At 45.8% G+C, this 71,439-nt stretch overlaps 2 protein-coding genes across 3 annotated transcripts; one reads left to right on the top strand and one right to left on the bottom strand.

The window, feature by feature from the left end:
* Positions 1-17,598: 17,598 nt before the first annotated feature.
* Positions 17,599-27,365, bottom strand: CLRN2 (clarin 2). The gene is made up of 3 exons (XM_052642395.1): positions 27,113-27,365; positions 20,849-21,028; positions 17,599-17,864 (listed from the first exon to the last, which is right to left on the bottom strand). The coding sequence occupies exons 1-3, from the start codon at positions 27,363-27,365 to the stop codon at positions 17,599-17,601; spliced, it is 699 nt and encodes a 232-aa protein (XP_052498355.1).
* Positions 27,366-30,237: 2,872 nt separating this feature from the next.
* QDPR (quinoid dihydropteridine reductase) lies at positions 30,238-52,442 on the top strand. 2 transcript variants are annotated; one of them, XR_008199590.1, is made up of 8 exons: positions 30,238-30,363; positions 33,484-33,576; positions 36,991-37,087; positions 39,952-40,092; positions 45,001-45,109; positions 46,068-46,151; positions 49,049-49,960; positions 50,367-52,442. XR_008199590.1 is itself a non-coding variant. In XM_052641725.1 (7 exons), the coding sequence occupies exons 1-7, from the start codon at positions 30,265-30,267 to the stop codon at positions 49,152-49,154; spliced, it is 729 nt and encodes a 242-aa protein (XP_052497685.1). In that variant the 5' UTR covers positions 30,238-30,264; the 3' UTR covers positions 49,155-52,442. The 2 variants fall into 2 exon arrangements, 1 of the variants encoding a protein (XP_052497685.1); XM_052641725.1 differs by having other exon boundaries at positions 49,049-52,442.
* The last annotated feature ends 18,997 nt before the right edge of the window (positions 52,443-71,439 follow it).

Below are 71,439 nucleotides of genomic sequence, written 5' to 3'. Positions count from 1 at the left end.
GAAATGGAGTAGCCACCATGGTCAACAAAAGAGTCCGAAATGCAGTACTTGGATGCAATCTCAAAAATGACAGAATGATCTCTGTTCGTTTCCAAGGCAAACCATTCAATATCACAGTTATCCAAGTCTATGCCCCAACCAGTAACCCTGAAGAAGCTGAATTTGAACAGTTCTATGAAGACCTATGAGACCTTTTAGAACAAAAAACCCCAAAAGATGTCCTTTTCATTATAGGGGACTGGAATGCAAAGTAGGAAGTCAAGAAACACCTGGAGTAATAGGCAAATTTGGCCTTGGAATACGAAATGAAGCAGGGCAAAGGCTAATAGAGTTTGGCCAAGAGAACGCACTGGTCATAGCAAACACCCTCTTCTAACAACACAAGAGAAGACTCTACACATGGACATCACCAGATGGTCAACACCCAAATCAGATTGATTATATTCTTTGCAGACAAAGATGGAGAAGCTTTATACAGTCAGCAAAAACAAGACTGGCAGCTGACTGTGGCTCAGATCATGAACTCCTTATTGCCGAATTCAGACTTAAATTGAAGAAAGCAGGGAAACCCACTAGACCATTCAGGTACTTAGGAGTATATCTACCAAAAGAAACAAAAGACCTATATATAGAAACTATAAAACACTGATAAAAGAAATCATCCATGACACAAATAGATGGAGAAATATACCACGTTCATGGATTGGAAGAATCAATATAGTGAAAACGAGTGTACTACCCAAAGCAACCTATAGATTCAATGCAATCCCTATCAAGCTACCAACAGTATTTTTCAGACAACTAGAACAAATAATTTCACAACTTTTATGGAAATACAAAAAACCTTGAATAGCCAAGGCAATCTTGAGAAAGAAGAATGGAACTGGAAGAATTAACTTGCCTGACTTCAAGCTATACTACAAAGCTAGTCATCAAGACGTTATGATACTGGCATAAAGACAGAAATATAGATCAATGGAACAAAATAGAAAGCCCAGAGATAAATCCACACACCTTGGACATCTTACCTTTGACAAAGGAGGCAAGAATATACAATGGAGAAAAGGTTATCTCTTCAACAAGTGGTGCTGGGAAAACAGGTCAACCACTTGTAAAAGAATGAAACTAGAACACTTTCTAACATGATACACAAAAATAAACTCAAAATGGATTCAAGATCTAAATGTAAGGCCAGAAACTATAAAACTCCTAGCGGAAAACACAGGCAAAACACTCTCTGATATACATTACAGCAGGATCCTCTACGACCCACCTCCCAGAGTAATGGAAATAAAAGCAAAAATTAAAAAATGGGACCTAATTAAACTTAAAAGATTTTGCACAGTGAAGGAAACTATAGGCAAGGAGAAAAGACAGCCTTCAGAATGGGAGAAAATAATAGCAAATGAAGCAACTGACAAAGAATTAAACTAAAAATATATACAAGCAACTCCTGCAGCTCAATTCCAGAAAAATAGACGACTCAATCAAAAAATGGCTCAAAGAACTAAACAGACATTTCTCCAAAGAAGACATATAGATGGCTAACAAACACATGAAACAATGCTCAGGTTCACTCATTATCAGAGAAATGCAAATCAAAACCACAATGAGGTACCATCTCATGCTGGTCAGAATGGCTGCTATCCAAAAGTCTACAAACAATAAATGCTAGAGAGGGTGTGGAGAAAAGGGAACACTGTTGGTGGGAATGCAAACTAGTACAGACATTATGGAGAACAGTGTAGAGATTCCTTAAAAAATTGGAAATAGAACTGCCATATGACCCAGCAGTCCCACTGCCGGGCATACACACCCAGGAAACCAGAACTGAATGAGACACGTGTACCCAATGTTCATCACAGCACTGTTTATAATAGCCAGGACATGGAAGCAACCTAGATGTCCATCAGCAGACGAATGGATAAGAAAGCCGTGGTACATATACACAATGGAGTATTACTCAGCCATTAAAAAGAATACATCTAAATCAGTTGTAATGAGGTGGATGAAAGTGGAGCCTATTATACAGAGCGAAGTAAGCCAGAAATAAACACACCAATTCAGTACAGTAACACTTTTTTTTTTTGTATTTTAGAAAGATAGTAATGATAACCCTATATGCAAGACAGCAAAAGAGACACCAATGTATAGAACAGTCTTTGGGACTCTGTGGGAGAAGACGAGGGTGGGATGATTTGAGAGAATAGCATTGAAACATGTATATTATCATATGTGAGATAGACCACCAGTCCAGGTTCATTGCGTGAGACAGGGTGCTCAGGGCTGGTGTACTGAGATGACCCAGAGGGATGGGATGGGGAGGGAGGTGGGAGGGGGGCTCAGGATTGGGAACACATGTACACCCATGGCTGATTCATGTCAATGTATGGCGAAACCACTATAATATTGTAAAGTAAGTAGCCTGCAATTAAAATAAATAAAATTTAAAAATAAAAATAAAACTGCCCATCTAAAGATGCAGATATTAATATATATCTTTAATGTGTGTGTGTGTTTCTGTTCTCAGTCATGTCCAACTGTTTGCAACCCTACATACTGTAGCCTGCCAGGCTCCACTCTCTATGGGATTCCCCAGGCAAGAATACCGGAGTGGGTTACCATTTCCTCCTCCAGGAGATCTTACTGACCCAGGTGTCGAATCCACATCTCCTGCATCTTCTGGCATTGGCGGGCAGATTCTTTACCACTGAGCCACCTGGGAAGCCCCATATCTTCAATAATTGTGTTCAAAATTGGGGAGAAAGCATGTAAAGTGCCTCACTCATGCTAGATGGTGCTCATTATCATGTAGTACAAGTCTCTTATTTTAGAAATGAGGGAATAGAAATCTGGAAATGGCCAGGCCTCACCCTAGGCATATTAACAGGTTTCCCCTATTTGGCCTGCAGCCACTGTTGAGCCTCCTTGAGGCATTAAGTGACTTTGGTGAGTTTTTTCCTAGGTGTGAAAAAATATAACTGTCTCAATGGGCTCTCAGTCTGAGGTTTTGCTTTATACTGGCTATGTACTCACAACTCTTTCTGGTGATTTTGAAAAGCAAAGACTTAAATTTCATGTGTGTGCTTGTTCATTTATTTATTTTTTCTTTCTTTCCTTCTTCTTTATTAAAATTTTTAAACACAAAGAAAGATAGAACAATAACGAATTGCTGTTGTTGTTTAGTCGCTGTGTCCACCTCTTTGGGACTCCAGGCTCCTTTGTCTATGGGATTCTCCAGGCAAGAATACTGGAGTGAGTTGACATTACCTTCTCCAGAGGGATCCTTCTGACCCAAGGATCGACCCAGTATCTCCTGCATCATAGGTGGATTCTTTACCACTGAGCCACCAGGGATGGCCTTATATAACAAATACCCATCTTCTAATTTTAACAATGGTGAATATTTTGAAGAATTAATGTTTTGAATAAAGCTTATTTCATATTTAAACTAGGTCATATTAGCAGCAGGGGATTTCTTGAGTCTGCTGTTTTGAGGGAAATAAGAGCCTGTGAACTACCTTGGTTACTTTGTTGATGTGGATGGAGTGGTATCACCAGGCTCCCTGGGGTATGATGCTGTATTGACACCAGGTGGGGCTCCTAGGCTGCTGCTGAAGCAGGTGGGTGGCTCTGCAGTGGAGCTGGGTATGGACAAGAGGACAGGTGAGCTGGAGGGTGGACTTGGTGGTCACTCAGGGGACTGCAGCTGGTAGGATCCAAGATGAGGATAAGTCCTCCAGGCAGTGACTGGGCTCTGACAAGTGGGAAGAACATTTCATATATTATTCCACCCTCAGGCTGCACTGGGAAGGGTGGCAGGGAAAGCAGCATCTAGAGGGATAGAAGCCCAGTGGGCCCAGCCAGTGCCCCAGCCCCATAGAACCATCAGGACACCAGGGAATGCTTCCCAAAGATCAGGAGTTGTGTGTGCCTGACTTCCATTCCATAACCCCAGGACCTTGAGGAGAGATGCAGGGGGAGTGAGGTTATTTGAGGAGCCAATCACTTTACCCCAGAGAGGCTCAGCATTATCCCTAGGTATAAACAATCGGAGGTTCCCCAGTTGCTCAGCAGTAAAGAATCTGCCTGAGATGCAGAAGATGCAGGAGACACGGGCTCAGTCCCTGGGTTCGGAAGATCCCCTGGAGAAGGAAATGGAAACTCATTCCAGTATTCTTCCCTGGAGAATCCCAGGGACAGAGGAGCCTGGCAGGCTACAGTCCATGGGGTCACAAAGAGTCGGATAAGACTGGAGCAACTGAGCACACAGGCACACACACAAACAATCAGGTCGGATTACCTTTAAACTGAATTAGGGAGGCTGTCCTAAGATGGCGGAGAAATAGGATGGGGAGACTGTTCTCTCCCACAAATTCATTGAAAGCCCATTTGAATGCTGAGCAAATTCCACAAAACAACTTCTGAAAGCTGGCAGATGACACCAGGCACCTAGAAAGGCAGCCCATTCTCTTTGAAAGGAGGTAGGACAAAATATAAAAGATAAAAAGAGAGACAAAAAGTCAGGGATGGAGACGGGTCCTGGGGAGGGAATCATGAAGGAGGAGTAGTTTCCAAACACTAGGAAACCCTCTTACCAGCGGGTCTGTGGGGAGTTTTTGGAATCTCAGAGGGCAACATAACTGGGAGGAAAATAAAAACCAAAAAACCCCACAGATGACACACCTAATTGCAACTCCCAGGGGAGAAGTAGCCCAGACACACACATCTACCAGCAGTGAGCAGGGGCTAAACAGGGAGGCACGGGCTGCATTGCTTAGGGCAAGGACTGGGCCTGAATGCCCTGAGGACAATCTGAGGTAGCTAATGTGAGAGAGCAGCCCAAACTGTGGGATAGCCAGAGAGAGAAAAAGAGAGAGAACTTTCCCACAAAAAGCTCTAAGGCACAGTCGGGTGCACTCACAGAACAAAGGACTGAGAGAATACCAGAAGAGAGCAGACTGGCCCATTCCCCCTGCCAGAGGCAGAGAGACAAGCGGGCAACAGCCAGAGTCAGAAGGCGAGGGGCAATCTTGGCTTCAGAGACACATCCTCCACCAAACTGTGAGCAGGCTCCCAGTTGCTAACCAAGTCTTCCTGGGATCCTAGACGGTTGACATCCACCAGGAGGCTCACAGTCAGAGATCAGCCCCCCAGAGGAGACACACAGCACACCTGAGATGGCACTCTTGCTGTGCACCGAGGAAACCAAGTGGCTAGGACCAGGGAGGTGATAAGACGCACTGCCCACCTGGGAGAGTGACTTGCCAAGCACCTGGTCACCTGAGCTGCTCAGACCTGGGAAGGGCACAAAACGCAGGCCCACCTGAGTCTATGCCTTTGTGGAATACCCCAGAACCTGAACCTGAGTGGCTTAGACCTGGGAAGTGCATGCAACCCAGGGCCCGCTTTAGACAGTTGCCCTGCAGAGCAACCTGGAGCCTGAGCAGTGTAGACTGGGAAAGCACACACATCGTGAGCAGGGGCAAACCCAGTGTGGCCCCAACACTGCACTCCCCACACATGCCAGTGACATTTGTTTTCAGTGTTCCTCCCTCCCCACAGCACAACTGAACAAGCGAGCCTAAATAAGTGACCACCTTTGCCCCCTTGTGTCAGGGCAGAAATTAGACACTGAAGAGACTTGCAAACAGAGGAAGCCAAAATAAAAAAAGAAGAGGGAGCTGCTTTGGAAGTGACAGGTGCAACAGATTAAAACCCTGTAGTTAGCACTGACTACATTGGAGGGGGCCTATAGACCTTGAGAAGAAGTATAAGCTGGAACAAGGAACTATCTGAAACTGAACAAATCCCACACTGCCCTCGACAGCTCCAGAGGAATTCCTAGGTATATTTTATTATTATCATGGGACCTGATTAAACTTAAAAGCTTCTGCACAACAAAGGAAACTATAAGGAAGGTGAAAAGACAGCCTTCAGAATGGGAGAAAATAATAGCAAATGAAGCAACTGACAAACAACATCTTTAAAATTTTTTTTATTTTTAAGTTCTTTATTACTCCTTTAATTTTCATTTTTATAACCTACTATTACCTTGCAAAAAAGACCCTATTTTAAAGCAAATTTCATATATATTTTTTTTCATTATATATATTTATTTATATATATATTCATTTTTGTGATTTTTTTTAATATTGTATTTTTGAGAGTCAAACCTCTACTCTAGATTTTTAATGTTTGATTTTTGGTATTTGTTATCAATTTTGTAACTTTAAGAATCCAATCTTCGGTACCCAATTTTACTTAGGAGTGTGATTACTGATTGATTGCTCTCTCCCCCTTTTGACTCTCCTTTTTCTCCCCCGGGTCACCTCTATTTCATTCCTCCCCCTTCTCTTCTCTATCCAACTCTGTGAATCTTTTTGGGTATTCTGGGTTATGGAGAACACTTAGGGAACTGATCACAGGCTAGATTGGTCTCTCTCCTTTTGACTCCCCCTCTTCTCCTCCAGGTCATCTCTATCTTCTTCCTCCCTCTTCTCTTCTGTATGTAACTCTGTGAACTTCTCTGAGTGTTTCAGACTGTGGAGAACACATAGGGAATTGATTGCTGGCTAGATTGCTCTCTCCCCTTTTGATTCCCCCTCTTCTTCTCCTGGTCATTTCTATCTCCCTTCTCCCTCTTCTCTTCTCCATGTAACTCTGTAAACCTCTCTACGTGTCCCTCACTGAGGAGAATCTTTTCACCATTAACCTAGATGTTTTATCATCAGTGCTGTATGGATGGAGAAGTCTTGAGGCTACTGTAAGAATAAGATTGAAAGTCAGAGGCAAGAGGCTTAAATCCAAAACATGAGAACACCAGAAGACTCTTGACTCCAGGGAACATTAATCAACAACAGCTCATCCAAAAGCCTCCATACCTACACTGAAACCAAGCTCCACCCAAGAGCCAACAAGTATCAGAGCAAGACATACCAACTCCAAAAATGCAGGAACATAACCCTGAGCATAAAAATACAGGCAGCCAAAAGTCACACCAAACTCATAGACACCTCAAAACTCACTACTGGACACTTCATTGAACTCGAGAGAGAAGAGATCCAGCTCCACCCACCAGAACACCAACACAAGCTTCCCTAACCAGGAAACCTTGACAAGCCACTCGTCCAACCCCACCCACAGAGGGAAACCTCCACAATAAAGAGGAACCTCAAACATCCAGCATATAGAAAGGTCACCCCAAACACAGCAATCTAAACAAGATGAAAAGGCAGAGAGATATTCAGCAGGTAAAGGAACATGATAAACGCCCACCAAACCAAACAAAAGAGGAGGAGATAGGGAGTCTACCTGAAAAAGAATTCAAAATAATGATAGTAAAAATGATCCAAAATATGGAAAACCAAATGGAGTTACAGGTAAATAGTATGGAGACAAGGACTGAGACAATAGAAGAATTGTTTACCAAGAACCTAGAAGAAAAAAAAAGAGTCAATAAATAATGAATAATACAATAACTGAGATCAAAACACTCTGGAGGGAACTAACAATAGAATAACTGAGGCAGAAGATAGGATAAGTGAGGGGAAGATAGAATGACTGGAAAAAAATGAAGCAGAGAGGAAAAAAGAAAAAAAAATAATTAAAAGAAATGAGGACAACCTCAGAGACCTCTGGGACAATGCCAAACCTTTGACAATGCCCCAACATTGGAATCATAGGCATCCCAGAAGAAGAAGACAAAAAGAAAGGCCATGAGAAAATACTTGAGGAGATAATAGTTGAAAACTTCCCTAAAATGAAGAAGGAAATAGCCACCCAAGTCCAAGAAACCCAGAGAATCTCAAACAGGATAAACCCAAGGTGAAACACCACAAGACACATATCAATTAAATTAATGAAGATCAAACACAACAAGTAAATATTAAAAGCAGCAAAGTAACACACAAGGGGATTCCCATAAGGAAAACAGCTGCTCTTTCAATAGAAACTCTTCAGGCCAGAAGGGAATAGCAGGACATATTTAAAGTGATGAAAGAGAAAAACCTACAGCCCAGATTACTGTACCTAGCAAGGATCTCATTCAGATATGAAGGAGAAATCAAAAGCTTCACAGACAAGCAAAAGCTGAGAGAATTCAGCACCACCAAACCAGCTCTCCAACAAATGCTAAAGATCTTCTTAGACAGGAAACAGAGAAGAGGTTTATAAACTCAAACCCAAAACAACAAAATAAATGGCAATGGGATCATACTTATCAATAATTACCCTAAGTGTAAATAGGTTGAATGCCGCAACCAAAAGACAAAGACTGGCTGAATGGATACAAAAACAAGACCAATATATGTGCTGTCTACAAGAGACCCACCTCAAAACAAGGGACACATACAGACTGAAATTGAAGGGCTGGAAAAAGATATTTCATGCAAATGGAGACCCAAAGAAAGCAGGAGTAGCAATACTCATATCAGATAAAATAAACTTTGAAATAAAGGCCATGAAAAGAGACAAAGAAGGACACTACCTAATGATCAAAAGATCAATCCAAGAAGATGATATAACAGTTATGAATATATATGCACCCAACATAGGAGCACTGCAATATGTAAGGCAAACGCTAGCAAGTATGAAAGGAGAAATTAACAGTAACACAATAATAGTGGCTGACTTTAATACCCCACTCACATCTATGGACAAAACAACTAAACAGAAAATCAGCAAGGAAACACAAACTTTAAATGATACAATGGACCAGTTAGACTTAATTGATATCTATAACACATTTCACCCCAAAACAATGAACTTCACCTTTTTCTCAAGTGCACATGCAACCTTCTCCAGGATAGATCATATCCGGGCCATAAATCTAGCCTTAGTAAATTTAAAAAAAAAATCGAATCATTCCAAGCATCTTTTTTGATCAAAATGTGGTAAGATTAGATGTCAACTACAGGAAAAAACACCTCATGCAAAGAGTTGACTCATTGGAAAAGACCCTGATGCTGGGAGGGATTGGGTGTAGGAGGAGAAGGGGGGATGACAGAGGATGAGATGGCTGGATGGCATTACTGACTCAATGCACATGTGTTGGGTGAATTCGGAGACTTGGTGATGGACAAGGATGCCTGGTGTGCTGTGATTCACGGGGTCGCAAACAGTCAGACACGATTGAGTGACTGTACTGAACTGAACTGAAAAGGGAAAAAAAACTATAAAAAATGCAAACATATGGAGGCTAAATAGCACCTTTCTGAATAACCAACAAATCACAGAAGAAATAAAAAAACAAATAAAAATATGCATAGAAATGAATGAAAATGAAAACACAACAACCCCAAACCTATAGGATTCAGTTAAAGCACTGCTAAGGTGAGGTTTATAGCAATACAAGCTTACCTCAAGAAACAAGAGAAAAATCAAATAAATAACCTAACTCTACACCTAAAGCAACTAGAAAAGAAAGAAATTAAGAACCCCAGGGTTAGTATAAGAAAAGAAATCATAAAAATAAGGACAGAAATAAATGAAAAAGAAACAAAGGAGACCATAGCAAACATCAACAAAGCTAAAAGCTGGTTCCTTGAGAAGATAAATGAACTAGACAAACCATTAGCCAGATTCATCAAGAAAAAGAAGGGAAAGCAGCAAAACTAGAAATGAAAATGGAGAAATCACAACAGACAACACAGAAATACAAAGGATAATAAGAGACTACTATCAGAAACTATATGCCAATAAAATGGACAACGTGGAAGAAATGGACAAATTCTTAGAAAAGTATAACCTTCCAAAATTGAACCAGGAAGAAATAGAAAATCTTAACAGACCCATCACAAGCACAGAAATCGAAACTGTGATCAGAAATCTTTGAACAAACAAAAAGCCCAGGTCCAGATGGCTTCACAGCTGAATTCTACCAAAAATTTAGAGAAGAGCTGAACCTATCCTACTCAAACTCTTCCAGAAAATTGCAGAGGAAGGTAAACTTCCAAACTCATTCTGTGAGGCCACCATCACGCTAATACCAAAACCAGACAAAAATGCCACAAGAAAAGAAAACTGCAGGCCAATATCACTGATGAACATAGATGCAAAAATCCTTAACAAAATTCTAGCAAACAGAATCCAGAAACATATTTAAAAGATCATACATCATGACCAAGTGGGCTTTTTCCCAGGGGCGTAAGGATTCTTCAATATTCACAAAACTGTGATACACCACATTAATAAATTGAAAGATAAAACCCATATGATTATCTCAATCAGAGAAAGCCTTTCTCAATCAGAGAAAGCCTTTGACAAAATTCAACATCCATTTGTGACAAAATCTTCCAGAAAACAGGCATAGAAGGAACATACCTCAACACAATAAAAGCCATATATGATAGTTCAGTTCAGTCACTCAGTCGTTTCCAACTCTTTGTGACCCTATGAATCAAAGCACGCCAAGCCTTCCTGTCCATCACCAACTCCTGGAGTTCACTCAAATTCACGTCCATCGAGTTGGTTATGCCATCCAGCCGTCTCATCCTCTGTCATCCCCTTTTCTTCCTGCCCCCAATTCCTCCCAGCAACAGAGTCTTTTCCAATGAGTCAACTCTTTGCATGAGGCGCCCAAAGTATTGGAGTTTCAGCTTTAGCATCATTCCTTCCAAACAACACCCAGGACTGATCTCCTTCCTTGCAGTCCAAGGGACTCTCAAGAGTCTTCTCCAACACCACAGTGCAAAAGCATCAATTCTTTGGCGCTCAGCTTTCTTCACAGTCCACCTCTCACATCCATACATGACCACAGGAAAAAACCATAGCCTTGACTAGATGGATCTTTGTTGGCAAAGTAATGTCTCTGCTTTTGAATATGCTATCTAGGTTGGTCATAATTTTTCTTCTAAGGAGTAAGCGTCTTTTAATTTCATGGCTGCAGTCACCATCTGCAGTGATTTTGGAGCCCCCCAAAATAAAGTCTGACACTGTTTCCACTGTTTCCCCATCTATTTCCCATGAAGTGATGGGACCAGATGCCATGATCTTTGTTTTCTGAATGTTGAGCTTTAAGCCAACTTTTTCACTCTCCTCTTTCACTTTCATTAAGAGGCTTTTAGTTCCTCTTCACTTTCTGCCATAAGGGTGGTGTCATCTGCATATCTGAGGTTATTGATATTTCTCCCAGCAATCTTGATTCCAGCTGGTGCTTCTTCCAGCCCAGCATTTCTCATGGTGTACTCTGCATATAAGTTAAATGAGCAGGGTGACAATATACAGCTTTGACATACTCCTTTTCCTATTTGGAACCAGGCTGTTGTTCCATGTCCAGCTCTAACTGTTGCTTCCTGACCTGCATATAGGTTTCTCAAGAGGCAGGTCAGGTGGTCTGGTATTCCCATCTCTTTCAGAATTTTCCACAGTTTATTGTGACCCACACAGTCAAAGGCTTTGGCATAGTCAAGAAAGCAGAAATAGATGTTTTTCTGGAACTCTCTTGCTTTTTCGATGATCCAGCAGATGTTTTCAATTTGATCTCTGGTTCCTCTGCCTTTTATAAAACCAGCTTGAACATCTGGAAGTTCACAGTTCACGTATTGCTGAAGCCTGGCTTGGAGAATTTTGAGCATTACTTTACTAGCATGTGAGATGAGTGCAATTTTGCAGGATAAATCCACAGGAAATATCCTCAACTGTGAAAAATTGAAAGCATTTCCCTTAAAGTCAGGAATAAGACAAGGGTGCCCACTCTCATCACTATTATTCAACATAGTTTTGGAAGTTTTGGCCACAGCAATCAGAGCAGAAAAAGAAATAAAACGAATCCAAATTGGAAAAGAAGAAGTAAAACTCTCAGTGTTTGCAGATGACATGATCCTCTACATAGAAAACCATAAAGACTCCACCAGAAAATTGCTAGAGCTGATCAATGAATATAGTAAAGTTGCAGGATATAAAATTAACACACAGAAATCCCTTGCATTCCTATACACTAACAATGAGAAAACAGAAAGAGAAATTAAGGAAACAATTCCATTCACCATTGCAACAAAAAGAATAAAATACTTAGGAGTATATCTACCTAAAGAAACACAAGACCTAAAAATAGAAAACTATAAAACACTAATGAAGGAAATCAAAGTTGACACAAATAGGTGGAGAAATATACCATGTTCATATATTGGAAGAATCAATATAGTGAAAATGAGTATATTACCCAAAGCCATCTATAGATTCAATGCAATCCCTATCAAGCTACCAATGGTATTTTTCAGAGAACTAGAACAAATAATATCACAATTTGTATGGAAATACAAAAATCTTCGAATCCAAAACAATCTTGAGGAAGAAGAATGGAACTGGAGGAATCAACCTGCCTGACTTCAGAGTATACTACAAAGCTATAGTCATCAAGACAGTATGGTACTGGCACAAAGACAGAAATATAGTTCAATGGAGCAAAATAGAAAGCCCAGAGATAAATCCATGCACCTATGAACACCTTATCATTGACAAAAGAGGCAAGAATATACAATGGAGAAAAGACAATCTTTTTAACAAGTGGTGCTGGGAAAATTGGTCAAACACTTGTAAAGAAATGAAACTATAATACTTTCTAACACCATACACAAAAATAAACTCAAAATGGATTCAAGACCTAAATGTAAGACCAGAAACTAAAAAACTCCTAGAGGAAAACATAGGCAAAACACTCTCTGACATAAATCACAGCAGGATCCTCTGTGATCCATCTCCCAGAATATCAGAAATAAAAGCAAAAATAAACAAATGGGACCGAATCAAACTTAAAAGCTTTTGCACAATTAAGGAAACTATAAGCAAGGTGAAGACAGCCTTCAGAATGGGAGAAAATAATAGCAAATGAAGCAACTGATGAAGAATTAATCTCAAAAATATACAAGCAGCTCCTGCAGTTCAATTTCAGAAAAATAAATGACCAATCAAAAAATGGATCAAAGAACTAAACAGACATTTCTCCAAAGAAGAATTGCAAATGAAAACCACAATGAAATACCATCTCATGCTGGTCATAATGGCTACTATCAAAAAGTCTACAAACAATAAATGCTGGAGAGGGTGAGGAGAAAGTGAACCAACCCTCTTACACTGTTCAGCAGACGAATGGATAAGAAAGCTGTGGTACATATACACAATGGAATATTACTCAGTTATTAAAAAGAATGCATTTGAATCAGTTCTAATAAGGTGGATGAAACTGGAGCCTATTATATACAGTAAAATAAGTCAGAAAGAAAAACACCAATACAGTATATTAACACATATCTATGGATTTTAGAAAGATGGTAATGATGATCCTGTATGCGAGACAGCAAGAGGTACGGACATAAAGAATAGACTGTTGGATTCTGTGGGAGAAGGCGAGGGTGGGATGATTTGAGAAAATAGCATTGAAACATGTATACTATCATATATGAAACAGATTGCCAGTCCAGGTTTGATGCATGAGACAGGGTGCTCAGGGCTGGTGCACTGGGATGACCCTGAGAGATGGGATAGGGAGAGAGGTGGGAGGGGGGTTCAGGATGGGGAACACATGTACACCCATGGCTGATTCATGTCAATGTATGGCAAAAACCACTACAATACTGTAAATTAATTAGCCTCCAATTAAAATAAATAAATAGATTTAATTTTAAAAATAAAAAATATAATATTCAAGTCTTCAAGAAAAATAATAAACTGAATTATGCATTTATTTCTTTTTTTGACTCATAAAATGAGCCGATTAATTATGGTCAGAATAAAGTTGCGATACTTTCTCTGTACCTTTGAGTCTCATGTGAGTGCACTGTGGCCCAGACATGTATCGTCGCCACTCCTCCTCCCCTCACTCTTAACAAAACTCAGTACGTTCCATATATTCCTGAGAGACACCTTTCAGACCAAACCTGACTATCTCCAGAAGCATGGAGGTTGCTGCCTGGTAGACCAGGGCTTGAAAAGAGACACTTCTGAAACCTTTTGGAAAGCTGTCGATCCTGTCACTGAAAAACTACACACTCACCTGCCCTTTGACACCATGGAGCAGATGGATCTTCATCAAGGTTGCCATCTTGATAAGGCAATTCTATTAGAAGCAAAACCAAATTCACTCTTCCACCACCTGAGAGTCTGCACAGACCTGAGTCTGATCAGGTTGAAAGCTAAGGCTTAGGCTGGCATTTTTTAGGAGCTCACAAGCTGTCAGAGATGAGTCACCAACCACCAATACCCACCCAACCACAGCTTCTCAGAAAACAAAATCTCTGCAGGGGCAGGAAGTTTTGTCTGTTCACTGCTCTACTTGCAGAAACTTCAGCTCTTGTTGAATGAATGAATACATGTCCCACGACCCTCAGATGTTTATCATATAAACTGTTGCCCAAATTTTGTGTTTATGTTATTGATTGTAAAGAATTGTCCGCAGGACTTCATGTTAAACTTGATAGAACACTGACCTTTCCACATGTTTTCAAGACAGCACTGCAGCCTGCTTCTGTCTTTTGGATGCATATCTTATCACATTTTTTCTGCCTTCCATTGTGCGCCATTCTGCATATTTGATGAGTGACAACAGTCTGCTAAGTAGGACTACAGCTGTGTCTGGAGTGGGGACAGAGAGTTGAAAGGGGCAAGACACAGAGGGAATCACAGGCAATTAGAAGAGATTCCATGGAAACTTTCTGAGGCTTATTGTTAAGAGAAGTAGGGTGAGTCCATATCAGGCGTCATTTTAGTGGAAGCTAATCTGTGGGGGTGGGGGCGGGGGGAATAACTTTTTCCTGGCATGAAGACAGGAGGGCTGGGAAAGGATTCACCCCAGCTGGCATAGTGGGAAAAGGAATTAATAGAGTTAACAGAGTTGTGTTTTTCCAGTAGCCATGTACAATGTGAGAGTTGGAACATAAAGAAGGCTGAGTGTCAAAGAATTGATGCTTGAGAACTGTGATGCTGGAGAAGACTCTTGAGAGTCTCTTGGACGGCAAGGAGATCAAACCAGTCAACCCTAAAGGAATCAACCCTGAATACTCATTGGAAGGACTGTTGCTGTAGCTGAAGCACCGATACTTTGTCCACTGGATGTAAAGAGCTGACTCATGGGAAAGACATTGATGCTGGGAAAGACTGAAGGCAACAGAAGGGGGTGGCAGAGGATGAGACGGCTGGATGGCATCACTGACTCAATGAACATGAGTTTGAGCAAACTCTGTGAGATGGTGAAGGACAGAGGAGACTGGTGTGCTGCAGTTCATGGGGTCACAAAGAGTCACTGACTGAACAACAACAAACAGTTGTGTACTAGAGTCATGTGCCAAAGTAACAGAACCAATAGGATGTGTGTGTGTGTCTTTGTATGTGTGTCTGTATGTGTTTGTGTGTGTCTGTGTGTATGATATATATATATATATATATTACAAGGAATTGGCTCACATGACTGTGGAGACTGGCAAATCCAGAATCTATAGGGTAAGCTGGCAGTCTGAAGACCAAGGGAAGAGTTGCAGTTTGGGTCCAGTGGAAGTTTGCTGGCAGAATTCCCTCTCCCTGGGGAAGTCAGTCTCTTTCTTAGGGCCTTCAACTGATTGGATGAGACCATTCCATATTATGGAGGGCAATCTGCTTTCCTGAAAATCTACTGTTTAACCCCATCACCCCCTGCCAAATACCTTCACAACAACATTTAGAGTAGTGTTTCTCCAACATCTCTACCATGTCCTAGCCAAGTTGACACATAAAATTAACCATTATCACAGCACCATTTAGGAAAACCTAATACAAAGCATCTGGGTTTGTCCAACAGCTGCAATAAAGCAATATTCTAACGCTGGTGGGCACATACTTTCAAGTCCCCTTTGTAAGGGCATGGCAACCCACCCCAGTATTCTTGTCTGGAGAATCCCATGGACAGAGGAGCCTGAGGGGATTCAGTCCATGGAATTGCAAAGAGTCAGACAGGACTGAGGGTCTAACACACTTGACACTTGTAATGTCCTGTGCCATGCCTCCTTATCATTGCTGACTTGACCTGGAATCCTTCAACCTTGCTTCTTTTACCACTGGAAAAAGTCTCCTCTTCTTTCGAAGTTTAGATCGAGTGTCAACTCTGGGATGCACATCGCATCCCCTCCTGAAGCATGAACTCCTTCTTGGGTCCTTTTTCCATATGCTGTTACAACACCGATCCCATTGCTCTGTGATTGTTTGTACACCAAACGTCAGATTAGCCAAGTGGTTAAACATGTACCCTTGGGCTTCAGATTTCCCTCCATTTAATTCCTGACCTTGGCAAGTGATCCGACCTCTTTATGCCTTAGTTTCTTCATCTATGAAATAGGACTTAAGTAGTACTATACCAACAAACTTGTGCTGAGGACCTAAGACTTACTATATGTAAAACTTTTAGAAATGCAGGCTGTAGCCACTCCAACGAAGAGTGAAAAGTGAAAGTGAAAGTTGCTCAGTCATGTCCAACTCTTTGTAGCCAGTCCATGGAATTCTCCAGGCCAGAAGACTGAAGTGGGTAGACTTTCCCTTCTCCAGGGGATCTTCCCAAACCAGGGATCAAAATCAGGTTTCCCACATTGCAGGTGGTTTCTTTACCAGCCGAGCCACAAGAGAAGCCCCCAAAGAAGGGTGGTTATTTTCATCCTTAGTGTTATTGTTGCTCTCTGATTCCTGTGTCCTGTGGAAAGACTAGGTGTCTCTCGAGGTCAGGCATATTATCATCTTCCTCTTAGCATCTTTCCTAGTATTGAGTGAAATATATCAAGAGTCTCTAGACATTTCTTGGAATGTGTACTGTTTTATATGTACAGGGTGCCAGCCAGTACACAAAGGCTGGCAACACTATCATCCATGTAACATCACTTTGCTGACAGAGGTCCACATAGTCAAAGGTAAGGTTTTTCCAGTAGTCATGTACAGATGTGATAGTTGGACTATAAAGAAGGCTGAATACCAAAGAACTCATGCTTTTGAATAGTGGTGTTGAAGACTCTTGAGAATCCCTTGAACAACAAGAAGATCAAACCAGTCAATCCTAAGGGAAATCAACACTGGATACTCATTGGAAGGACTGATGCTGAAGTTTAATTTCCAATACTTGTCCACCTGATGTGAAGAGCCAGCTCATTGGAAAATACACTGATGCTGGGAAAGATTAAAGGCGGGAGGAGAAGGGGGCAACAGAGGATGAGATGGATGGATGCATCACCAACTCAATGGACATGAGTTTAAGCAAACTCCAGGAGACAGTGAAGGACAGGGAAGCCTGGCATGCTGAAGTCCATGGGGTTTAAAGGGTCAGACACAACTTAGTGACTGAACAACAACAAAAACCTCATTACAACATTGCAAGGTCATTAATATTCCCATTTTATAGATATTAAGTGAATCATCCAGCATCACAGACAGGCGGCAAGTGGCAGTCTCTAACTCCAAGATCAGTGAGAAAGAAGTACAGAGATGCTATAAATTCAGAAAGTTTTCTTTTCTGGTGCACATACTACCCTCCCCCCTTCCACTTCCTTATTCTTTCTGCCAGTAACACAGACATTCTGGACTGTGAAACCTGGAAAAAGAAAAGGGAGGTTTCCATTCACACCAAAAACTGGTTTGAGGTGCAGGTTATTAATACAAGATGTCCTCAGCTGTGACTGTGGCCTCTTCAATCTTGGCCTTGATCTCTGGCAGGGGGATCTGACTGATGGCCACCACAACCAGGTTAGTGGCATGGGCTGAGGCGCTGGCCACACAGATCCAGAAGCACTCCTCGTACTGTTCCTCCACCACCACGAAACGAAACAGCCTCTCCTGGAAGTTGGCGATTCGTTCTGTCAAGTCGTGAAATTTTACCGAGGTCATGAAGCTGGCGATGGCCAAGGCCATGACTCCACCTGAAACCCGGAAAGTACACCCTCATACACAGCCCTTTTTTCTGCAGTTCGACTCCTAGAGGTGAGGTGGCTGTTCTGGGGCACAAGCAACAAACTTTCGAGGTTTAGGTTGCTTGGCTGTGTCCGACTCTTTGCAATGGATCCCATGGACTGTAGCCTTCCTGGCTCCTCTGTTCATGGGATTTTTCCAGGCAGGAATGCTGGAGTGGATTGCCACTTCTTCCTCCAGGAGATCTTCCCAATCTGGGGATTAAACCCAGGTCTCTTGCATTGGCAGGCGGGTTCTTTACCACTGAGCCACCAGGGAAGCCCCTTAAAACATTCTGAGGGTGACACAAATTTTAATTTGCTTTTTAAAGCGGCAGATAGTTCACTGTGTGAGGGGCAAGAGGTGTGGGAATAAGCTTCCTATCAGATCAACTTTGAATCCAAGCCCTCTAATTTTTTCTTTACTCAGTGCAGGGCACTTACCCACGCTGGATAAGCTCAATCTCTAACTAATTCAGCCTGTGTATGCAGACCCTGAGGCTATAAGGAAAGACACAAGAGCATCTTATGGGGTGGACTGGAGGTTCAACAGAGGGCTAGACAGTTCTCTCCTCTTTAATATCCTCCTTCCAAGCTTAGTGATAAGAAGAGATAAGAGAAGGAGGAAAGGAGAAGCGAGAGGGACAGACTTCATGTCTTTCCCTACCTGCTGCTTCGGACCTGGACCTTCTGGGTTCTCTCTGTTTCTTTTTCTCTCCCCATCTCTCTTTTGCTCAACTTTTCTCCTACCCTGATTTTAATTAGTATTTTAAAATCACATTTATTATTCTCTTTCTTTAGATTATTATTATTTCCTTGAAAAAAACTTGGACATCCGAGAAAATCATAAAGATGAAAAGACAAATTTGCTTTTTTCCCTAAAAGTCAAATGAAAACACTTGGAACATTTTAGTATATTTCTTTACATTTCTCTCTTTTTTAACAGAATTAGTATTATGGTACTTCTACAGTTTTACACTTGATTTTTTTCTAACTTGAAATTTTTTTTTTCCATGTTGCTAAATATTCTGTTACAGCACCACTTTAAATTGGTCTATGATGCTTCATTCCAGTGACACACTTAATTAAGTTTAATTAAGGGTAACTTAATTTCTGGATTTCTAGATTGCTTCCAATTTTTTATATTATAAAGTGCTGCAGGAAACACCTTTTAATGTATATTTTTGTGCTCTTTTCCAGTTATTTTCTTAGCATAAATTACTGTATGGGGTTGTTTAATCAAAGGCTATTCATATTTTTATGCCTTTTGAGAGTCACGTTTTGCCAAATTGCCTTCGTAAAAATACTCTGAGCTTGAGAGTACTGCCTCAAGACGGAAGGAAATTGACCTAGACAAGTATTTATTTAAAGAATGAGATTGAACACTTTCTACATGCCAGTCACTGTGAGGATTCAGGCAGAGATATGCAAGTCTAGATGGGAGTGAGCCACATCTATAAGAAATTCTACACGATGGCCATTGTCTGCAAATATAGGCAAGTATGTAATAACTGATTTACTGACATTAGGTTCTAATGCATGATAAAGCAACATTGTTGTCATTGCTCAGTCCCTAGTCATGTCCAACTCTTTGCAACCCCATGGAGGGCAGCGCACTAGGCTCCTCTGTCCTTCACTATCTCCTGAAGTTTGCTCAAATCCAGGTCCATTGAGTCAGTGATGCTATCTAAACATCTCATCCTCTGTTGTCTCCTCCTTTTGCCTTCAATTTTGCCTTCTTTTTTTTTTTTTTTAAGTGGAGAAAACCAACATTACTTGTTTTTATACTTGCTGGTCATCCTGTATAAGGTAGTGAGGTAGTGAGGGGTTATTGACATCAGGACACCTTCACCATTTGACCTGGATTTTCTGAAATTATTTTTGGGGATTTTGTTACTTTCATTACAGGTGATTTTTTTCAGTGCTGAACTAAAGGTGAATTAATGTCAATATACCAGATACTCTCCTAAATCAACACACCTGCACACACTTATAGACATCTTTTGACTTGGGTTTTGTCTTGGAAAATAGGTCATACTGGTCATAGATGACACCATGGACTAATGAAAAGACAAAAGGCTTAGACTCAGTTATACCTGGGTTGGAATCTTGCCTCTATTACTCATGACTATGTGACTTTCAGTGCCTCTTTTAACATCTCTGAGCTTCAGGTTCTTCATCTGTAACTATGGGTCTAATAATATGCCAGAGTCCCTTGGATTGCAAAGATATCAAACTAGTCAATCCTAAAGGAAATCAGCCCTGAATATTCATTGGAAGGACTGATGCTGAAGCTCCAATACTTTATCCACCTGATGCACAGAGGTGACTCATTGGAAAAGACCCTAATGCTGGGAAAGACTGAAGGCAGGAGGAGAAGGAAGTGGCAGGGGATGAGATGGTTAGATAGCACCATGGACTCAATGGGCATGAATTTGAGCAAACTTCAGAAGATATCGAAGGACAGGGGAGCCTGGTGGGCTGCAGTCCATGGGGTCCCAAAGAGTCAGACGCGACTTAGCTACTGAACAACAACAACAAACATAGGGAGGTTGTGAAGTTTACAGAAAATAAGGACCGTGAGCCCCCAGGTTCCTTCTCCTCTGTTCTTTGTGAGGTTCCTCCAGCCTCATAGCAGCAGCTCCCCTGCCATGGTCCCAGGGTCCCCATCTCTCCAACCTCCATCTTTCTGTCTTTCCTTGTCTCTCATCCCAACATCTTTACTGCTCCAAGTCCTCAGCCACTCATACACACTAAGACCTGATTCTTCATGATGACAGCTATTCTTCAACTTTTAGTAAGAAGGACATTGGGGCCCATCAAGAAGGTAACAAACCCAGGGAAGTGAAGCTTGAGGTGGGGTATTTTCACTCCTTCACACCTTCTGCCCACCTGCTTGGAACTCAGCCTCCTGGTGATGTGGGCAGGAATCTCTCTCCCCATGGGGCCTCCCTTACCTGCAAGAACATTCCATAGACAGATGCCCCCAGGGCCGTTGACTGCCCGGTATGGAACTTGGACCATGTTGAGAATGGCAAAGCCCATGCTGACCAGAGCCAGCACCAAGGCCAAGAAGAGGAGCAGCAGAACCGTGACGTGGAGGCCCGCGTTGAGCTCCTTCACCAGGTGTGGGAAGACTGCGGAGACAAGACCCAGCCAACATGTCAGCCTCAGAGCTCAGCTCAAGTTACACGGCCCAGGCTGCTTACCGTGAAGATGTTAGCACAGTGGAGTGAGGGCAAGGCAGCAAGTGCTGGGCTTCCAGAAAGCAAGAGACTTCCCAGATAAATTTACCCCATATCAGTTCCCCAACAAACTTCACTTCCTTAGGGTGGATGCAAAATCGAAATATACCCCAGCTGGGTGTTTAAGCTGCATCAGCCTTGCGGCTCTGGGATCTGATGTGAGTTGATCCACACAAGCCCCAAGGGGTGTCTCTTTAGCAAAGGAGCCTGGCACGAGAAGCAGTCTAAGAAGGCAGATCACAAAGCTTTCATCAGGGTCAGAGTGTTGTTTGTCCAAATCTTTTGCAACCCCATGAACTGTAGCCCACCAGGCTCCTCTGTGCATGGGATTCTCCAGGCAAGAAGACTGGAGTGGATAGCCATTTCCTTCTCCAGGGGATCTTCCTGACCCAGGGATTAAACCTGGGTCTCCTGCATTGCACATGGATTCTTTACTGTCTGAGGCACCAGGGAAGCCCCATAGTCCTATATACCATATGGTATGTAGAGTTGAGAGTCACTGGTTTCAGTTATTATATATGAATGATTTGAAACAATGAAAATGGGGACTTCCCTGGTTGTCCAGAAGGTTAAGACTTGGCCTTCCAGTTCAGGGGGTACAGGTTTAATGCCTGGCTGGGAAAGCTAAGATCCCATATGCCTCATGGCCAGAAAAACAAAACATAAAACAGAAGCAATGATGTAACAAATTCAATAAAGACTAAAAAAAATGATGAAAGCTAAAAAAAAAAATAATAACAAAAACATCTGGGCAAACCCCTTCCTCTGCAACTACTCTGAGGTTTCTACTGAATACTTCCTGGTCTAACCTGGGTCCATCCTGCGCACTCCCGCCTCCCTGCTTCACTACTTGGCACCAAACTGACCAGCCCTTCTCTCACCTCAACTGAGATCCAGGACTCAAAGCTTTCCTGGCTCCACTCTCTGCCTGACCCCGTCCCCTTCCCTCCCCCGCTCCTTTGCTGGCTTACCTGCCCATTTTTATTCAGAGAAGGCTGGTGTCTGCCAAGTCTGAGAACAAGAATTTTGGTCTCTCTCCCTTTAAAGTGTCCTTTCCACTCAGAAGTTTCCAGACACAGCACAGTTACATCTTTAGTTCTGATCGAATTTTCCTTTTAGTTTTCCATGTGTATTTATCTTCATATGGTTATCTCCTCGACCTGAGAAACTTTACCCTGGAAAAAGTTTCTGAACTTTTTTGGACACCTTCCCATGGGACTTTTCCCTGTAGGACTTCTCGTTTTCATTTCCATTCCTTATATCTTAGTGTCCTTTAGATTTTTACTTTTTATTGCAAACTCTCAGCATTTTTTTTTTTTTTCATTCCAAATGTGGTAGCTTGTGCCTGATTACCTAATTGCTTTCTTATCCCCTTACTTGCTCATGCAATCCTTAGGACATATGACCAGCATGATAATCCTCACCAAACACTTAAAATAGAAAATCATCACCTCTGTGATTGGCAAAGACCAAAGGTTCGCTAATACGTGGTGTTGATGAAGGTATAGGGAAGGAGATGCTGTCAAACCTGGTAGTGATATTAATTTATACAACTTTCTTTGAGAGGAATTTGGCAGCATGTCTTATTGCAATTTCACTTCTAGGAAAAGCACTTCCACATGTGCTCAAAGCTGTATATATATATATGTATATATATGTGTGTCTGTGTATCAGATATTCATTAAAGTAGCAAAAGGTTGGAGAGAAATGAAAACACGAATTGGTGCTGTGCTGATTTCTGTCCAACTCTTTTCAACTCCATGGACTGTAGCCCCGCAGGCTCCTCTGTCCATGAAATTTCCCATGCAAGAATACTGGAATGGGTTGCCATTTCCTCCTCTAGGGGAATCTTCCCAACACAGGGATAGAACACATGTCTCTTGCATCTCCCGCATTGGCAGGCAGATTCTTTACCACTGAACCACCTGGGAAGCCCATGAATCAGTAGGAGACTGATTTAATTAATTAAAGCACAATCCACACAATATAGCTTTTGAAAAGAATTAATCATATCCATGTAGTGATATGAAACCATCTCCAGATTTGATCTAATAAAAAATTGAGAAATAACCAATTACTATGATGGGCGAGGGCATTTGGGGGCATATGAAGTGATGTGGGGGCTTCCCAGGTGACACTGGTGGTAAAGAACCTGCCTGCTAACACCGAAGATGTAAGAGAGGCAGGTTCGATCTCTGGGTTGGGAAGATCCCCTGGAGGAGGGCATGGTGACCCATTCCAGTATTCCTGCCTGGAGATTCCCATGGATAGGCGAGCCTGGTGGGCTGCAGTCTATGGGGTCACAAAGAGTCAGACATGACTGAAGGGATTTAGCACACACACACAGCATAGCAGGAAAATCAGATAACTTGGATAAGCAAAAATGTAAAAATTTAGTTCTTGCAGAGCTGAAATTCTAGAAGCTTTACTTTGAATTTGAATATTCCTTTTCAAAAAAAAAAAAACACAAACGTATTTATTATTGGCTGCATTGGATCTTCATTTCAGCACGTGGGAACTTCCCTCTTTAGTTGCTCCCTGCGTTGAGAGTGTTGAGTCTTAGCTCCTGAACCACCAGGCAAGTCCTGAATTTGAATAAGTATTCTTATTGTGTACAAAAGATACCTCGCTTGAATCCCAGAAGTGATTAATCAACCTATCAGCATCTCAAATTAGATAATTACCTTATTATTACATAATTTGTAATATCCTAGAGACATCCAGAGGTCCTTTTTACCCCTAGCAAGGCAAAAAATAATTTAAAAAAAGAAATAATTGATATATTAGATTTCATTAAAATGGAAAAAAATTCTGCCCTTTGAAGGACAGTGTCAAAAAACAACAACAACACGGTCACTGAACAGGAGAAAATATTTGCAAAAGACACATCTGAGAGAGGCCTGTTCTCTAAAATAGACAGTAACAAGAAAAGTGTGAGATCTGAGGTCAGTTCCAGGTCTGGCTGTGGATGGCATATTTGGGGGTGAGAGATGACAAGGGCCCCAGCAAACTGAAAATGATCAAGCACATACTACCTTTCAGGCACTGCATCAGCTGCTTTTACAGAAATTATTGGTTTCTCAGATCCTCAGTTTCCTCATCAGGTAGATGGGCGTAAGTAAGATTTCTTCTCCAGCACAGAAATGGATGAAGGAAAAGAACAAAGAAGGAAGCTTGTGACGCTAATGTGTCACTGCTCAGGGATCACTTACTGCCTTTCTCTTTCCGGGATGGAAAACTTCTAATGGCGGACACTCCTCTGTGTAGTTCATCCCTGTTTTCCTCAAATACCAGGCCCACAAACACTCTACAATATGGGTGAATATGTGAACGCGGCTAAATAAGCATCTGTCTCTTTCTTTCCACTCAAATGGCTAGGTTGTTTTGCTTTTATTTCACAAAGTCTGGGTATAAACAAGGATCTTAATCACGATTGTGCTGCATATGCAAGAGCTTATATATATGCTCAGTCGCTCAGTTGTTCCAACTCTTTGCAACGTCATGGCCTGTAGCCCATCAGGCTCCTCTGTCCACCGGATTTCCCAAGGAAGAATACTAGAGTGGGTTGCCATTTCCTTCTCCAGGGGCTCTTCCCTACCTAGGGATTGAACCTGAGGTCTCTTGAGTCTCCTGCATCAGCAGGCAGATTCTTTACTGCTGAACTACCTGGGAAGTCATCCTGTATATATAGCTCTTTGCTTTTCTCCCTGATTGACTTGGAAATTGACCTTCCTGGGTGACTCTAGGGGAGATCCCTATGAAGGTGGGAATGGAGGCTGTTTGTCTTACGGGACCTAACCAAACCTTCCTACTTCAGTTTACAAAGCACTTTCACATCCACCCCCCAATTCTCCTGATCTGCATACAGGCCCTAGGAGCAGGATCTTTTCAAATTTCTGTGGATAGTAGCAGGTAAATCCTGATTCTGCCTCGGGGGTGGTGGGCTCTGATGCACCCCCTAGGTAGGTGATGCTGGCTCTAGGACGTGTACACCCAAAGGTAGCGAGAGATATACTCTGCTTTCTCTTCAAATCACATAAATCTTGAATATCTGACACAGAATAAAAATTTTGCAAATTATCTACAACTGTTTTAAAAATTGTGCCATCTCCCACTTAATTTTTTGTGTGTGTAAGTGGTTTTGAAATAACCTTAATGCTACCAATAATTTTTTTCCCCACCATATGAGGGTACGTTGCTCCTTCAACCCTGAGTACTTCAGGGGCAGTTTCCTCAAAAAGGGCATTCTTTTTGACAACCATGATACAACTATGAAAATCATTAGGTTAACACTGGCGTATAACTGCTGTTTAGTCCTGACGCCCGGTTCAAGTTCCATCAGTGATCCTAGTGACATCCTTTACAGTAAATGGACCCAGCTCAGAACCAAGTACTGCACACAGTTGTCATCATTTCCTTTCAGCTTGTCCTATTTCTTTGTTATATTTATTTACTTATTCATGTTAAATGTGTTTTCAGCTTTCTATGTAATTTTTATTACATTTTATTGGAGTATAGTTGCTTTACAATGTGGTTGTTAGTTTCGACTGTACAGTACAATCAGATTTGCTGATATATTTTATCCCCTCATATTCTTAAAAGACCTAGCTATTTTTTAGTATCTCTTGTCCAATTTAATTTCTGGGTAAATAGAAATATTCCCCAAGAATTTTTTTTATTGCTATACCTAACAATTTTTAATATATATATATCCTTTATGTATATAAGTGAAGCCAATGTGCATTATTTGTCAGTGGTTCCAGTTTTCTCTCTTTATATGTTTAAGAGGATACTCTGGCTAAAGAAAGAAAGAAAGTGAAGTCTCTCAGTCGTGTCCGACTCTTTGAGACCCCATGGACTGTAGCCTACCAGACTCTTCCTTCCATGGAATTTTCCAGGCAAGAGTACTGGAGTGGGTTGCCATATCCTTCTCCACTACAGTCCTGGCATACAGAAATCAAATAATGAAGAAAATTCCTTATTCCCTTGTTTTTCCATTCTGTGGGTTACTTATGAATTTGTAGGCTGCTGTTCTCACCGGCAATCTGTTTCATTCTGAAGACATGCAGAATATTGGCCTTTTGGGGTTGGCTTTTCCTTCCCAGAGGACCCTCCATACACTGGGCTTGGATTCCTGCTCTGTTTACAGCAGAGCAGCTCTGACGTGACCTGGATGTCCGCCTGCCCAGGTCAGTACCTGCTCACGTTCCCAGACAGCAGCTGTGCCTGAGCTCTCCCTGCCAGGAAACAACGAGTTTGGGCTTTGAACCCAGGTAGTCTGATTCCAGTGTTCGGATGTAGAGCTCTTTGGCTTTTTCTCAGACTCTGAAGCTTTTATATTAATATAAACAGAAGTGTAAGTTTCATTTCAGCAGCTGGTCCACACTCGCAGGCCAGACTGGCTGAGTGCACCCCAGTTGCACGGCCTGCATCTAAAGTCTGACACTGTTTCCTGGCTGGTTGACCTCAGGCAAGTTAGGTAATAAACTCTCCGAGTGTCCGTGTAACCCTCTGCAAAATGGAAATGTTAATAATGCCTTCCTTATAAATTTGTTACAAGGCTTAACAGAGACAAGCTGTGAAAGCATTTCGTAGAATGTCTGACACAAGCAAGCACTCAACATATTAACAGTGATTATTCATAGAGGTAAATTACAAAGATCTACAAACCTCCGCAGAAAGAAAAAAAAAAACCCAATCTTTTCTTGATGCTGAACAAGAGTAAGTCCTTGGCTTACCGTAGATTTTGTCATCATGCCTTAGACCGAAGCGGCTCTTCAATTCTGCATTTAGACAGAAGCCTACCCCAGTATTCTTGCCTGGAAAACCCCATGGACAGAGGAGCCTGGTGGGTGGACCACAGTCCATGGGGTCGCAAAGAGTTCGACGGGGTAATTGAGCGCGCATGCACGCACCCCATACAAGTATTTACAAAGAAGTGTTCTAAAGCAGCTTCTGCGGCCGCAGTATACTCACTCGTGAACTGGGACTGGCGGCCCCCCAGCCCGCACTGCCGCACCTTACAACCGCGGAAGAGTCCGTAGTAAATGTCTCCGATGAATTTGACCAGCTCTGGATCCGTAGCGTTGACGAGGTCCACTCCCGTCTGACAGAGGATTTTCCCACTCAGCCAGCGGGGCAGTGCCAGGGCAACGATGGTCAGGATAAAGGAGGAGAAGCTGAGCAGAGAGGCCAGCCCGTACCACGCCTTTTTGAACCATCCAGGCATGTTGCTGGGTGCCGGTCATGCCCCAGGGGTCCCAGCAACCCCGGGGGTCCTCAGCATCTTCCGGACACTGGGTGATCCACTGCTTCGGGGTCGGCTCTTCCAGACACACCGGCTCAAGAGTTCAGGTGCGTCTCCTGGTCCTCCCTCAGCTCCTGCCCCCACAGCCCATGTTTACTACAACCACATGGGAAGTCTCTACAGAGACGTCTTCACCTGCCTGCAGTGCGGAGGAGTGTGTTACCGGAGGAAGTAACCCTATATCTCCCACTAGACTAAGGTTTCAGCAGAGAGTTTAACTGTTCCTCATTTCGAGTATTTGAATAACCCTACTGCGGCTCTCTTAATGACGAAGGAGCTATTAGCAGGCAAAATCAGGAAGATCTGAGTCTAAAAGACACAACAAGCAGTTTCACAAAATGCAAACGGTAGAAGGAAAGCAAAGATGGAAAGACTAGCCTTGCAATGTTGCCAACAATGCGCAGTATCAGATGTTGATCTCTTTGGTGCGTGCCTGGGCATTGCTTTCTCTGAAATGTCACTGCTGTCAGAACCCCTAGAAGTGTTATGAACGCCAGGAAATGACCTCTGTTCCCAACCCTTTTAATTGAAATGCGTAAGCAAGGTTCTATGATTCTTGAATTTATCACTGGGTAGATCCGCTGTGGGTAAAACTGCAGCTTTGAGATGGCTTGGGGCAGCCTGGACCCAACACTTACACACACACACACACACACACACACACACACACACACACCCTCTTTATCCCTCACAGGTCGTGTCATCTGAATGGGAAAGTGTTTTTCTAATGTTTTAGCAAATAACCTTCTCCCATCACCCTGCCGGGGTCTGTGTCTCTTCTGATAGTGAAGAGCCCCTGGAGAGGAAAATGCAACCCACTCCAGTATTCTTGCCTGGAGCGTCCCTTGGACAGAGGAGCCTGGCAGGCTACAGTCCATGGGGTCTCAAGGAGTGGGACGAGACTGAAAGACTGAACACACGGTGGTGAAGACATGTCACTTTTTTTTCACTTACAGGCACAAGGAATGCAGTATTCCCTAATTTCTGTCTTATACTGTGCGTTTAAAATTTTAATTTTTAGACAATCACCGAATGTCAACTTCATGTCCCGTGAGGCTGGCAACAGCCACTCAGATAGGTTTGGGGGCAGAGTGGGGTTGAAGTGGCCCAGTGAAATTCCTCCTTTGGTCTCAGATCTCTGGAGGGAGTCCTGGGGGTTGCATTGTTAACCAACAGGAGTTCAGGGAACCAGGCTCACCCCTGCCGGGGCTGCAACCCATTGTGGCAGGCAGGGGACAGGCCATTCCAGACACTTCTTTCCTGAGGAAACTGAAGGTCTGGGTTGGGGCTGGAGATCAGGTCTTTGAAATGCTTCTTCATCACAATGACCTTGACATAGCAATTCTTTTTTTTTTTTCTGGTAATGAACAACATACTGTAAAATGAAAATATCTCCTGCCATATCAATAAACAAGGAATGAAACAGCCATGAGCCATTGCTGGCCTCCAAAGGTGAATGAGGGCTCCCCAAACTGATTGTGATCCATGTGATCCAGTGGGTGTGGCGGCCCCCCCTCAGGCTTCCCCCAGCCCCATTTACTGAGGAGCTGGGAGAATGCAAGAAGCAAGGTGAATAAGGAAACAGGATTGGCCCCAGATAGCTGAGGTGCATATGAAAGAATGAATTCAGTGAGCACAAAGGCTTGCTTCTTCCCAGACATAGAAAGCCAAGTTCCTTAACTTGATACCTGATCTTTGATGTTCAGACTGCCTGTTCCCTTTGTTGCAAACTTGTATGTAACCTGACTTCCCCTCCTGCTTCCTGGGAGCAGTTTTCTCAGAGCTACTGAGATGCTGTCTTCCAGGTTCTGAGTCCTAAACTTGACCACCAAATAAAATAACTCTCTAATTTCTAATATTTTTTAGTGACAATTCATATAACAGGGCTTCCCAGGTGGCGCTAGTGGTAAAGAATCCACCTGCCAATGCAGGAGACAGACGAGACACAGGTTTGATCCCTAGGTGGGGAAGATCCCCTAGAGCTGTTCTTTTTTCAGTCTCTAAGCCATGTCTGATTCTTTGCGACTCTGTGAACTGCAGCACACCAGGCTTCCCTGTCCTTCACTATCTCCCTGAGTTTGCTCAGACTCGTGTCCATTGAGCGGGTGATGCCATCCAACCATCTCATCCTCCGTCACTCCCTTCTGCTCTTACCCTAGAGAAGGAAAAGGCAACCCACTCCAGTATTCTTGCCAGGATAATCCCATGGACAGAGGAGCCTGGTGGGCTACAATCCATGGGATCGCAACAGTCGGACACGACTGAGCAACACACATACACACACACAAACTGTCACAGGCTTGTTGTGCAAAGGAAAATGAAACAACACTTGGAGATCACGTCTCTGTCACACACACACACACACACACGCACACACGCACACACCTCTTGGAGATCACATCACGCACACACACACAACCTGTCCCAGGCTTGTTGTGCAAAGGAAAATGAAAGAGCACTTGGAGATCACGTCTCTCTCTGTCTCACACACACACACACGCACACACACACCACTTGGAGATCACATCATGCACACATACACAACCTGTCCCAGGCTTGTTGTGCAAAGGAAAATGAAAGAGCTCTTGGAGATCACGTCTCCCAGCGGGTGTCACGCAGGGGCGTTACTGAATAAAGAGTGCCTCCTGCGCGCGGGGCTGGGGCCGGCCGAGCTCCGGCGGGTGGCGCGCGCTAGGCGGCAGCAGCGGGCTGGGCTGGGGCGCGGTCGCGGCGCCGGCCCCTCTTGGCCGGGCGGGCGGGGCGGGGCGCCGCGTCGGCGCTCGGGGCGGCGGCAGCAGCGGCAGCCGAACGCAGCGGAGGGATGGCGGCGGCCGCAGGCGAGGCGCGCCGGGTGCTGGTGTACGGCGGCCGGGGCGCGCTGGGCTCGCGATGCGTGCAGGCCTTCCGGGCCCGCAACTGGGTAATTCGGCGGGCTGGCGCAGAGGAGCCTTCGGGCGCCGCGCTGGAGGGCGGGCTGGAAGGGAGCTGGGGGCCGCTGAACCCCCCGAGACGTGAGTGCTTGCAGGTGCACAGGTCTACACGTCTGCGTGCGCACCCGGGCCGAGGTGCAGGCCTTGCTCTGCCGGGAGGCTGGTGCAGCCGGGAGGCTGGTGCAGGGGGCTCTGCTCTCCGGCCTCTGCGGGGTCCGGAGTGTCGAGCATGATTCTAGACAGACCAGAACCGGAGGGAGAGGTCACGGAGGGAAGGATTTGAAATCACTGCCTTGTTCACGGCCATTGGGGTTACTAGCCCTGTGACCCTGAACTGACCGCTTCATGTTAGCGAGCCTCACTTTCCCCATCTGTAAAATGGGGGTACTGATTGTATTTATTTCTTAGAGGTGTTATGAGGATTAAATAATTGGTGTCATTACGCATAAGTTGTAAATTACCTGATGCTGGTAAAAGCTATTTAAACGTTAGCTACTATTGATATCAGTTCGGTTCAGTCGCTCAGTCGTGTCCAACTCTTTGCGACCCCATGAATCGCAGCATGCCAGGCCTCCCTGTCCATCACCAACTTCCGGAGTTCACTCAGATTCACGTCCATCGAGTCAGATATGTTATTGATATATACCTGCTCAGTTGCTTCAGTCGTGTCCGACTCTACGACCCCGTGGACTGAAGCCCGCCAGGCTCTTCTGTCCATGGAATTCTCCAGGCAAGAATACTGGAGTGGGTTGTCGTTTCCTTGTCCAGGAGATCTTCCTGACCCAGGGATCAAACCCGCATCTCTTGTATTGGCATGCGTGTTTTTTTTTTTTTTAAATCACTAGCGCCACGTGGGAAACCCCCTGTTGATATATACCCCTGTTCCATTAGCTTCCCTTGTATGTGATATTTTGAAAGCTTGCAAATGCCTTTTGTTTGGCAAAGACTACTTGGAGTACTTGGCATCATGGGTAGGAGGTGCACTTGTCACCGAGCCAGGGACCCTGCCCCCTGCCCCCAGCCTGCCCCGCGAATTCCAGGTGGAGACTCCGCCCACAGTGTCTTCAGTTGCAGCGGCTTCTTGCTCAGAGACGCCGCTGTAGCTCCGGGAGCTTTCCTGGGGGTTTACTTGCCTGCAGCAGCAGCCTGGGACCAGGGAGAAAGGCAGCCAGGGTTTTAATCTCATATTAGTATAGGAATATGCTTCGAAGGGTTCTGAATACCCACCGTTTACCTGTCTTGAGATGTCTTCCCAGATCTGCAGCGGGGGGTGGGGGGGGTGGGGTGGGGGGGGGGTGGGGGGGTGGGGGAGCGGTGAGTGGTAACCATGGAACATTTAAGGACTGCCAGCCCAGGGCCAGGCACTAAGCTCCTGCACATCAGAGCCCCTACATACTCATAGTTCTATTTAGTCTTTCCAGTAACGTTAATACAGAGTTAAAACATGTATATATAGAATCTAGAAAAATGGTACAGATTCCTGGAGATCAAACCAGTCAATCCTAAAGGAAATCAATCCTAATATTCATTGGATGGACTGATGCTGAAGCTGAAGCTGAAGCTCCAATACTGTGGCCACCTGATGTGAAGAGCTGACTCATTAGAAAAGACCCTGATGCTGGGAAAGACTGAGGGCAGCAGGAGAAGGGAGCGACAGAGGACTAGGTGGGCACGAGTTTGAGCAAGCTCCAAGAGTTGGTAAAGAACAGGGAAGCGTGGGGTGCCACAGTGCGTGGGGTTGCAAAGAGAAGGACACAACTGAGCAGCTGAACAAACCAACAGCTGATTCACGCTGTTGTGCAGCAGAAGCTAACACCACATTGTAAAGCGGTTATCCTCCAATTAAAAAAGAAATACAGGGCTCCTGTATCCATGTGTTACAGATGCAAGGGCTGTGCTTCCTCTCGGGGCGGGGTGGAAGGGGGTGTACGGTGGGTGTCCTTTCACATGGTGAATCTGGAGAGCTGACTTACCCGTGACTCTGTCTTTCCCTCCCTTCCTTCCTGGGAGCTCTGGGGGCTCTGGGATGAGCTATTTCTTTGTCTCAGTACCCTCCTCACTGTGACACAGAGCAGTGAGTGTTTTGAATGGATGCTCTGTTCTTCAGAGCTTGTGGGGGAGATGTGTATCTCTGGGGCCTTCTGACTGCAGGGCCCTGGAGCGTTCTGAGTCAGCACCGAGTGTCAGCAGCCGATATTGTTCAGTCGCTCAGTTGTGTCCGACTCTTTGGGACCCCATGGACTGCGGCATGCCAGGCTCCTCTGTCCTCCACTACGTCCCAGAGTTTGCTCAAACCCGTATCCATTGGGTCTGTGATGCCACTCGTCCACCGTAGCATCCTGCATTTCTTTTAATTCTCTCACTAACCCAGTTGATTACTGACAGCCCTCATTTTGCATGGGAGGAGCCTCTGCCGAGTGGGTGAATGAGAGAGTCGCTGTATGGCAGAACCAGGATTCAAACTCTGACCTGACATGCATGCCCACAGTCATCCTTTTGTGCTCTGGGACAGGGGTTGGAAAATTCCAGTTCTCCACTGGTTGGATCTTGCCTGGCACCTGTTATCACAGAGCCCAAGAGCTAAAAAGGAGTTCCCCATTTTTAATTGGTGAAAAGAAATCCAAAGAAGAGTAGCCACAGGTGAACATTATATAAAATTCATAATTCCTCGACTGATGTCTTCTCAGCACACAGCCAGGCTCTTTCATCGATTCCTGGGCTGTTTTCTGTGGCTGCTCTCTAGCTGTGATAGCAGAGTTGAGTAGTTGCAGCAGAGGTCGTATGGCCATCACAGCCTGAAAGACTTAGCCTCTGGCTCTTTAAGGAAAGGTTTGCAAATCCCTGGTCTCGGGCATCTCTGCACCAGAAGGGTTTGGCTTTCAGAGGTGAGAGTGGAAGGGGAACAGGTGTTTGGAGGTACAGTGGACTGGCCTGGGGATCAGGAAGGGGTATGCTGGCCAAAGCCGGAAAGCCTTGCAGGGGGTGCTAGAGGTCAATTGCTAGGTCCTTCCTCTAGTGGGTTTTTGCTTAAGCCTCTAACCTGTCTCCTCCCGCCTGAATCTGTCATGCCTGACTGCCTCTGGACCAAACGTGTTTTCTCCTCGCTCCAGTGGGTTGCCAGCATCGACGTGCAGGAGAACGAAGAGGCCAGTGCCAACGTCGTGGTTAAAACGACAGACTCGTTCACGGAGCAAGCCGACCAGGTGATTCCAGGGAAGCATTGCACGTGGGGTGGGGAGCCCTGGGGAGAGGGCTCCACGGGCGGAGTGTTCTCCTTCTTTCAGATGTTGTTTCCCTAATTATGAGAGCCATTGTGCTTGTGGAGGGAAATTTGGAAAAAGTGAGAAAAAATACAAAGACAAGTAGCCCATGATCCATGTCTAGTTAGCTCACTAGTTAGTTCACATTTTGGCCCATTTTCTTGTGCTTCCTCTGCATACTATAAGTCTTACAGGTTGAGATAAATTCATATTTTATAAGCTATGGTCAGCTTCTCTTTTTTCAACTTAACTTAGCTTGAATTCTTCCTCAGATCACTTAATAACACCTCGGTGTCAACTTGTAATTTTTCTTTGTATGGATTGGTCACAGTTTCTTTGGTTTGTCCTTGTACATTTAAAACTTTTTTGGCAATTTTTCTTTTTTTACTCTAACTTCTTTTACTTACTAATGTTAAGAATACTGTGGTGAACATCTTCATCTTCGTCTCTTATTTATTGAAGATACGTTCCAGAAAGCAGAGCTCCCCCTACCCAAAGCAAACATACTAACAAACTAGGTCATTTCCAATTATAAAGTGAAAGTGACAACGTTAGTCTCTGAGTCACGTCGGACTCTTTGCAACCCCGAGGACTGTTGTAGCCCACGAGGCTCTTCTGTTCATGGGATTCTCCAGGCAAGTATACTGGAGTGGCTAGCCATTCCCTTCTCCAGGGGAATCTTCTCGACCAGGCGTAATATAAAGAAGTCAGGCAAAACTCTACAGCTATATAGATAATTGTGAAATATCCCTCTTTCTCCCTGTGACTGTGCCCCCGAGGAGGAACTGTTGACAGTTCGTTGGATGTCTTGGTATAAGTATCTGAGATGCTCTTAAGCAGGTCTGCATTTCTGGAAGAGCCCTTCCCACCAGCTGCATGAAGGATGTGCTATCTGTGGTCTTCATGCCAACCCTGCAGCTCGCAGTCCAAGGAAGCCTCCTAATGATTCCTGTGCTTAATGCTCTTATTGGTTTTATTGGACTTAATAGGAAAACTCAGTATGGATTTGTTGTGTGTCAGACATCGTAAGAAGTGTCTTATTTGCAGTAGGCCGTTTAATCTCTTTAACACCCCCAAAGCCAAGTCTCATCTCCCTTTTAGAAATGGGTACGGAAGTTGCAGGTATTTGCTCAGACAGGTCATAGGTAGCAGACCCGGGGTTTGAACCTGGGCTCTGGTAGGGGGTGGTGCCTGTGCTCTTGACTGCACGTTAAGGTTGCTTCTCAGCAGAATAGCTTCGTGTGAATAAAGCGAGGAAAAGTGAAACCAGGCGCAAGGGAGGCCCTGGGCGTGGACAGCTGCAGCTCCTCCAGACGTGGTCCTCTGCGGCCAGTGTCCCTCCCGCTCCTTTAGCTGCAGCTTTCTGATGTCTGTGTCCCATTTCGAATGTGAAATTGTCCACAGCTGAGACTTGACTATACGGTGCATCTTTAGGACGAAGATTGGGGAAAGCTTAGCTTTTAACATCTTTAACCCCTCCTGCACCTTCTCATCCCCTAGTCGCTCAATCAGGAATTTCTGGACAAACAGCATGACATCCAGGTTTTGATTCTAAAGCTTTAGAAGAGGAAGTTCAACCTTAGGACATGCAAATTAGGGCTTCCCAGTGGCGCTAATGGGAAAGAACCCACCTGCCAGTGCAGGAGACTTGAGATGCATCTTCAGTCCCTGGGTGGGGAAGATTCGCTGGAGGAGGGCATGGCAACCCACTCCAGTGTTCTTGCCTAGAGAATCCCATGGACAGAGGAGCCTGGCGGGCTACAGTTCATAGGGTCACAATGTGTTGGACACAGCTGAGTGAGCACACACACAGGCATATTTAAATTGGCTCCCTTAGGCTGAAAATTCACTAGTGACAGAAGATGAAGAAGTGAGAAAAAAACTCAACCTATAGAAGACGGTTGGATAGGCAGAAGGAAGAATTTAAGGGCAAGGAATTTTAAAATGCCTCATTTAAATTTTATTATAAAAATAGAACACAGAGGTGGTAAAAAAAAAAAAAAAAAGACAAATCAAGCAGGAGCGTTGTTGCTGTGGGCTCCGTGCTTCCCTAAAAGGTAGAGCGCAGATTGTGTGCGGGTACAGAGGTCGGGGAGATGACGCAGCTTCTGGCGGATGAGATCTCGCTGTCGGCAATGCGATGTGGCTTAGAAATGAAGGCGAGGCAGCCAGGGAACCGGGGTAACAGGAGGAAGATCTCGCAAGCTGGACCAGGGTTACGTCAGGTACTTGCCAAGGGACTGTCAGGGATCTACTTAAATTGAAAGATTTTGGTATAGAACGTAGAGCAGAGGAAAGATTGGTTTCCATTGCCAAATCGATCTCTATGAAAGAATAATTTATTTATTTCTGGCCATGCCCCGTGGCCTGCAGGATCCTAGTTCGCAAACCAGGGAAGGAACTCATGCCCCCGGCAGTGGAAGGGTGGAGTCCTAACCATCGGACCTCCAGGCAGTTCCCCTGAAAGAGTGATTTGAGGCTCAGAAATTGTTAGGGAGAGCCGTCAGAGACTGAAATGTTACTGCTGGGAGAGTTCCACGCCTGTGTTAAGCTGCTTCTTTAGAAGCTTGATCTTAACAGAGCTGTTGACAGGCTATGATCCATTCAGCCATTCCAGGAAAATATGGAAAAGATTCATGGATGATGGCCAGGGTTGTGTGTCTACTCAGATTTTTGTTTTAATAAACTATAACAAAAGACATGTGTATGTTTTTAACACTTTAAACATTTTAATCAAATAGAAGTAGAGAATTAAAATGAACCCCCATGTATTCATTGCTTACCAACATTTTGCCATTAATTATTTTTTATTGCTTTTTTTTTTTAAAGGAAAAAATTTCTCTTTGGCTTTGGTTTTTTTTTGGAGTTACAGTTAATGGGGTGTTTGTATTGGAGGGAGAGTAGAATTGATTATTTCAGATTATAATTCTGTGATGGGCAAAGAAATTCTGGAAAGAAATAACCAGAAATCTAGCTATAGGCAGTGAAATCCCAGGCGATTTTTTTAAAAAATGTGGAACGCTTCATGAATTTGTTTGTGATTTTTTTTTTTTTAAACATTTCCTACTTTATTTATTGTTTTATCCCAGGAATGTGTACGTCTCCACCCTTTAGAATATTCAGAAGACTCTAGGTTGCTTTATGAAAATCACACTGAAATGCAGTCAGGCTTTACTGTCCAAAATGTTCATTGTAAATTGGTCCTGCCTCTGATTTTCAAAGTGTTAATTGCCAGGTACTGTAAACTGACTTACGAAAAAGTGAAAGCTCAGTGGAGGTGACTATAGCAACGTCAGGTGTCAGCCTGTCGAGGTTTACCTGACAATCTGTGCCTCTTTTCTGGCCCATCTGTTTCAGGTGACAGCTGAGGTGGGGAAACTCCTGGGTACGGAGAAGGTGGACGCGATCCTTTGCGTGGCTGGAGGATGGGCTGGGGGCAATGTCAAGTCCAAGTGTGAGTCCTTTTCTGAGTTAATCTTTCACCCGCTCTGCTGTTTGTCCAGGTGCACGGGCCGGGCCTGTGCTGTGTGCCAGGCTGGATGCTTTCCTCTCTGCTGCCCAGAACCCTTTTAGTTGCTCTAAGGTGGGGATCAACACCCCGTTTTACAGAGGAAGAAAAAACCTCCCATAAAGGAGGTCAGGGGGCTTCCCTGGTGGCTCAGCAGTCAAGAATCCACCTGCATTGCAGGAGCCACGGGAGGCTTGGGTTCCATCCCTGGGCCACAAAGATCCCCTGGAGAAGGGCATGGCAACCCACTCCAGCATGCCTGCCTGGAGAATCCCATGGACAGAGGAGCCTGGTGGGTACAGTCCATAGAGGGCAGAGTCAGACACGACTGAAGTGACTCAGCATGCATGGACGCTCAGAGGAGTTAGGGCAGAGGGGCCTTGAGATTAAAAAGGAGACAGGACGAAGTCAGCATGGTCCCCCCCGCAGTCTTTCAGGGCTCCTTACTGGCAACTGGGAAAGTGAATGGAATGGAGAGATCATTCAGAAGTTCACAACTGAGCTTTTGTTGAGGCTGTGAGTTTATTTGCTATTTTTTTATCATGAACATTTTCCAATATACAGAAAAGATGAAAGAACCGTTCAGTCCTTGTTAATGTTTGCCGTACTTGCATTCTCGTGCTTTCTCGCATGCGTGTCCTCTGTGTGTGTATTTTTGTTGCTGTTGTTAATCATTTGAAAGTGCTTTGACACTTGACTGTATTTCAGTATGTGTCTCCAAGGATTAGGCTGTTCTCTCACATTAGTGTAATGCCCTTCTCATACCTAAGAAAGTTACCAGTAATTCTGTAAGATTAATCGTATCAGCCCATGTTCCAATTACCTCAGTCTATTCCATAGCTGTTTTCCCTAGATTTATTCTAATCAGGGTTTATGTACTGCATTGTATTATTGTTTGAGTCTCTTAATCTAGAATCTTTTTTTCTTTCCTGTGATAGGCTTGGCAGGTCCAAGGCAGTTTCCATGTAGAATGTCCCCCACCCTGAATGTGTCAGACTGTTGCTTTAAGGTATCATTTACCTTGTTCCTCTGCCCCTGGTGTTTCCTGTGAACTGGAAGGTAGGTCTGGAGACTTGCTTAGATTCAGGTTAAATACTCTGGAGGTGAGGATGCTTCCTGAGTGATGTGGACCTCACTCTGCACCCCTATGAGTCCTCACCATATCCCACGGCCTGCTCTACCGTCCATCCAGTGTGATGCCAACTTTGATGCTGGCTCAGGCTTAAGGAGATAGATCTCAGTCGTAAAGTCCATTTTTCTATTTGCAATTAGTAAGTGACCCATGAGATGGTGCTTTGGCATCATGTATGAGTATCCTGTTCCCAAACACCTTGAGAAACCCCAATTCCCCAAAACTAGTGGTTGTAAACATCCATTGGTGATCTACCTGGGTCAGTCATTCCACTGGGGCTTGGAAAATGGTAGTTTTCCAGTTCCGTCATTCCTTCTACATTTATCAGCCAAAGTGATTTAGAAAGGAATTGATTTTCTGTGTGCACACGCGTGTGTGTGTGTGCGCAGTCATGTCCAACTCTTGGCGACCCCATTGACTGCAGCCCACCAGTCTCCTCTGTCCGTGGGCTTCTCCAGGCAAGAATACTGCATGGGTGTCCATTTCCTTTTCCTTCTCTGCGAACCACACCTAAATGTGAAATTGTCAGTTTGTCGGGGATCAGCTTGGCCGAGCACCTGATGGCCTCTTGCGTATTTGGGGAACAGGAAGTGATCATTGTGGGTCCACCCTTTTCCCCCTAGTTCTTCTTAACAGGGAAATGCAGTGCCTTGGTCATCACCCACTGCAGACCCTTCTTCTGTATCAGGGGGGGCTCTGTCTCAGGGTCATGGGGGCACTGGGTTCCGTGTCTCCTGTGAGCAGGGAAGGGGAGGGTCGTTCAGCTGGTGATGTGACCTCCCTTACCAGTTGCTCCTCCTCACGTCTCTGGCGAGGCCAGAGGGTTAAAACAAATGCGAGGTAGCTGCTATTTCAGCTTTCTTTTAAAGAGTCTTCAAAGTTGGCATTAAACTTTTAGCCATGAAACACTGTTAGTCCGTGAAAGCCCGCTTTATGTCGCCATAGTCTCTGAGATCTTTTATCACAGATAAAACTTGACTTAGACATATAGGTTCTAATTAAAGATCTGAAGTCTTTTATTTATGTTTGTAATTTTAAAAATTATTTTTTTGGCCACACCATGTGGCTTGCAGGGATCTTAGTTCCCCGACCAGTGATTGAACCCAGACCCTTGGCTGTGAGAGCATGGAGTTCTAACCACTGGACCACCAGGGAAGTCCCCTAATGCCATTTATAAAGCAGGGCAGTGTCTGAATTAAAGCCGGTCCCACCTGCCTGTCAACAGCCCTCGTTTGTTGGCTGATGTTTACCAGTTTGGCTTCCCTGGTGGCTCAGACGGTGAAGCATCTGCCTGCAATGCAGGAGACCTCGGTTTGATCCCTGGGTTGGGAAGATCCCCTGAAGAAGGAAATGGCACCCCACTCCAGTATTCTTGCCTGGAGAATCCCATGGACAGAGGAGCCAGGTGGGCTACTGTTCATGGGGTTGCAGAGTCAGACACGACTGAGCGACTAACACTAACCAGTTTACAGGTGAGGAGGCTGAGACTTGGCTGATCACATGGCCTGGACTTGAACCTGCATCTCTGAGCACAAGCCCTGGGCTGTGTGTGTGTGTGAGATCTCCCTGCAGACCCAGAGTGGCCATGGGGGTTTCCTGGAGTGGCAGGTGCTGGGGGTCAAGCTCACCCTTCAGTTTCTTCCCTGTGAATGCTGACCTCGTGTGTCTCTTTGCTCAGCGCTCTTTAAAAACTGTGACCTGATGTGGAAGCAGAGCGTGTGGACATCCACCATCTCCAGCCACCTGGCCACCAAGCACCTCAAGGAAGGAGGCCTCCTGACCTTGGCGGGGGCCAGGGCCGCCCTGGACGGGACGCCTGGTGAGCCTCCGTTTCCTCGTCTGTGAAATGGGAATGCTCACACTTGCTCGCTCGCTGGGGTGCTGAGCGCTTCCATGGGAGGGGGAATACTAGAGCCCTTTACCCTCCAGGGCTGTTTGCAGTTGGGTGGACCTTGTTTCCTGTTAGGCCCACATCTTCTTAGGGGCAGCACCCCTCGTCTTTTCACATGCATTGTCCTCACGGTTGTGCTGGCCAAGGACCACAATCCTCTGGCACCTGCTTGTCTCGTGTGTGTGTGTCTGGGACCCACCCCGGGACTCTCACCTCGTTAATATGGGCTTTTCCCTGGTGTCTCAGATGGTAGAGAATCCACCTGCAATGTAGGAGACCCAGGTTCAATCTCTGGATCAGGAAGATCCCCTGGCGAAGGGAACGGCAACCCACTCCAGTGTTCTTTCCTGGAGAATTCAGATAATACTGATTTGCTAAGTCACTTCAGTCGGGTCCAACTCTGTGTGACCCCATAGACGGCAGCCCACCAGGCTCCCCCGTCCCTGGGATCCTCCAGGCAAGAACACTCGAGTGGGTTGCCATTTCCTTCTCCAATGCATGAAAACGAAAGGTGAAAGTGAAGTCGTTCAGTCATATCCGACTTAGTGACCCCATGGACTGCAGCCTACCAGGCTCCTCCATCCGTGGGATTTTCCAGGCAAGAGTACTGGAGTGGGGTGCCGTTGCCTTCTCCGAATACTGAGTGACTGACACTTTTACTGAAGTGCGAGCAGGGGATGGTTAAGACTTCACCATCTGAATTTAGTGAGGGGTTGGGCACAGTTCACTCTCCCTTTGGATTGGGATAAAGGGATTTAAGCAGGGAGCGGGGAACATAGTTCAGGGAGCCAGAAACTGTCTCTACCACCTAAATTAAACTCTTGAAAAAAAGAGAGGGGGGAGTGTTTTAGGACCTCTTTAGTAAGTGGTGAAAGCTTGAGCATCTTTTTCAGTTTTCATGTAGTGAACTGAACTGTGAAGCTTTTACAAATTAATTTTTTTTTCCCACTCATTTTATTAGGTTTCACAGAGAAAATGATCTTATAAATCCATGATTCTTGCAGTAATTCACACTGTGTAAATGTTCAGTGGTACTCTGGCTGAGATCTGATTTTTGTTAAAATCGGAGACTCTAGAGAGTAAATATAGAAATGAGTAATAGCTTGACATTGAAAAGAGAAAACCCTAGGACTGAAACACTAATTTTTCTGAAGGACGAAACAGCTTTCTACCCTTGCTTTTGGTCTATTAGTATCATTCTTTGCTTATAGTTTCAGATACTGGTTAAGACTATAGGAGGATATGGAACTATACAGGTTGGTTTCGTATTGTGGTTTTGCCGTTTGGTCGCTGTGTGATATTTGGCTAATTACTTAACCTCTCTGAGCCTCAGTTTTGTCATTTGTATAATGAGAAGAAACAGTAATACCTCCTTTATATGGTGTTTGGGACTTGCAAACATATTAATGGATGTAAATGGTTTAAGACAGGTATTGCGGAGAGTCAGGAGTAAATGTGAACTGTTATTATTTACTCCAGGTTTCTTTTTGCTCAGTTACTCCTTCAGATGTTGATAAGTTTGTTCCTCTTTTAGCTCTTTAGTTAGATGTTGTTAAACTTATTTGAGTCATGAAATCTTTTCACTTTGATTTAGACTCCAGAAAAATCTGGGGAATTCTTTGAAAGCAGGCGATGAGCAGGCTTAATAGTCCTTGAAAACCCAAGAAGAGGTGTTCAAAAATGAAAAGTTTTTCATGTGGAAACACTGAGAAACCCCCCACTCCCCTCCTGTTTCCAAGGTTGTTTATTTGTGGACAGTCCACTGGAGGATAAACGGTATCCAAGAGATGGTGATCTCTCTCCTGTACCATATAAGGATCTGTGCTGTGTTTAGAAATCAGTCTTTCAGGACTACACTGATCTCTTTATACTTGTTTATCTTCTTGATGAAGAGCATTCTTTCCCCGTATTTTGCACTTGATCCTCACCGGCGTTGGACAGAATTCTGTAAAATTAAACCTTCAGGGCTGCTGGTTGCTGCTTGCTTGATTCTCTGCTCATCCGATTCCTTGCTTTGATGCTGTTTGAATGGGATGAAGAGAGGGTCCTGGGAGAAGAGAGAGTGCTGGGGACGGGCTGGTCGGATGAAATTCATGCGCTAGTTTGTTTAAAGCTGTTGGAATGGTGATTTTTCACTCATTTATTTGTTATAATATTTATTGGAGTACAGTTGCTTTAAAATGTGTTGGTTTCCACTGCACAGCAAAGTGAATCAGCTATACGTATACAGACATCTCCTCTCTTTTGGATTTTCTTCCCGTTTAGGTCACCATGGAACCCTGAGCTATACAGTGGGTTCCCTATTAGTTGTCTATTTTATACATAGTAGTGTATACACAGAGAAGGCAATGGCACCCCACTCCAGTACTCTTGCCTGGAAAATCCCATGGATGGAGGAGCCTGGTGGGCTGCAGTCCATGGGGTCGCACAGAGTCGGACAGGACTGAGCGACCTCACTTTCACTTTTCACTTTCATGCACTGGAGGAGGAAATGGCAACCCACTCCAGTGTTCTTGCCTGGAGAATCCCAGGGATGGGGGAGCCTGGTGGGTCTGTGGGGTCGCACAGAGTCGGACACGACTGAAGCGACTTAGCAGCGGCAGCAGTGTATATGCAATGTCAATCCCAGCCTCCCAACTCATCCCAACCCTTCCACAGGTTTATTTTAATCGCTACAGAGTTTGTTAGATCTTCATGCCATGGTCCGCCTTCTGCCCCTAATTAAGCCAAGAAAACCAGGCATGGTGAAATAGTCTTCTTGTGCTTCTAAATAACTTTTTGAGACCTTGACCCTCTTTTGCAATTTGAGTCACTGTGGAAGTGGTTCAGTGATTGGCTGCTCCGCTGGGCTGTGAGTCCCACCTCCCACCAGACTGGTGCCTCTTGAGCTGTTATACTTTAAACAGCCGACCTGCTGGGGTTTTTAGGAGCAGCCGACCTTTGGAAGTAGTGGTTTTCTGAAGGCGGAGGGGTGTTGGCAGCAATGAGCCGTTCTTTGTTGCTGTGATGGCTGCATTTAGCGCCCCTACAGCTGGGTGCTGTGGGGTGCTTCTGAGACGAGATAGACCTTGCCTGCCGTGTGTCTGTGGGACAGACAGAGCCCTGTCCTGAGAAGCTGTTGCATATAGACTGAGTAAGCAACAGGATCCTACTGCATCACACAGGGAACTAGTCAGTATCCTGTGATAAACCCTAATGGAAGAGGGTATTAAAAAAGAATGCATATATGTATGTGTGTGTGTGTGTGTATATAAATAAATAAATAAATATATATATATATATATATATATATATATATATATATATATATATATATGGGGCTTCCCTGGTGGCTCAGTTGGTAAAGAATCCACCTGCAATGCAGGAACCAATGGTACAAGCCTTGGGTTGGGAAGATCCATGGATAAGAGAATGGCAACCCACTCCACGATTCTTTCCTGGGAAATCACATGGACAGATGAGCCTGGTGGGCTACAGCCCGTGGGGTCACAGGAGTTGGCCATGACTTAGCGACTAAACCACCACCGTGCATGTGTGTGTGTGTGTATATGTGTGTGTGTGTATGTGTGTGTGTATATGTGTGTGTGTATATGTGTGTGTGTATTTGTAACTGAATCACTTTGCTGCACAGCGGAAACTAACACATTAGAAATCAACTATACTTCAGTTAAAAAAGAGAAAGACATGCCTTGCTTCTGTCAGCAAGCGTTCGCTGACTGGTGGGAGGAAAGGAAGGCTGATAGGAAGCAATTATACACACATGCTGCGATTGCTCAAAAAGTGTGGTTTATTTTTTAATTAATTTTTTTGGAGTATAGTTGATTTTCAATGTTGTGTTAGTTTCTGCTGTACAGGAAAGTGAATCGGTTATATATACACACACACATATAGCCACCGCTTTTCAGATTCTGTTCCCATTTAGGCCATTGCAGAGTAATGAGTCCGGTTCTCTGTGCTGCACAGGGGGTCCTTCTTCTCTATGGTATATATAGTAGTAGGTACGTGTCGATCCCAATCTCCCAGTGTATCCTGCCCCAGCTTCCCTCCCTTGGTAACCATAAGTTTGTTTTCTGCATCTGTGTCTATTTCTGTGTTGTAAATACGTTTCTTTGTACTGGGTTGGCCAAAAAGTTTGTTCAGGTTTTTCCATAACGTTTTACAGAAAAACCTGCGGGCCCTTTTTGGCCAACCCCGTACTTTTTTTAGATTCCATGTGTAAGCAGTCTCATATGATTGAAATGGTGTCCTTTAATGGGAGCTGGACTCCAGGGCACAGCACTTATATTAATATGATGGGCAACATGTGTGGAGGTCCTCCCCTGTTCTGAGCCTAGAATTGAGTACTTTATCCCCATTTTTACAGATGGGAAAACTGAGGGTTAGAAAGGTCTTGAGAACCTGCCCAGGATTCCTGTAGTGGCAAATGAGAAGGGCTGGGCTTTGAACCTGCACAGCCTGGCTCTAAAGCCTGTACTTCAAACTACTGCTTGATTTTGCCAACCCACAGGGCACCCAGTGGTGTGTGCTGGCTGCTCAAAGGCTTTTATAGATTCCAGGGTTCAGAACCCTTGCCTGGCTTTTCACCTCTCTGCTGGGCTCGGCACGAGTCTGTGTGTGAGCCTGGGCCTGTCCACGCCTCCGTTTCCTTTGCAGTAGAACTAGGATTAGCCTCGTGGCTTCTCTGATAACCATTAAGTGCCAGGTGAATAGTAGGTTATGTCCTTCCCAGTGTCCCTAGTTCTCTCTTCGCAGCCTCCTTGGAACCCTGGCATGCTGCCCTTTGGACATGCCAGTGGCGGCCGGTGGTCCCTGAAATGTTTTCTCCTCGTTTCCCAGGAATGATCGGCTATGGCATGGCCAAGGCCGCGGTTCACCAGCTCTGCCGGAGCCTGGCCGGGAAGAACAGCGGCCTGCCACCTGGTGCTGCGGCCGTCGCCCTGCTCCCGTAAGTGGCTGGGGGTCCCTCCACGCCTGACCCCTGCCGAGGGTTCACGTCGGTCCTGGAGTCACTCCACACCAGGGATGAGTGCGTGCTGTTACCTCGACCCCTGAGAGTCGCCAAAGGCCCTGATGACACTTGTTCGGCTTTTGGATTATCCTGGGCTTTCCCGGATGGTTGCTTAGCTGATGGGATGGGTCTTCCTGGCCTGCGTCTTCCTCATTTTCTGTCCTTCTGTCCCTCTTAATTAAGAAATAGTGGACACATTTAATTTTAATATCTGTAGCTCTGTCTTTCAAGTCATGTTAAGGTCAACGTGGAAGAAAGACTCCTGTTTGGTCTGTGGGTGTGGGAAGAGAATTTGGGGAACTCTGGGAGATGTTTCTGGAAGGATTTCTGGACCAAAGACCTTGTCTCTTGGCTTTAGTCCTGAAAGATGATGTCGGTGTGCTGGGGCACTGGACTGTCCTCTCACCTTTCATTTCTGAGATTCTGTGACGTGGTCCCAAGGCTATTATTTTGAGTGATTTCCCAGGCCTGAAAGTTCTGGGGAAAGTCATTCATCTCAGAATTCTGTATTCTGTTATTGAAAGTCATAAGATTACCTGGAAAACAGTATGCAATGAAGGATGAGGCTGTCTTTCCCCCATATTTAAAGAAATATTATTGTTACACTTAAAAAAAATCCTGAGAAATGAGTCTGCTGCATTTTAGGGAGGGAATGGAGACACAGGCAGAAAAAAAGTTTACTGCAGTAAAGACTATTTTAGAAAAAGGCAAAATGTGGCTCTTACCCAAAGCGCCTGCTGGCTCAGGGCTGGGCTAGGCTGTGGTCTCTGACCGGGGGGGCTTCCCGGCCTCGCTGGTGAGCTTTGAGTGGTCTGTTCACGTCGGCGCGGTCACCGTTGGTGCCGTCTCCCGGGAGTGGGGACACACACGTAACAGGCTTGTCTCTGCTCTGCAGGGTCACCCTGGACACCCCGGTGAACAGGAAGTCGATGCCCGAAGCCGACTTCAGCTCCTGGACGCCCTTGGAGTTCCTGGTCGAGTGAGTATCGCAGTCACGTCACTGACTCAGCAGCTCCCGCCTCCATACCTCCCTCTTGTGGGTGAAAGAACAGGCCCATGTTCTCCTGGCTTATCAGTCAACCCAGCTGCTCCAAGAGGTCCTGACCTCTAAGGGCGCCTCGCAACTCCGTGTGAACCTCGCAGGCTGGAAGGATTAATGGTGCCTCCCCCTCTACCAGGAGTGGTTCAGTTCCTCTAGGCCTCAGTCTGTCAGTCTGTACAATGGGGGTCCGTGATGACCTTCGGGAAGGTAAGCCGTCGTAGAGTGGGACAGGCTCTCAGGCCATGTCTGACCCACAGAAGTGCTGGGTGAGTCCGGCGCCTGGAACACTGGCTCTCTCTGTTAACAAGCACAGCTGCATGGAGTGAGCCACTGACCTGGGTGGGACCTCTGGGCCCACATGTCTGAATTAGTGCCGAGCCTCAGAAAAGCGTCCTTTGTCCCCCAGATCATATTCGGCCCCCAAGGCCCTTTGTGAATTTGAGTGGCTTTGGAAGGTCAGGAGAGGATGCGCTTTCTGCTTGCTTGTGTTCACTTGGATCTCAGTTCCCCCAGACCCCTCTGTTTAAGGGGGTGTTGAGCACATGTTCGCTGAGCACCCACTGAGGCTGGGGGCTGTGCTGGGCCTGGGGATGATGATGAAGGAGCAGGGACCACCTCACCCAGCAGAGTGAGTGGTGAGCCGCCTGGACGGCTGTGTTCATATGGGGTGTTTGTAGAGCTTGCAATGTGCTTCTGGGCTGTGTTCATATGGGATGTTTGTAGAGCTTGTGATGTGCTTCTGGGCTGAGGCTGCCTTTTATTTAGATGGAATCGGGAAATAGTTGGAACTTTTATGTTTGGACAAGCACTTACGTAGCACCTATGTGCCAAGCCACTTGACTTCATAACCCTGGTCTTATTAAATGCTTGTAGCAGGAGCTTCTTCACCCCATTGCAGTACTCTTGCCTGGACTGGAAGAGTCTGGTAGGCTGCAGTCCATGGGGTCGCTAAGAGTCGGACACAACTGAGCGACTTTACTTTGACTTTTCACTTTCATGCATTGGAGAAGGAAATGGCAACCCACTCCAGTGTTCTTGCCTGGAGGATCCCAGGGACGAGGGAGCTTGGTGGGCTGCCGTCCATGGGGTCGCACAGAGTCGGACACGACTAAAGCGACTTAGCAGCAGCAGTAGCAGCAGCAGCAGGGGCTTCTTACGTGGCTCGGTGGTAAGGAATCTGCCTGGCAGTGCAGGAGACTCAGGAGATGTGAGTTCGATCCCTGGGTCAGGAAGAGCCTCTGGAGGAAGGCGTGGCAACCCACTCCGGTACTCTTGCCTGGAGAACCCCATGGACAGAGGAGCCTGGCGGGCTACAGTCCACGGGGTCGCCAAGAGTCGGACACGACTGAGTGAGTGAACAGCAGCAGCAGCAGCTTGTCTGCACCTGCTCAGCCCCTGGTCGGTGGCAGCTCGAGTGACTGGACAGCTGAAGGCCAGCTCTGGTCCAGCAGGTTACTCACTGGCACCAAAGACCTCAGGAGCTCCTGAGGACTCTCCAATGAAGGAGGGGCCACAGTCCCACCTGTGGGATGGGGGACGTCAGAGGGGACAGTGTTCTCAACAGCAGGAGTTAATGCTTTAAAAATGACCAGGGGACTTCCCTGGCAGTCTAGTGGTTAAGACTATGTGTTCCCAATGCAGGGGACACAGGTTCAGTTCCTGATAGGGGTACTAAGATCCCGCATGCTGTATGGTGTGGCTGAATTAAAAATACAGAAATAAAAATTGTCAGCCTCTTGTTAAACCTTAATAATGCCTTGTACCCTTTTTCTTTCCTCGTTTTTTTTTTGTGTGTGTGTGACTGCTAGATTTTACTGAGATATAACTGACAAAAAATGATATAGATTGAAGGTATAGAGTTAGAGTTTTTATATTCGTATACCTTGTGAAAGGGCTTCCGTGGTGGTTTAGACAGTAAAGAATCTACCTGCAATTCGGGAGATCTGGGTTCCCTCCCTGGCTCAGGAAGATCCTCTGTTGAAGGGAATGGCAACCCACTCCAGTATTCTTGCCTAGAGAATTCCATGGACAGAGGAGCCTGGCAGGCTGTAGTCCATGGGGTCACAAAGAGTTGGACACGACTGAGTGACTGACACACACACACACACACTGAACCACAACCAACACCCAGGCAACCAACATCCTTCCCCACACAAAGCTGGTTATTAAATGCCCCATCCTGGCACCAAATGTGTTTTATTGCAGTAATGTGGTTTTTTTTAATACGTTTTTCCATTGCATGGCACAGCCGTGGATGTTCCATAAGTGTTTGTTAAGAAAATAATAATAATTTTTTCTCTTTCTTTTTTACTTTCTGGGAGGTAATATAACAAAGTATAAAGTATTCTCCCCAAGTCTCTCTCTTTTTTTTTCTAATTCTTTTTCCATTTATTCTGTTTTTTTTTTAAATTTAAATATATATTTTAAAAAAGTTTACAATGTTGTATTGGTTTCTGCCATAACAGCAATGCAGATTTTCCGCTCCCTCCCTCCCCTCCCCGCTTCCTATCCCTCCTGGTCATCACAGAATGCCAGACTGGTGCCCATGTCTCTTAGGATGGTCTCATGAAAATCTTTCTTTAATCACATAAAATCACTGTATTTCAACAATGCAGATTCCAGCAACACAGGAAAATAGCCAAGTGAATATCTTGCCAAATCCTAACCACTCAGGAACTGCAGTCAGTGAAGTCCTAGAATCGTTGGGGACCTGGATGTGTGTCCATGAGGCCTTGGAGGCTTTTTTACACCTGCTGCTTGGCCCTAATGTGAAGATAAGCCTGTGTCCAGATTTTTGCTTTTAGAATGTAAAGCTTTTCTTCTTTTTGTTCTAGAACCTTCCATGACTGGATCACAGAGAAGAATCGACCAAGCTCAGGAAGCCTAATCCAGGTGGTGACCACAGAGGGGAAGACGGAGCTTACCGCAGCATCTCTATAAGCTTCGTTTCACCATCTGTCAGAAAGGTCATCGGTCCATCCGTGCGGCCGAGTGTGGCCTTCGTTTTCTGTAATCCTGTTTGTGGGACGTGATTCTAAGTCCTGTTTTCCTCTCGCCTAATGTGCGTTTGTTCTAGGACAGTGTCCAAATTTGTGTGAAATGAAAGCATGTGAGGCTCACAGACAGCGCCGTGGGTCAGTGTTACCCACGAGATTTCGGGAGGTCTCGGGACGACCCCCTCTGCATCGGTGTCGTGTTGAATTGCCTTTGAGACTGTGTGTCTGAGTCCCTGACAGTGGCTGTCGACCGACTTGGTCAGAGATTTGTTGGGAACGGGGACATTTGGAGCCTGACTTGTTTCTGAATGTTGTGCCTGTATCACAGACGTAGTTTTCATAGCCTCGAATTCATCTGCCTTAAAACTCCTGCGGTAGAAGCGAAATCCTGTGGGCTCTGTCTGTCCTAATAAATGCACTTCCTTTGTGATATTGCCTTCTCTAATCAAAATGCATCTTATGAACGGTCATGGCTGACTGCACTAGAATCTTGGGCTGCCCGTGCTCTTTAGCCTGATGTTCTAGAAAGGGGGTTGGATTGAAACCCTGAAATAAGTGTTTTCAGCATGGCAACAGGCACGATTCCCTCGCGGGCGTACTGGAATCTGCAGGGTGGCCCGTGTGTTTAAAAGCAGGGCTCCGTGTGACTTCACACGGGCTGCTCCGACTGAGAACTGGTGGTGCAGTGCAACCCATTTTACAGGTGGTGAAACTGAGGCCCACAGCAGTGCCTTGTTATCCTCACGGTCAGTAAGTATCAGAGTGAGCCCAGAAGCCCAGTCACCAGATGGTTGCGGTTCACAAAGGGCTTTACCATGTTTTTCCTCTCCTTAATTCTTTCAAAGCCTTTTTTTTTCATTGAAGTAAAATTCATATAACATAAAATTGGCCATTTTAAAGTGAAAAATTTGGTGGCATTTACTATGTTCACAGTAGTCTGTTACCACCTCCTCTGTCTAGTTCCCAAACATGTTCATCATCCCCAAATCCAGCTCCTTAGCTGCTAAGCAGTCAGTCTTCTTCTTCCTGCCCCCAGCCCCTGGCAACCAACAGTCTGCTCTCTGACTCTGTGAATTTACCTGTTCCGCATGTTTCAGAATGTAAATACAGTCATGGACGGTGTAGACTTCTGTGTCTGACTGATTTTACTTCCCAGGTGGCTCAGTGGACGAAGAATCCTCCCGCCAGTGCCAGAAACGTGGGAGACATGGGTTGGATCCCTGTGTTGGAAGAGCCCCTGGAGGAGAAAATGGCAACCCACTCCAGTATTCTTGCCTGGGCAATTCCGTGGGCAGAGGAGCCTGGCGGGCTATACAGCCCATGGGGTCACACAGAGTCAGACATGACTGAGCACACACGTGTATTTTCCTTAGCGTGTTTTCAGGGTTCATCCACCACGTGTGCTTAGTCACACAGTCAAGTTCATGTCCTCGGGAGACGATTTTATGAGCCCAGTTCTTGCAAGAACCATACCCGTAGACCAACAAGCTGCCATAATTAGGATGAGATGAGGTCGTAGGGTGAAGCCCTCATGAATGGGATTAGTGTCCTTACGAGAGTCCTGGACACCTCGCTTCCCTCTGCTCTGATCTCCACCACGGGTGGACACAACGAGAAGCTGGCCGTTGCAGCTGAGAAGCGGGTCTATACCAGGACCCAGACATGCTGGCCACCTGCTCTCAGGCTTCCAGCTCCCAAAACCTCCAGAACACACATTTCTGTCATTTATAAGCCACTCCATCCAAGGTAGTTGATTACAGCTGCCCGAACTAAGACACTAGCAAAACAAAATGTGTGCAGAGAAGACAGAGATGACCAGCAACTGAGCTCTCTTAAGATTGGGAAGAAGAGAGAACTCGGCAAAGGACACTGGAAGGAACAACCAGTCGGCGGAATGTGCTGTCTTAGGAGTAAAGTGAAGAAGCATATTGAGGTGGAAAGAACGCACAGGCCAGATGCTGCTGAGAAGTTAAGGAAGACGACCGCTAGAAGCAGACCACTGGACTTGGTGGCAGGGAGATCCCGGATGACGCTGGCAAGTGCTTTCAGTGGAGCGGTGGGGGTCAGAGATTCGGGCAAGCTTCAGAGAGGCTTCCCTGTTGGCTCAGCCAATAAAGATCTGCCTGCAGCGCAGGAGACTTCGGTTCAGCCGCTGGGTCGGGAAGATCTGCTGGAGAAGGGAATGGCAACCCCCTCCAGGATTCTTGCCTGGAGAATCCCATGGACAGAGGAGCCTGGAGGGCTACAGTCCTTTGGGTCACAAAGAATCAGACGACTGGGCGACTGACTTCCACGTCGGAGAGCAGGGAAGAGAGGGAGTGAGTGTGTAGACACCTCTGTCTCAGCTCCCTTTTTTACGTTTGTTTAGTTTATGTTGAGCTGCGTTGGGTGTTCGTTGCAGCCTGCAGCGTCTGTCACTGTGGCGTGCGGGCTCTCTCGTTGCGGAGCACAGGCTCCAGTGCTCACGGGCTCAGCAGTTGTGGCGCTCGGGCTTAGCTGCCCCGTGGGATCTTACTCCCCCGACCGGGGAGCGAACCCACGTCCCCTGCATTGGCAGGTGGGGTTTTAACCACTGGACTGCCAGGGAAGCCCCATATCAGTTTAAGTATTTTGTTGGAGTCTCCTAGATGTTATTCTTTTTTAATTTAAATTAATTAATTATTTTAATTGGAGGCTAGTTACTTTACAATATTGTAGTGGTTTTTGCCATATATTGACATGAACCAGCCATGGGTGTACATGTGTTCCCCATCCAGAACCCCCCCTCCCTCCTCCCCCCGCTCATCCCATCCCTCAGGGTCATTCATCCCAGTGCACTAGCCCTGAGTGCTCTGTCTCATGCATTGAACCTGGACTGGTGATCTGTTTCACATATGGTAATATACATGTTTAAATACTATTCTCTCAAATCATCTCACCCTTGCTTTCTCCCACAGAGCCCCAAAATCTGTTCTTTATATCTGTGTCTCTTTTGCTGTCTCGCATATAGGGTCATCATTACCATATTTCTAAATTCTATACATATGTGTTAATATACTGTATTGGTGTTTTTCTTTCTGACTTACTTTGCTCTGTATAATAGGCTCTAGTTTCATCCACCTCATTAGAACTGATTCAAATGTATTCTTTTTAATGGCTGAGTATATTCCATTGTGTCTATGTACCACAGCTTTCTTATCCATTCATCTGCCGATGGACATCTAGGTTGCTTCCATGTCCTGGCTATTATAAACAGTGCTGCGATGAACATTGGGGTACACGTGTCTCTTTCAATTCTGGTTTCCTTGGTGTGTGTGCCCAGCAGTGGGATTGCTGGCTCGTATGTGAGTTCTATTTCTTGAACAGAATCTGGCAAAGTCAACCAGGCATTTGGCTCTGCTTTGCTCTCAGCTTTACTTTATGGCTAAAGTCTTTTCTGGAGAGCTAGGCTGAGACGTGTGATTTGCAGCCTGCTTGAGGGCATTTTCCGATTGCCTTCACCAGAGTGCACTTGAGGGTCCCTGGGCCCAGGTGCCCGTTTCCGGCCATGCTCCAGAGGAAGGCTTCTGCTTTGTCCCCGAAGGGCTCTCACCAGCTCAGAGGTCAGCATCCTGGCCGCTCCTCCTCACGTATCCTGAAGAGGGCCCACACCCAGGGGCGGTTTTCACAGGAGCCCGTCTTTCCCTCCTCAGGCCCTCACCCCAGGGTGAGGAAGACAAGGGACTCACCTGATGGGCGAGGCTGGGCATGCAGAGTGACCAGCCACCGTACGGACCAGAGCCCAGGGCCCCGCGTGGCGATTGGGCAATATGTGTCTCCCACCCCCTGCCCTCCCTCCCTGGCCCTCAAGGAGCTGACGTGCACCACCCTGGCCTTTCCCTCTCCTGGTGCCTGCTCCTGATGGTTGAGAAGGTAGAGGAGGCGGGGAGTGAACGCTCGATGCCCCTGAGCCCTGACACCATTGTTTGCCATCCTGTTTCTCCCCGTCCTCGGTGTCCTGGAGAAGGGAGCGCAACTCCCTCCAGTCTTCCTGCCTGGAGAATTCCATGGCCAGAGCAGCCTGGTGGGCTCGAGTCCATGCAGTTGCAAAGACTCAGACGCAACTGAGCTAGTAACGCAGGTAAACACATCTTCAGCTGTTCAGTAAATGCATAAGTAGGCTGGCTTGTAGCAGTTAGCTAACTAACCTGTGTGCTCCCAGGGTGAGATGCAAGTAGGTGATGCAGCCAGCTCTCTGCAGATCCCCTACCCCGTGTTGCTTGTGAGACGCTCTGGTCAGAGGACTGTGTGCTGCGTGCCGTGTTAAGTTGCTTCATGTCCGACTCTTTGCGACTGCATGGACTGTGGCCTCCCAGGTTCCGCTATCCATGGGATTCTCCAGGCATGAATACTGCAGTGGGTTGTCATGCCCTCCTACAGGGTACCTTCCCAACCCAGGGATCAAACCTTGCCATACTCCACTATCCATGGGATTCTCCAGGTATGAATACTGCAGTGGGTTGCCATGCCCTCCTACAGGGGACCTTCCCGACCCAGGGATCAAACCTTGCCAGGCTCTGCTATCCATGGCATTCTCCAGGCATGAATACTGCAGTGGGTTGCCATGCTCTCCTACAGGGGACCTTCCTGACCCAGGGATCAAACTTACATCTCTTAAGTCTCCTGCATTGGCAGGAGGGTTCTTGACCACTGAGCCACAAGGGAGGCCCCTATTCAATAAACTAGAACATGATTATTTACTCTTATTACCGTATTTCTGGAGAAGGAAATGGCAACCCAGTCCAGTATTCTTGGATGGACAATCCCACAGACAGAGGAGCCTAGTGGGCTACAGTCCATGGGGTCACAAAGGGTTGGACACAACTGAAGCGACTTAGCACGCAAGCATCATATTTCAGGGGGAAATAGTGGGCCTGTTTTAGGAAAGAGTCTGCTTTGACGTCTGCAGTTTTAATTTGCCCCCACAGTCACTGGTGCTCAAGTTCGCAGTGTCCACTTCTCACTGTAGGGAGGTGGTGGCAATGTCGTCACTCATGCTTCCAGACACACGTAAGGGGCTGGATCAGTGCAGCTGAGTGACCAGGCGTTGGAGCGAGGCCTTCCCACTGTGACCATGCGCCGTGGCAGGGGGCCCAGCTGAGAGTCTGGGAGAGCCGGCTGCTGCTCCAAGCTTGTTCAAGTCGCAGCTGTTTACAACCCCAGGAAACGGAAAGGCTAAAGCATCGTGTCTAAGGAAAACGTGAAGGCTGTTGCTTCATCCACTGTGGGGTCGAGAGGGGATCCGGGGGCTTGGAAAAATGGATAGGAAGGCTCTGATTCTGGGTTTCCACTGGTGGAACATAATCAAGGTGAGGCTAATGTTTTCCCCATAGATCAGTTCTACTGTGACACTACCATTTTGTTATTGTTCAGTTACTCAGTCATGTCTGACTCGTTGTGACCCCGTGGACTGTGGCACACCAGGCTTCCCTGTCCTTCACTATCTCCTGGAGTTTGCTCAGATTCATGTCCATTGAGTTGATGATGCCATCCAACCATCTCATCCTCTGCCACTCCCTTCTTTTGCCCTCCATCTTTCCCAGCATTAGAGTCTTTTCCAATGAGTCAGCACTTCGCATCAGGTGGTCAGAGTATTGGAACTTCAGCTTCAGCATCAGTCCTTCCAATGCATATTCAGAGTTGATTTCCTTTAGGATTGATTAGTTTGATCTCCTTGCAGTCCAAGGGACTGTCAAGAGTCTTCTCCCGCACCCCAGCTTGAAAACATCAGTTCTTCAGCGCTCAGCCTTCTTTATGGTCCAACTCTCACATCCCTATGTGACTACTGCAGAAACCACAGCTTTGACTAGATGGACCTTTGTCAGCAAAGTGATGCCTGTGACTTTTAATATGGTTAAAATAAATACTACTTGGGGCATTCTAGCGAGAAAGAAAGAAGGACAAATCATCATGAAGGCTAAGAAAAGCACATCTCAGCCAGAGGCATCTGCCATCTGGGGGTCCAGACCAGACTATGTGCAGGGGATTATGGATAGAAACCTGATGGGTTTCTAGAATGTTTTTAGCACTGAGAGACTGTGTCCTGGGAAATACTCCTAAGTCCCTTTCTGCCCTCTGCCTCAGTGTCCCAAAGATTTATTTGCTCCATTTTCAGGGAGAATTTCTAAGTTAAAAAATGTTTATTTTTAATTGGAGGATAATTGCACAATGCTGTGTTGGTTTCTGCCATACACCCACATGCATCAGCCACAGGTTACACACGTCCCCTCCCTCTTGGATCCCCTTCCCACCTCCCACCCCATCCTGCCCCTCTAGGTTGTCACAGAGCACGGGATATGAGGTCCATCTTCAGGGAGAATTTTCTTCCCAAAATGTTTTGCAAAGTAGGTTGTCTCTGGATAAAGTAGTTTGAACTAGAAATTGGACTGAGAAGAAAATTAAATGTCCCACCTTACTCATCATTGAAGAAATGCAAACGGAATCAGCGAGATGGCAGAAGCAATCGTTAAGCGTAAGGGGGCAAGATCTGTCGCCCCAACATGTATCTGTTTGGCAGGAGGGTTGTTTTGGGCTGATTATCTATTTTTCTTATTTGAACTTTGTTTCTTGTTTTCATATTTTTTGGTGGCAAGTGGGATCATAGTTCTCTGACCAGGGACTGAATTCTCGCCCTCTGTATTGGAAGCTCGGAGCCTTAAGGCCTGGGCCACCAGGGAACTCCCAGACGGATTAAGAAGAATGAGATTTAGGACTTCATTCTTTTGACCTCTCCCTTGGCCTAAGGAGATCCAACCAGTCCATCCTAAAGGAAATCAGTCCCAAACATCCATTGGAAGGACTGATGCTGATGCTGAAGCTCCAGTACTTTGGCCACCTTGATATGAAGAACCGACACATTGGAAAAGACTCTGATGCTGGGAAAGATTGACGGTAGGAGGAGAAGGGGGCAACAGAGGACAGATAGTGTCATCAACCCAGTGGACATGAATCTGAGCAAACTCTGGGAGACAGTGGAGGACAGGGAAGCCTAGTGTGCTGCAGTCCGTGGAACTGCAAACAATCAGACATGTCTTAGCGATGAAAAGACAAGAGGAATCCGGTGCCTAAAGAATCTAGATAAAGAGCTTGTTCTGAGAACAAAGCCGCCTCCAGAGAGATCTGAGAAGAATCTGGGCTGGGTGCGGTGGGGCGAGACGAGAGTCCACTCCGTGCCCCTCGTCTCTGCAGGGTCCAGCAAACATCTGTTTATTCTTTTCCATCTTCACATGGATTGTCTTTCTCCCCTTCCATATTCCAAACCGCTGCCCACAAGGTCCTCTTTCGTCTTCAGCTGAAGATGGTACCCAAGGTCAGGACTTTGGCCATTCTGGCCGTTTTCCTGGGTCCCTCCCAAGAGGACATGTTGATAAACTTTTTTTTGCTTTTCTCCTATTAATCTGTCTCATGTCAATTTAATTCTTAGACCAGCCAGAAGAATCTAGAAGGGTGGAGGACACTCTCTTCCTCCCCGACACAAACCAGCAACTATTTTCAATGCGTGTGCTGACATGTGTTTTCCAGTCCTGCTGATCGGAGGCTCACATCGAAGCTTTCAGGACAGTCATCGGATCTCTATCTATACTCTTAAGACTTTCCAGCATTTGATCTTAGATTCTGTGAGACAATCAGAAACAAGATAGAATGAATAAGCAACAAGGTCCTACTGTGTAGCACAGAGAACTATATTCAATATCCTGTGATAAACCATAATGGAAAAGAATACACACACACACGCACACGTATATAACTGAATCATTCTGCTGTAACAGCAGAAATTAACACAACATTGTGAATTAACTATACTTCAGTAAGATAAAAAGACATAAGGAGGGCTTCCCTGGTGGCTCGGTGGCAGAGAATCTACCTGGCAATACAGGAGACACGGGTTTGATCCCTGGTACGGGAAAATCCCACATGGCACAGAGCAACTAACCCTCTGTGCCACAACTATTGAGTCTGTGCTCTAGAGCCCAGGAGTCGCAACAGAAGAAGTCACCGTGGTGAGACTGCAACTAAAGAGAAGCCCCAGCAGCAACTAAGACCCAGCACAGCCGAAAAAGAAAACAGAGAAAAGAACAAGGAATTATAGCAAATGTATTAATTTCTGCAATCTTTGAAACAACTCAAAAGACCAACAATGAAATATTGTTCAGTAATCACTGTGGTCCCATCACTTCATGGGAAATAGGTGGGGAAACAGAAACAGTGTCAGATTTTATTTTGGGGGGCTCCAAAATCACTGCAGATGGTGACTGCAGCCATGAAATTAAAAGACGCTTACTCCTTGGAAGAAAAGTTATGACCAACCTAGATAGCATATTCAAAAGCAGAGATATTACTTTGCCAACAAAAGTCCATCTAGTCAAGGCTATGGTTTTTCCAGTGGTCATGTATGGATATGAGAGTTGGACTGTGAAGAAAGCTGAGTGCCGAAGAATTGATGCTTTTGAACTGTGATACTGGAGAAGACTCTTGAGAGTCCCTTGGACTGCAAGGAGATCCAACCAGTCCAGCCTAAAGAAGATCAGTCCTGGGTGTTCATTGGAAAGACTGATGCTGAAGCTCAAACTCCAATACTTTGGCCACCAGATGCAAAGAACTGACTCAATGGAGAAGACCCTGATGCTGGGAGGGATTGGGGGCAGGAGGAGAAGGGGACGACAGAGGATGAGATGGCTGGATGGCATCACTGACTCGAAGGTCATGTGTTTGTGTGGACTCTGGGAGTTGGTGAAGGACAGGGAGGCCTGGCGTGCTGTGATTCATGGGGTTGCAAAGAGTTGGACACGACTGAGTGACTGAACTGAACTGAACTGAATCACCATAGCTAACATTATCAGGCACTTTCTTTACTTCCAGCTTTGCAAGGATTAACCAGTGCTCATGATTCTATTGAAGAAACTCCTGTGTTTGTGTCCATTTTACAGCTGAGAAGAATGAGGCATAGAGAGAAGTTACTGGCCCAAGTGTACACAGGATGTAGTGAGAGCCAGCACTTGAACAGGCGTTCAGGCTACAAAGCTTGTGCTCTCAGTCACTATGCTACAGCGGCCTGCAAATAGGCCATACTACTAGCACAACTAGCTATGCTAATGCAAATCTAATATCACTATTAAAGATGACATTTCAAACAGTTCTTATTGACATGAGAAAATCCTCATGGAATGTGAAAAACACCTGTTGTGGCGAAGCAGACTTTTGTTAATAAAAATTTCACGCAGAATGATTTTGCTTCTTTCTTTCTTTTTTTTTTTTTTTTAACAAGTTTATTGCCATGGGCAGAAGCTGACTCGACATTTTGAAAATACTTTTCCGACATCGCTTTTTTGGTGTTGTTTGTTCTGAATTCACAATTTTTCTGCATTACCTTCCAAACCAGACTTCTCAGGAGGCAGAGGAGAGGGGCTTGCTGTTTAGGAGGCCACTAGCTGTCCCACCTGATGCAGGAGACCTGGGTTCGATCTGTGGATCAGGTAGATCCCCTGGAGAAGGGAATGGCTACCCACTCCAGTATTCTTACCTGGAGAATCCCATGGACGGAGGAGCCTGGTGGGCTACGCTCCGTGGGGTCACAGAGAGTCAGACACAACTTAGTGACCACACAACAACGAAGCTGGTCGGCAGGAGAGAGACAAACAGGCTCTGAATCAGCATTTCAGCCAGTGGTGACGGTGGGCTTTAGGTGGCTGCAGGTGTAGAAAAGGAAGCCACTAAGATGAGAAGTGTTTTTATTTTTTAATCGGCGTGTAGTTGCTTTACAACGTTGCGTTTGTTTCTGCTGTGCAGCAAGTGAATCAGCCACGCACATACGTATACCTTCTCTTCCTTGGATTTCCTTCCCATTTAGATCACCACAGTGGGTATACTTCCCTTCGCTCTACAGTCGGTTCTTATTAGTTACCTGTTTTACACATAGTGAGATGGTTAGATAGCATGACTGACTCAAGGGACGTGAGTTTGAGTAAACCCCAGGGGACAGTGAGGGACAGGGAAGCCTGGCATGCTACAGTCCATGCGGTCACGAACAGTCTGACAAGATTTAGAAACTAACAACACAGTGTATATTTTAAACTGTCCACTTGGTGGTGCTGTGAGCTTAGCTGGAAGTGTGACTGGCTTATCTCCAAGTGTCCCCGGAGCTGTTTCAGTGACTCTTGGAAACTGCTGCCCCAGAACGCTGCCTAGCTCCTTCACACACAGGCTCTACAGTCATAGCTAAACAACTTGCAACGAGAAGATGAGTAAGCTCTGGAGGTTTAACGCACACCCTGGTCTCCTGCGTTGCAGGCAGATTCTTTATGATCTGAGCCACCAGCGAAGAAACTACCATAGTTATCACTTTTTGATGCCACGGTACCTTTCTGTGTTGGGCTCCTTTGTCCCACCAGGCCACTTCTCCCGGGCAGCATCCTTCCCAAGAGGCCTTGAGGTTGGCTCCTTCCCGCATGGCCACCTCTGGCTTGCCCCGCGAGTCAGTCTCCCTCTCTCTAACGCAGAAGGGAAGGGACGAGCCTCAGCTCTTCCGTAGTTCATCTCTCCCTCTCCATCCTCTGATCTGTCACAAGCTGGAGGTAGGTGTGCAAGGACTGTGGCAGCGACTTCCCAGGCTCTCGAGGGGCTCCACACCAACGCAGGCACCGGGTAGCTATCATGCTCTCACCTGCGGGCATCAACAGAAAAACTGACTCACCAGGTCCCTTTCAACCTCCTGTTCCATCTCTCCGTACTCCAGTGCCGAAGCTTCCCTAATTACTAGACTCCGGTTCCTATCTGCTTATTGACCCTTTCCACTGCGGTGTCCAGAGGGAACTTGAACGTGTTATGTCAGAGCTCAGCATCCATCCCTGTCTTAGTCCATTCTGGCTGCTGAGATGCCCACCTGCTGAGGGCTTACAAATGACAAAACTTTATTTCCTAGAGCCTGAGACTGGAAGAAAGTCGGATCAGGGTGCCAACAGGACTGAGGAGCGCCCTCTTCTGGGTCCCAGACTTCTCAATGTGTCCTCACATGGCAGGAGGGGCTAGGGAGCTCTGCGGGGCCTTGTACAAGGGCACTAATCCCTGTCACAAAGGCTGTATCCTTATGGAAGCAGTGACAGACCTCATTTTCTTGGGCTCCAAAATTACTGTGGCTGGTGACTGCAGCCATGGAATTAAAATAAGCTTTCTCCTTGGAAGGAAATCCGTAACAAATCTAGACAGCATATTAAAAAGCAGAGCCGTCACTTGGCCAACAAAGTCCGTCTGGTCAAAGCTATGGTTTTTCCATAGTCATGTACGGGTGTGAGAGGTGGACCATAAAGAAGGCTGAGCGCCAAAGAACTGATGCTTTTGAACTGTGGTGGTGGAGAAGACTCTTGAGAGTCCCTTGGACTGCAAGGAGATCAAACCAGTCCACCCTAAAGGAAATCAGTCCTGAATATTTATTGTCAGGACTGATGCTGAAGCTAAAGCTCCAATACTTGGGCCACCTGATGTGAAGAGTCAATTGATTGGAAAAGACCCTGGTCCTGGGAAAGATTGAAGGCAGGAGGAGAAGTGGATGACAGAGGCTGAGATGATTGGATGGTATCATCAACTCAACAGACATGAGTTTGAGAAACTCACAGGGTTAGTGCAGGACAAGGGAGGCGGCTGCAGTCTGTGGGGTCACAAAGAGTCGACACGACTGAGCAACTGAACATCGACAACTATCCCACTCGTGAAGTCTCCACTCTTATGATCTAACCACCTCCCAAAGGCCCCACCTCCTAATTCTATCCTATCAGACACTAGGATTTCAGCATAGGGATTTGCGGGGAGGGTGTGTGTACTCAATCGTTGAAACCATAGCAGTCCACGAGGGGCAAATCTTTTCTGCCTTGGACTGTAGCATTCAGGTTAGAACCATGGGTCACCCAGAGTCACCGACCACACTGACTACTGTCTCACCGAACCCTGCCCACCTTACCTCCTACAGAGACCCCTTGACCACCCCCTTCCTCTACCTCTGCCCTCAGCCCCCCTGGCATTGCTCCAGCTCAGTCCTTCAGCAGTCTGTTCCCCCCACCCCCGATGAGGGCAATGTGATCTAGCCCTAGGGTAGCCATTCACTCCAGGAAACTCTGTGTGATGAAACTCCAGCTCTTTGACCAGAGGCTGAGATGTGTTAAGGGTCCGTCCTCCGCGCCTATGATTTCCTGGGCCAGCATCGGACACCTGTGGTGCCCAGCCTTGCATCCTGCTGTTCAGTTGCCAAGTCACGTGTGACTCATTGCGACCCCATGGTCTGCAGCACGCCAGGCTTCCCTGTCCCTCACCGTCTCCGGTAGTTGGCCCAAGTTCATGTCTGTTGCATCAGTGAGGCCTCTGCCACCCTCTCCTCTTTCTGCCCTCAGTCTTTCCCAGCATGAAGGTCTTTCCCGATGAGTCAGCTGTTCGCATCAGGTGGCCAAAGTACTGGGGCTTCAGGTTCAGTATCAGTTCTTCCAATGAATATTCAGGGTGGATTTCCTCTAGGATGGACTGGTTCGATCTTGTTGTTCAAAGGACTCTCAAGAGTCTTCTCTAGCACCAAGTTCTAAAGCATCAATTCTTTGAGTCCTGCCTGCCCTCATTTATTCCAGCCATTCCTGGGCCACCAGCTCTGGGCAGGTGCAAGTTGCCCACGATTCCTCAGTTGTCCCGCTAATTTTGCTCTCTGCCTCTGGGCTTGCCTGACTTTGGGGCTCAGGAAGCATGCAGAGATGTGCCGGGTGTTTGCAGGAGCACAGGCCTGGTAGAGTGAGGGAGTCAGCTCTCTAAGGGACAATCTCGACAACTGAGAGACATAAGAGCTGCTGGATAAATGCCGCCCTTTTCAGTCCTCCAGGCAGTCAATACAAGTCACATTCCTTGTGGCTCCTTAGAGAGTCCCCGTGGGCTCAAGCCTCAATTGTCCACAGGATTCCACTCGATAAAGCGCCTTCTATGGGCTTTCTTCCTTGCTCCTCTTCACTCCTCCCAAGCCCCCAGCCCTGTCCCGTAGGACCACTTCCCCAGATGAATCAATGCCTACAATTCTTTATCTTACGTTCGCTTTTTTGGAGGAACTCAAAATCCCTCATGGCTCAGATGATAAAGAACATGCCTGCAATACAGGAGACTTGGGTTCAATCCCTGGGTCGGGAAGATCCCCTGGAGAAGAGAATGGGAACCCACTCCCATATTCTTGCCTGGAGAATCCCATGGACAGAGGAGCCTGGTGGGCTACAGTCCATGGGGTCGCAAAGGGTCAGACACGACTGAGCTAAGGGCACAAAACTACCCTGAACTCTACCACTGCCTTTGCCAAAATAAAAAACATCAGGATTATTTACATTTCTTTCTCTTCCACTTGACTATGGGTCTTTAAAGACTGCTTTATTTGTCATCTGTGTAGTTCATAAAAAAATTCTCATTAAATGAATGGTTTAGAGGCAGATCCTCTGGAGAAGGAAATGGCAACCCACTCCAGTATTGTTGCCTGGAGAATCCCATGGACTGTAGCCTGTCAGGCTCCTCTGTCCGTGGGGTGCAAAGAGTTGGACATGACTTAGTGACTAAACCTTAGAGGCAGAAAGAATGAATTTACAGAGAGGGCTTTCCAGGTGGTGCTGGTGGTAAGGAAGCCGCCTGCCAGTGCAGGAGGTGTAAGGGCCATGGGTTTAATCCCTGGGTCAGGAAGATCCCCTGGAGAAGGGCATGGCAACCCACTCCAGTATTCTCACCTGGGAAATTCCAAGCACAGAGGAGCCTGGTGGGCTACAGTCCATGGGGTCCCAAAGAGTCGAACACAATTGAGTGACTTGGCACACAGCGCAGAGCAGCTGAAGTTCACTGAGGTGTGTAACCTGTAAGACAGTTTTCATGCTTTATGGCATTTAACCCTACAACAGCTCCAGGAGGTATGTGCTATTATTGTGCCCATTTTACAGATGAGGAACAAGCTCAGAGAGGTTAGGTGACTTGCCCAGAGTCAACAGCTGAGGAGAAAAGGAAGACTGGAGATTGAACTCTGGTCTGACCCCAGGGTTGCTCTCTGATCGAAGCTGTTATTGGGGAACTATGAAGGCTGGTGCGGGCGGACACGGAGAGGAGGCTGTCTTGGCAGGGACTGGATCCCGAAGGCTCTTTGTTTAGTGAGTTTTATCTTGCAGGCACTGGGGACGCTCTGAAAACTGAAAACGTTGTTTTCCACTGTGAGCCCTTCCGTTTCTGAAAATCCAAGCGATGGTAAGAATGTCCACAGGGGGGCAGGCGTCAGCAACAGATGAGAAGGCTGGCATAGGAAAAGCAGCCCGTGAAACTGGTTCGATTTTCTTTTTCTCAGGGGCCTCTGCTCAGCTTTCTGAGTAGGCCTAAGATCGATACATAACCTCGGGCACTGGAGACTCGCTGCTGTTCATTCCAACTCCTTTCTCCCTCCCTGCCTTCCTCCTCTCCTCTCACCCTTTCTCCTCTGGATTCCTCTTGCGAACTTTCTTCACTGAAGTGGAAAGTCAGGTTAAAAAAACAAGCACAGTGAGTGCCCCACAGACGAATGGGTTTCCTTCTGAGAGCTCATTTATAAAAGTCCAACAGAGTTAGCCTAGGAACCCAACTAACACAATCAGCTATATAGTACTGTACTGTAATGGGGTTATAACACTTTTTATACAAATGATACATAACGAACAAACACACAAAAATAAAGAAAACACTTTTAATCTTACAGCACAGTACCTTGAAAAGTTCAGCAGTGCAGTACAGCAGCTGGTACCCAGGGGCTGGCATCGAGTGAACAGGCAAGAAGGGTGACTGCCTGGCGGAGGCAGAGGAGGTAGGAGATGTGAGGGATGAAGGGTCATCAGCAACGGGAGACGGAGGGCAAGCTGCGATTTCACCCACGCCTGTCATTATGGAAAGCATGTACGTATCTCTGAAAGCTCATGACCTGAAAGTTCGTATGTAGGGGCCTTACTGTAGATCCTTCCTAAACGTGACGGAGCTTGCAACATTTTAAAAGCACTATCCTCCGGTGGACAGATGACAACATATGCACGAAAAACAACTGTTTAGACCGAAAAGGACTCTTCCCCTATCAATACGCCACAAATCTCTGTAAAGGTCCCATCACCTCCACACACTAGGAGACAGGTTTGTTGTTTAGTTGCCAAGTTGTAGCCGACTCTTTGTGACCCCATGGACTGCAGCACACCAGGCTCCCCTGTCTCACTATCTCTGGAGTTTGCTCAAACTCATATCCATTGAGTCGGTGATGCCATCCAACCATCTCATCTTCTGTCGTCCCCTTCTCCTCCTGCCCCCAATCGCTCCCAGCATCAGGGGCTTTCCCAATGAGTCAGTTCTTCACATCAGACAGAAAGTAGTAAAGTTTCAGCTTTAGCATCAGTCCTTCCAATGAATATTCAGGACTGGTTTCCTTTAGGATTAAGTGGTTGGATCTCCTTGCAGTCCAAGGGAATCTCAAGAGTCTTCTCCAACACCACAGTTCAAAAGCACCAATTCTTCGGCCCTCAGCCTTCTCCATGGGTCCAGCTCTCACATCTGCACATGACTACTGGAAAAACCATAGCTTTGACTAGATGGACCTTTGCTGGCAGAGTAATGTCTCTGCTTTTTTCCACACTGGCTGACATTTTATCTCTGGCCTCTCTTCCTCTCTATTGGGGAAAGAGTGATTTCTACATCCAGGTCTTGAGGGGACAGATTGTGAACAGAACATGTATCAGGACAGTGTTAGAGGCTGGTCCAGCTGGAGGGACCCAAGAGAATAAAGTCTTTGCAGATATCTCAGGGGGATTTTTGTACGTCTTCCTTGTATATCATCTCAGTTAATCCCCACCAGAGACTCTGAGACCCAGAGAGGCCATGCAATGGATTTAATGGACCAGCTGGGATTTTAGTCATGTCTGTGTTGACTGAAGGCCAGTTCTCAAATTTGTTGTCATGGACAAACACGCCTGGTTACTGTATTTTACAGGTAGGGTGGTCTTGATGCCAGGCTTCCCAGGTGGCTCAGTGGTAAAGAACCCACCTGCCAATGCAGGAGCTATAGGAGAGCTAGGTTTGACCTCTGGATTGGGAAAACCAGGGTTGAAATGGTGTCTCCTGCTTTGCAAGGTGGATTCTTAACCACAGGACCACCAGGTAAGCCCTACAGAAGTAATCTTTACAAGGCAACTGTGTGTTTCTGGTCATTCAGCCGCTCCGTCGTGTCTGACTCTTTGCCACCCCAAGGACTGCAGCATGCCAGGCTCCCCTCCTCATCACCAGCTCCTGGAATTTGCTCAAATTCATGTCCATTGAATCGGTGATGCCATCCAACCATCTCATCCTCTGTCATCCCCTTTTCCCCCTTCCCTGAGTCTTTCCCAGTATCAGGGTCTTTTCCAATGAATCAGCTCTTCAAATCAGGTGACCAAAGTATTGGAGCTTCAGCTTTAGCATCAGTCCTTCCAATGAATATTCAGGGTTGATTTCCTTGAGGATTGACTGGTTTGATCTCCAAGGGACTTTTCAAGAGTCTTCTCCAGCACCACAATTGGAAAGCATCAATTCTTTAGCACTCAGCCTTCTTTATGGTCCAACTATTACATCCAGACGTGACTACTGGAAAAACCATAGCGTTAACTCTACGGATAGACAGCTGCAATAGCTCCACAAAGACTTAATCTAACCTGCAATCTTAATAAGAAAGACTAAAGACCAGCTGACCCTTCAAGCCACTTGAAATGCTAGCAATTAATGGCAGGATACCACGCATAATTAGACTAGTGAGCAGCTCTTTTTAAAATTCAGTGTTTACACTGGATGTCAATCTTTCCTTTGGCCAGGGAACTGTACTGTACATTGTTAAGTGAAAGCAAGCAGCCAGGTTAAATTCTAATTAAATGTTACCATTGTTATTTGAAAAATAACAGCTTAGTGCTGGTGTCAAATTTACTTTTATCAGCGGATGGAATTAAAGCATTTTGTCATTTTAGGGATGTCTAATGCATGAGAATAACACTGCCTAAGAAGACTTCCTTGACTTTAGTTCAGGTTGAAACAAAGAAAATTAATATGGTGAGGATGTAAATGAGAGTACAAGAAGAGGATTATGTTGTACCTGGTTTTCTTTGAGCCTCCGCTGCTGATGCTTTGCAAGCAGGTTGGATGGTTTCCTGGGCTGTAAATTCCAAACGTAGCTTACGCTCCTGGTTGGCAGTTCAGTGGACAAGCAGGTCTCCTTCCTGTGTGATTTCCCTAAACTGGCTGCCTGAGTAGGGGAATGAGAAACCTTTCCCCAGGGACACAAGGATAAAATGAGAAAGAGAACCTTGAGTTTTAAGACAATATGTACTTGTCAAGGGAACAAACCCATCAAGACTCGTGTTGGGGTGGCAAGTGAGTACAAGGCAGACTTGCACGTCTACAGAGCCATCAGGGAGGTGGCATGAGGCAGCACTGGGAATCAGAGGCTTGTTACTGGTTACTGGTCAGTCTTCCTGTCCTGGAGCTCCGTGATGCCCTGGTGATGGAAGTTGGGTCCTGCCTTCAAGGATCTTAGATTCCAGAGCAGCGGGGAAGACCTACGGTGGAACATGACTCTGAAGTGGACGGCAGCCCCCAGTTCCCAAGTTTTCCCATTTCTATCTATGTGAACTTGGACTTGTTACTGCAGCCCTTGATTCCCAGGCTCCTTGTCTGTGAAACTGGGGCACTGATGCCTGCCAACAGGAAAGTGGAAACGGTCGCAGATTTTATTTTCTTAGGCTTCAAAATCACTGTGGATGGTGACTGCAGCCATGAAATTAAAAGACGCTTTCTCCTTTGAAGAAAAGCTTTGATAAACCTAGACAGTGTATTAAAAAGCAGAGATATCATTTTGTCTACAAAGGTCCATATAGTCAAAGCTGTGGTTTTTCCAATAGTCATGTACGGATGTGTGAGTTGGACCATAAGGAAAGCTGAGTGTGAAAGAACTATGCTTCCAAATTGTGATGCTGGAGAAGACTCTTGAGAGTCCCTTGGACTGCAAGGAGATCAAACCAGTAAATCCTAAGGAAATCAGCCCTGAATATTCATTGGAAGGACTGATGCTGAAGCTGAAACTCCAGTACTTTGGCCACCTGATGTGAAGAACTAACTCATTGGAAAAGACCCTGAAGCTGGGAAAGATTGAAGGCAAAAGGAGAAGAGGGCAGCAGAGGATGAGATGGTTAGATAGTATCACCAACTCTATGGACATGAGTTTGAGCAAACTCCATGAGATAGTGCAGGACCTTCGGGTCGAAAAGAATCGGACATGACTTAGCAACTGAACAACACAATGGTGCCTACCTCACAGGTCCTTTGTCGGTTGAAGGGCTGAGATGTATTATTAGTTCCTGCACACACATAGCCAGACCTCAGGAATATGCTAGTTTCCTTTCTCTGAATGCCTTAGGTTAGGTTAAAGAATGACTTTGAGTGGACAAGTCAGGAGAGGGCTGCATCAAGGCAGACAAACAGGCCAAACCCTTCCTAGTCAGTGATAAAGAATGAGAAGTCTAGTTGACCGGGGGACTTCTATCTCTTCTCAGCGGAGCTGTCATTTAAGCACACCCCGTTCTGCTTTGCGGAATGAGCTCAGAACGTGGGAAAGCAAGTAGTCTTCATCACCCAGCGGGAGAACGGGTCACAGAGCTTGGTCTCGCCGGAAGACCTTCCACTCCCCTTCTCCCCATTTCAGATACTCCCCTTCTGAACCGCAAATTAATTTCTAGTTCTTCTTTACAAGTGAGTTCTAGCCCTTTGTAATACCAGCTTTACATGTAGGAATTGAAAGTCAACCTTAGAAAGGGATAAAAATAACAAGAACTGGCCACCTTGAGCAGCCTATGGTTTTGGTCACATTCCTACTTTTCAGCCCCTGCCCAGGATAGTTCAAGCTCTGTAGGTGTAGCAGAAAACATCAGTGGAAGTGAGTCTCAGAGCTCCATGACCTCCTGCATTTGTCTTGCATATTTTTGCCCCTCCACACACCTTACCTCTATCCCAGTTTGCCTGGTGATGCATTTAAAAGATGCTTTTTAAATATTTCATTTCAGGGACTTCCTGGTGGTTCTGCGGTTAGGAATCCAAGTTTCCACTGCCAGGGGCCAGGGTTCAATCCCAGGTCAGAGAACTAAGGTCCCACAGGCCACGTGGTGAGGCCCAAACCATAAATGAAAGAAAATGGGTATCATGTTATTAAAAAAAGATATCATTTCATATTTTAGTGATTTTTCATTGGAAATGTAATTCAAAGTACCTGGTCTGCCATCCTGCCAGAAATACAAGGTGAAGTAAGTCAGGAAGAGAGGAACAATATAGTATATTAATGCCCTTATGTGGGATCGAGAAGAATGGTACAGATGAACCTATTTCCAGGCAGGAAAAGAGATGCTGATGTGGAGAGCAGACACAGGGTGCAGGGGTAAGGGGTGGGAGGGGTGGATGGGGAGGGCGGCCCTGACATGTGCAGTCCCACGCACAAAACAAGCAGCTGACGGGAAGCTGCCGTGTAACACAGGGAGCTCAGCTCGGAGCCGTGTGGGGACCAAGAGGCGCGGGATGGCAGTGGGCGGGAGGCAGGCTCAAGAGGGAGGGGATATATGTACACGTACAGATGAATCACGTCCTTGTGCAGTAGAAGCTAACACCACATTGCAAAGCAATCATGCTCCAATATAGATAAACAAATGTCTGCAACCAAAAAATTAATATAAATAATAAATTAAAAAGTCACTCAGCAGTGTTCGACCCTTTGCGACTGCATGGGCTGAAGCCCGCGAGGCTCCCCTGTCCATGGAATTCTCCAGACAAGATTGCTGGAGTGGGTTATCATTCTTCCGGACCCGGGGATTGAACCTGGGTCTCCCGCGTTGCAGGCAGATTCTTCACTGTCTGAGCATAGGAACAAAACTGACAAACTTGGCCGATGTCCACAGAACAATAAGAAGTTGTATTCCACTGGAATGAAAAAAGCCCCCATCACTGTATCATCCAGAAAAAGACAGTGGTCTCCCCAAGAAGAGTTTTGTTCCGGCTTTTGAAATATTTCCCCTCGCTGCCACATCTAGTCTCTTCCGTTGATCTGGGCGCTTGTTTATTCATCAGATGTCTGCTGAGAGCCTCCTGTGTGCCAGGCACTGCTTCAGATGCTGGGATCCTAAGTTTGTGTGTAATAGCTAAGGAAAATATGTATAAAATCAAATGTAAGAAGGCCTAAACAGAAGGCTTATCTCTTATAGGGGAGGGTTTGTTCTCAAAAAGCCCCCAAATATTATACTCTCTTAATTTACATCTTGCCTTTGGGTTGCAAGTTTTGCCAATAATTTCCAGTATTTTAAGATGTTTGTAAATTTGTTTTTGTTATGTGGCTTCCATAACTGAATCCACCATTGCTTATGTTCAGCTCACGAGTATGTGTTTGAAGCTTAGATTTGCCTCTGTAGAGCACGTATGAGGATTCCCACCTCCGTCTCAGTTTGTAATATTTACACATCTACCAGAGTATTAGTGTTTTATTTTATTCGGATTTTTATTCATTTTAGGAGATAGAGACCCAATTTTCTACAAATCTGCCGAACAACATAATAGTTGATCTTCTTGTTGTTGTTGTTGTTTTAAAATAAACTGCTTAACTTTGTTACAGACACTTTGTTAAGTGAGCGCGATCTCACTTAATCCTGGGGTAGGGTTTCCCTCGCGTGTCTGGACCATGTAACAGAAAGGCATAATGTTCAATGCCTTGTTTGGGAGAAAGGGAAGTTGATGCAGTTTAAAAGATTAGGGTGACGTAAGGAAGAGTACACAAAAGCTATGATCAACATTCTTTCAAATTTCAGATAGAACTGTGGTTATTTCAGTTAATGAATAATCTCTTGATTATACTCCTCAAATACATAAAGTCCAAAAAATCAGGCTGTAAGCCCCAAACCTCTAAGTTCTAATTAATTTGGAGTGAGTATGTGGGATCCCCTTAGTATGAGCCAGACAGATGTGGGTTGAGATCTCCTTTCCCCACTATTACCTGCCATGACTTCGGTCATATGATTTAAATCTCTGAACCTCAGTTTACTTGGCTGTAAAATGGGAGCAATCATGACAATCCCCCCAAAGGTTGTGAAAAGGGTAAAATAATTTATGATTTATAAAGAGCATATACTGTGAAATTTCAAACATCACGGTGGTTCAAAAAATACCTGGGTCCCCATTTTCTGCAGTCAGGTATATAGTGAGTATTTAATGACCGTTTCTGGAAGATGTCATGATATTAATAGTCAAAATGGGGTGTAACATGAAAATCAAATTACTGAAGTTAGAAAGAGGGCTGAAGCCGTTCAGACCTAACTCTCTCTTCCTTTCCTGGTCATGGAACTTTTCAAGGACAGATGTCCTGAAGTGGCCAATTCTTTGTCTAATTTCTTTGTTTCTAACTAAATGACCTCTCAGAACATCCATGCCTTCGTGTTTAGTAGCTCAGTCATGTCTGACTCTTTGCGACCCCATGGACTGTAGCCCACCAGGCTCCTCTGTCCATCCAGATGAGAATACCATAGTGGGTTACCATTCCCTTCTCTGTGGGGTCTTCCCAACCCAGGGACTGAAGCCGGTTCTCCTGCACTGCAGGCAGATTCTTTACCATCTGAGCCACCAGGGAAGCCCGTGCCTCCAGAAAAATAAGATTGTAGATGAGAAAGGGAAGAGGATGCCCTCCCACTGTCTGCTCTGAGCAGGTGAGCCATCCAGTGCTGAGGACGCCTTTCCTGGTTTCTTAGATGTGTCTTAGGACAGAAGGCAAAGTGGGGAGAAGAAGCTGCCCCTTCCAGCCTGCCTTCCTTCTGCCTTGACTTATAAAGTCCTTGTGAAGCCTTGGAAGTAGATGAAACCAGAGTTCACGACCACTGGTTTTCTCGCCTTCCCTGTCCACAGACAGAATAGCACTTCTTAGCCTCCTTGCCTGTTAGTGGGGTTACCTGTCTCATTCTGGGTGAGGGGCTGCGGCTGATAGAGCATGTGGCACTTCTGAGTCAGAGCAAAGGATGTGCAGACGTGAAATCTCCATGCTCTTCTTCACCTTCCCTCAGAGGAACCAGGTGAGTCCCCTGCACCACTGAGTTAATGCCTTAGTCACGACTGCCCTGGAGAGCTGCCAGGACCCACAGTGGACTTTACAGAAGTGAGAAATAAACTATTAAGGC

Source organism: Budorcas taxicolor, chromosome 6 (genome assembly GCF_023091745.1).
Source record: "Budorcas taxicolor isolate Tak-1 chromosome 6, Takin1.1, whole genome shotgun sequence".
NCBI lineage: Eukaryota > Metazoa > Chordata > Mammalia > Artiodactyla > Bovidae > Budorcas > Budorcas taxicolor.
The sequence above is the reverse complement of the archived record's forward strand: the minus strand, read 5'-3'. Positions and strand labels throughout refer to the sequence as shown.

What these genes read in the sequence shown, in the direction of transcription:
- CLRN2 (XM_052642395.1), bottom strand. Translation starts at nt 27,365, where the DNA reads ATGCCTGGATGGTTCAAAAAGGCGTGGTACGGGCTGGCCTCTCTGCTC. An exon ending in CCGCCAGTCCCAGTTCACGA is followed by an intron (nt 21,029 to 27,112) that starts GTGAGTATACTG and finishes TTGTCTCCGCAG; the next exon opens with TCTTCCCACACCTGGTGAAG. An exon ending in TCTATGGAATGTTCTTGCAG is followed by an intron (nt 17,865 to 20,848) that starts GTAAGGGAGGCC and finishes TCCGGGTTTCAG; the next exon opens with GTGGAGTCATGGCCTTGGCC.
- QDPR (XM_052641725.1), top strand. Translation starts at nt 30,265, where the DNA reads ATGGCGGCGGCCGCAGGCGAGGCGCGCCGGGTGCTGGTGTACGGCGGC. An exon ending in GCGGCCGTCGCCCTGCTCCC is followed by an intron (nt 45,110 to 46,067) that starts GTAAGTGGCTGG and finishes TCTGCTCTGCAG; the next exon opens with GGTCACCCTGGACACCCCGG. An exon ending in CCCTTGGAGTTCCTGGTCGA is followed by an intron (nt 46,152 to 49,048) that starts GTGAGTATCGCA and finishes TTTTTGTTCTAG; the next exon opens with AACCTTCCATGACTGGATCA.